This window comes from Mesoplodon bidens (genome assembly GCF_964165515.1).
Source record: "Mesoplodon bidens genome assembly, chromosome: 9".
NCBI lineage: Eukaryota > Metazoa > Chordata > Mammalia > Artiodactyla > Ziphiidae > Mesoplodon > Mesoplodon bidens.
This window is the reverse complement of record NC_138166.1, coordinates 49226395-49298483: the sequence shown is the minus strand read 5'-3', so window position 1 is coordinate 49298483 and position 72089 is coordinate 49226395. Positions and strand designations below refer to the sequence as shown.

General features: G+C 37.9%; 1 protein-coding gene and 1 long non-coding RNA gene across 2 annotated transcripts; one reads left to right on the top strand and one right to left on the bottom strand.

Moving 5' to 3' along the window:
• Positions 1 to 29350: 29350 nt before the first annotated feature.
• LOC308623088 lies at positions 29351 to 39352 on the top strand. The gene is made up of 3 exons (XR_014016737.1): positions 29351 to 29497; positions 36395 to 36612; positions 38151 to 39352. It is a non-coding gene; the product is annotated as an uncharacterized lncRNA (long non-coding RNA).
• BET1 (Bet1 golgi vesicular membrane trafficking protein) lies at positions 35073 to 53356 on the bottom strand. Its single transcript, XM_081244973.1, has 4 exons — positions 53192 to 53356; positions 48457 to 48581; positions 45625 to 45681; positions 35073 to 36264 (listed from the first exon to the last, which is right to left on the bottom strand). The coding sequence occupies exons 1-4, from the start codon at positions 53208 to 53210 to the stop codon at positions 36109 to 36111; spliced, it is 357 nt and encodes a 118-aa protein (XP_081101099.1). The 5' UTR covers positions 53211 to 53356; the 3' UTR covers positions 35073 to 36108.
• Between the last annotated feature and the right edge of the window lie 18733 nt (positions 53357 to 72089).

Here is a 72089-nt window from a genome sequence, read left to right as displayed (position 1 = left end):
TTTTCTCCTTTGCCACCATTGTTTCTTTGCGGGCTTCAGATGTCCTAGATTGGACGCTTCCACTTTATACTAATATCATTTATCTTTATGGTTCTGCATTTCCTTTGCTTATTTTTGTTGTTTGGTAGAATGGTTAATTTTGGAAATTACATCCTGGCTTGTCTGCACTGAGGAGAGAAAGGAGAGGGAGCTGGTTTGTCCACGCTGTGCCCGCGGGCGCTCACCTAGTGCTAGGCTGGACCATTGAGAGATGCTGCAAGCCCTGTGGGGTGAGGCATTTATTAAGTAATTCTTCCTGGAGAATGCATGGGACAAAAAAGACTGCTCTTTCTTCCCCTACCCAGGGCTAGTCTCTTGCAAAAGCACATGTGAAAATGGTTGAAAAGGATCCAGTGCTATTAAAGTGTGCCAGATATTACATTTTTAGTGTAGCTCCCAGTTCAGTCTAAAAAAGAGCATGGTGTGGTTTATACATAACACAGAGTCCCTTAAAAACAAAAGAAAATTTGACTATAGCAGAGGAAACCTAAACGCTGTGCACTGAATGAAGTTTAGACCCTGGGTGAGGTACTTTTAGGCTCTCAGCAAATGGAAATAATTTGATTTTTATAGTGATGATATGAAAATACATAGTTCTCTGAAAGAAAACAAAGTAGAAAATTTTATTCTCTTTCAAGTATGTATACATCCCCAACAAGCCATTCTTACTCCCTAAGTTGTGGTACATTTTTAACCCTTTGATAGTTACAGACTTGAATCCCCCCCAAAAATTAACATTACCTCTTGAAGGGCTGTTAGCATTTATCTCAGTTTTACTGATTGTTTGACACCTTATAATTTCCTTGAGACTAACATTTTTTGGTTCTTAATTCAAATGAGTTTTGCCACTGTTCTCAGCTTACTGATAAGATGATTATGTATTCTGCATCTTAGTGTGCTTTCTGGTGATAAATTATATTATAATTGTCCCTGCCAGAGTTGCTGGATTTATGTGCCTGGTGGCATTTTCATTATCCAAGTCACTTTCCTCCCCAAGGGTTGGTAACTTTACACTTTTAAAATATGTTTTTGGGTACTTCCCTGGTGGCACAGTGGTTAAGAATCCGCCTGCCAATGCAGGGGACACGGGTTCGAGCCCTGGTCAGGGAAGATCCCACATGCCATGGAGCAACTAAGCCCATGCACCACAACTACTGAGCCTGAGCTCTAGAGCCCACGAGCCACAACTATTGAGCCCACATGCCACAACTGCTGAAGACTGCGTGCCTAGAGCCCGTGTTCCACAACAAGAGAAGCCACCACAGTGAGAAGCCCACATGCAACAATGAAGACCCAATGCAGCCAAAAATAAATAAATTAATTTAAAATATATAAAAGTTACCATTAAAAAAATTATAAACTTAAAAAAATAAAAAATAAAATGTTTTTGTTATTCATTTACTAATAGAATATGCATATTGGTGCAGGGCAAAAGCAGATATCCCTAATATTTATATTTAGGCCTACTCTCAGTAGAGTACTTCTTTGATTAGAACTTTTATCATGGAAAGGAAGAACTTCTCCCCACTCATTGTTTGAGAAACAACAATGGAAGTTAAGTGGGCCAGCCCTGTTGTTGGTCTGAAAAACATGGAAGAGGGCCGAATTTATTCTATGCCTGAATCTTCTTTCTCTCCTACACACATACAAAAAATATGTCACCAGGAACCTGCTACTGGTTGTGTTCACAGTGGTTCAACAGCATTCCATAAAGGCTCAAGAGGACTGATGAGATGTGAAAGATGGGCTACTCATCAAAACAAGTTATTTTCTGGACTGTCAACCTTGCATGATGAGTCCATGACACAACTCTTGCTGGAAACAAAATTGAGTGCACCCAGTGGAACGCAGAGGGATAGATGGAGTTCCTGGCATGACGTAATAGTGTGAAATCACAGATAGATGCTCACAGGAATTTCTATGTATTTTATGTAGCACATTGTAGCAAATTCTTAGAAAGAGTTGCAGGTAGAGAATTTATAGAGACACACATGTGCTAATATATGAATATAATATAAAACCATCTGGCCTAGAAAAGTGGCAACATAATTTGAAATGTACATATTTAAGTATGAATGTGTATATGTACATATGTTTGTATATAGATTATATATCCAATATAAATGGCCTGCAAATTAATTTCTTTCTTTTCTTTTTCTTTCTTTCTCTCTTTCTTTCTCTCCCTTTCTTTCTTCTTTCTTTCCCCTTCTTTCTTTCTTTTCTTTCTCTGTTTCTCCTTCTCTTTTTCTTTCTTTTCCCTCCCTCCCTTCCTTCCTTCCTTCTCTCCCTCTCCCTGTCTGTCTGTCTCTATCTATCTGTCTATCTATCAAGTCTATCTCTTTTTTTAGACAAGGATTACACAGTCATAACATTTATGGATTAAAATACTCCTATTGTCAGAATAAACCAATCATTTCTCTTTAAAGCTTTAGCCTTTAAAGGCCTATCTAAAAAAACAGCATGAGATCCTTTAAATGACCCTTTAAAACAATATAATAAATCAAATAAATAAATAAATACAAGCAGGTTGTGCAAAAATCGATTCCCTTCAAATTCTTATTGTTATTTACCCTTGTTATGTAATTATTCTTTGGTGACATAAGTACCACAGTGCATCAGAATGATTGCAGAATCTGGAATTAGACAAACTTGTATTTGAATCCCTATTTTATATGTAACGCTGAGTGATTACTTCTCTCCTTGGCATTTTAGTTTTCTCATCTGTAAAATGAGTGTAATAATATCTACCATGCAGTGTTGCTATAACAATGAAATGTCACGTAAAGTACCTAACCCATTTCTACCATGTAGTAGGTGTAGAATAAATACTGGGTTCCTTCCCTATATCACCTGAGAATTTTAAATGGGGGCAGAGGGCATGTTTCAGATTAAACCAATTATTTACTGTTTCAAGATATATAGAAATACTATTCAGAAAAGAGAAAGGCAGCTGTGTATTAGGTAGAGAATGTGGGCATTGAGTGCCTAAGCTTCCCTGGGATCAATATTGCAAAATGCTTGATTTTATCTTGAGGCTATTGCAAGTTGTCAGATTATCAGACTTTTTTTTTTTTTTTAAAGAAGATGTTGGGGGTAGGAGTTTATTAATTTATTTATTTTTGTGTGTTGGGTCTTTGTTTCTGTGCGAGGGCTTTCTCTAGTTGTGGCAAGCAGGGGCCACTCTTCATCGCGGCACGCGGGCCTCTCACTATCGCGGCCTCTCTTGTTGCGGAGCACAGGCTCCAGACGCTCAGGCTCAGTAGTTATGGCTCACGGGCCTAGTTGCTCCGCGGCATGTGGGATCCTCCCAGACCAGGGCTCGAACCCGTGTCCCCTGCATTAGCGGGCAGATTCTCAACCACTGCGCCACCAGGGAAACCCCATCAGACTTATTTTTTATTAAAAGATTAAATACTAAGATATATTTCAAAGTCATATATAATAATTGGGAGATCACTGTTGCTGTAATCAAGGAGTTCACAAGCTAGTTAGAAGACAAATGTGATAGCAAGTGATCCACTGTGAACACTGCAGCATTATGTGTTTTGTAGAAGCCTTGCCATGGGACCAGTGGTTGGGCACATCATCAAAAAAGTTGATTAAAGCTGTGAGTCATAAAAAGTGATACATATATACTGTAAATATTTTGTTTAAATTTAAAACTTACAAAGACATGTTCATTTGATGTAGTGCCAACACATTTCCTTTGAGTGTGTATCTGCTGATTGCAGTGCCTACTTTTTTTTTCTCATAAACCGCAATCATAATGCAATATCTAGTGCCCAATTCTAGCTGTTAAAAAAGTAAAATAAGTCATGAGGATGTAATGTACAGCATGGTGATTATAGTTAATAATACTCTATTGCATATTTGTAAGTTGCTAAGAGAATAGATCTCAGAAGTTCCTATCACAAGAAAAAAATTGTAACTATGGGGATGGATGTTAACTAGACTTAGTATGGTGATCATTTCTCAATACATGCAAACACCAAATCACTATATTGCACACCTGAAAATAACATGATGTATATATCATTAAATCCCAATTTCAAAAAAGAAAACATGTGAAACAAGAGTTTAGAGACTTGAAAAGCAATTTGAAGGCTGCATAAAGTTTTAGAAATTTTATTGTCTTGCCCATACCTAATTCAACAGCAGTGTTCAGCAATCCATCTTTACAATGTTGTTTGTAAATTCATTCAACTTTGTTTTCATCAAACAACAGCATCCTTTCTTTAACCCTTCTATATCACTTATTCACATAATGAAGTCACATAATTAGAATAAAATGCACAAATGGCGTAAACAAGGTTGAGAAACACAAACATAAACTAACCATAACCTGAACATAACCATTACCGTAGTTGTGATGGTCAGGGGCTCTTGGATTGTACTTACATATGATAACTATTGTAGGTGTTTAATAATTATGTGACCTCAGGTGACTTGTTCTAAACTTCAGTTTCTGCTTTTTAAAATGATCATAACTGAGTTGTTATAAGGAGTGAAGCACTTAGCACAATGTCTGACACATAGATGTTCCTAAAATGTTAAGGATGATGATGATGATGATATACCAGAGGAGCCTTCAAAGCCGAGAAGATGTAATCATACTTAAGGAAATAGTTTATTTCATTCCCAAGAGAATCCCTTCTTACATTTATTTTTTGTAACAGTTGTTGTTGCTGTTAACTTGTGAAAATTCTCTAGCAGACATGTAGCCACACTTTCAACAGGCATTTAAGGCTTCAGGCACTTACCATTACTAGGATTTTCTAGGGACAGGGACTGTCCTAAAGTGTAGGACCAAATACTTTGGAGTTACTAGCTTCTCTTGGAAGAAATAGAAAACTTCATCACAGGCAGAGTTACAAGCGAAGGTTCTGGGTGGGGGTGAGGCAGGAAACAAACAACTAGAGCGACTTTGTGATGAACACAGCTCCTGCTAGACTGACTTAATTTCCTTTCATCATTCAATAGCGCTCTGTTTTGTGTATAAAATAAGCATAATGAAAGTTGCAATCTATCTACATGGTACCAAGCGTTTAAAAGTATTTGATTTTGTCCGTTATATAAGTTTTAGCTAAATAGGAAGCTGGAATCTCTTCCTGTGTCTTATTCTCAAGTATTGGTGTCTGCAAGCTTCTGTCCTTAACCACTTCTCACTTTGAATGCTTTCAACAGAGAAACAGACTTACTTCCATGGCCTCAACACCAGCAAAACTTTATGTGTTTATCTCACTTATGAGTCTGTATGGCCCTCAGGCATTCTGCCTACGACACGCTCTAAAATGTACTAATTTCCATTTCTCACTCCTTTAACATGTTCCTTTTCAAAGGTTGTTTGCTCAAGCCAGACACCTGGGAACCAACCTTGATCCTTATGCCTTTCTTACTCCTCACATCCAAATAGACCTCTCAGAATTGTTAGTATTTCTTTTTTTTTTTTTTTTTTTTTTTTTTTTTTTTTTTTTTTTTTGCGGTAGGCGGGCCTCTCACTGTTGTGGCCTCTCCCCTTGCAGAGCACAGGCTCCGGACGCGCAGGCTCAGCAGCCATGGCTCACGGGCCTAGCCGCTCTGCGGCATGTGGGATCCTCCCAGACCGGGGCACGAACCCGTGTCCCCTGCATCGGCAGGCGGACTCTCAACCACTGCGCCACCAGGGAAGCCCGTTAGTATTTCTTTATGAAAAAAAAATTTAAGTTTTATTACAAAAAATTAAGTAACAGTTTTTCTAAGGTAGCATTTAAAACACCTTAAATGATTAATTATGAAGGGAAGAATTACTGTTAATAGCTGTAGAGGTTGATTCTATGATATGAGGATTCTATGACATAAAAGCTTTATGGATGAGGGAAAAATTGAAATGAGATTTAAAAGAGGGGTGAGACTTTGGGGGACGGATAGGAGGAGGCAGATACAGCATTTTAGCCAAAGGCAAGAGAGATAGGGCAGAGCATCAGGAGGACCAGAGGGACCTAGTGTAGGAAGATTGCGTTGAACGAGGACCAAGGCAAGTCGAGGGATCTGAGCACCAGAGTCATCGTTCGTCTTTGAGTGAGCAGTGCCACTGGAGCTGATGGTGAAAACTATGTTGAAACGTGAAACAGGAAGGCAATGCATAATAATGTGGAAGAAGGGGCTTCCCTGGTGGCGCAGTGGTTGAGAGTCCGCCTGCCGATGCAGGGGACACGGGTTTGTGCCCCGGTCTGGGAAGATCCCATGTGCCGCGGAGCGGCTGGGCCCGTGAGCCATGGCCACTGAGCCTGCGCGTCCGGAGCCTGTGCTCCGCAACGGGAGAGGCCACGGCAGTGAGAGGCCAGCGTACCACACACACACACACAAAAAGAATGTGGAAGAAGAAATTTGATAGTGAAGATAATAAAGAAGAATTGCTACCAGGAGAGGAAGTTGGGTGAAGAGAAGTTTTCCTTAATGAGAAGCTGTCTGGGGCAGTTTTTAGGTTAAAAAAAGGGAGAAATTGAAATGAGAAAGAGAAGTGACAATAAACCAAGTTAATATAGCAAAGAGAAGGTAGTGGACGCACACGAGAGCATTATCTTGGAAAGGACAGCAGACAATTTTCCTCTGAGTGACAACAGCTGAAGACATTTGAGGCAGAAGAACTATCATAATAAGCGAGTTTTTATTGTATGGTTCTGGACGAAGGAAGTAGGAAGTGGGCTGCTGGGCAGCATTTTAAAATACCAGTGCTGTCAGACACAGAAAACAAACTTATGGTTACCAAAGGGGAAACGGGTGGAGGAGAGATAAATTGGCTAAGTTAGGAATGTGGGATTAACAGATACAAACGTTCAATACTTTATATATAACATAGATAAACAACAAGGTCCTAGTGTATAGCACAGGAAACTATATTCAATATCTTGTGATAACCTACAATGGAAAAGAATCTGAAAAAGAATAGGTATGTATAACTGAATCACTTTGCTATACACCTGAAACTAACACAGCATTGTAAATCAACTATACTTCAGTAAAAAATAAAATAAAATATCAGTGCTGGGTCACGCTTCCAAAGGTTCTGATATATGTGGCCTGATGTGGAGCCCAGGTGTCAGCATTTTAAAACATCGCCCAAGTGATTCTAATGTCCAACCAGGGTTGAGGGAAAGGCTGGGGTGCCCCTATTTAGAGTAGGTAGAGAAGGTTTGAACACCTGTTGAGATTAAAGAGCCATTAAGGAATAACATCTTTTGACAGAAAAATCAGGAAGAAGTGAGGCCAGAGAGTAAGGAAGAGTGAACATGCAGTTTTCCTATGCATCCAGTGGACTCTGCATTCTCCCTTATTTAGTTTACGCTCATTTCTTATTACTTCCACGTGTTGGCCTTTATTTCTGACCAGCCCCACACTCTTTGCTTTCGCATGACCTCCCTTTCCATAATCTGCTTCCCTTGCTTCTTCCATCCTTCACACTTTTCAACTTTTCCTAATTTTCTGCCCATTAGTTCCTTTCCACTTTCCTGTAGCCAAAGGAGCAAAAATCACTTTGGCCAGGCAGGGAACAGAAACCAGACAGTTTTGATAAATGAGCCAAGCCCGAGCTGCCTGCAGAACTGAGCAGGCCTGGAGGATACGGCACTGCCAGAGAGACTGCTGAGCAAGTTGAAGCAGGAGGAGGTAAAGGGCGAGCCACCGCCTCCCCATTTTGTGCATTTACCTGCAGAGCTATCCTGCCAGGTTCTTTGGGAGAGTTGCAGTTCTATAGACCAGTCTCAGAGTATGAGCAAAATACTGGCAACCAGTCCATGCTTTCTTGTGCCAGTGGTGTGACTGGGAGATTATACTACTTGGAACTGTTTTAATTACAAGTGGGAGAAAGGAATTTGGAAGAGTTTGCGCTAAAAAGGAAACCATTACACAGAAATGTTCTAAGGATGCCAAAGACAGATAGGACTAAAACCAAGAACTAAAATTTTCCAGACTGTCTGTCCCTTACTTCCCCCATATTCTGCTGGTTTTGTTTTCTTTTTCCCTCCATCTTGCATGCTCGTGTTCCCTGCTGCTTTTCCATCCAAGTGGTGGAAACTGTTCCAGGGATAACAGTTCTGACCAGAGAAAGAGTGTGTGTGTGTGTGTGTGTGTGTGTGTGAGAGAGAGAGAGAGAGAGAGAGAGAGAGAGAGAAACTGCCCTAATTTTAGCACTCTTGAGCAATAATCTAGTTGGTTTATTGGGGTTACTTCCTGGTCGTCTACAGCTAAGACATTCAGCTCTTCAATACCAACTCGGCCGCCCGGTGTGCAGCCCTCTAAATGAAGGGGCGGGGTGGGGGGGAAACGTGAAGAATCTGAGCTACCAAAAGGCAGTCACTCTAGAGACAATCTTGTTTGGTAACTGATGTTAATTCCCCCCAAAGTTCTAAGGTTGATAATTAAGACTAAATATATCTTAGCATCCCGTTGGTAGTTCGATACATAAAATCTCTATTTTGAAACAAAATAAATAATGTATTTCTTAAATCAAGTCAGGATTCACCCTAGAGAAATGCTGTAAATGTACTTAAAGGTAAAAAAAAAAAAAAAAGGCTTATCTGAAAAATTACAAATGCAGTAAATTTAGGCAGGTATTAAATTTAACATATGGTCGGTCTCTAAGAGTGAAACAGAAGATGGGATAGGGCCTCTAGTAGTGTGTTGTACACTTCACCTCACACAAAAGTGAAAAGGACAGCTATTAGGGGACCGTCATGTGCTTGAAGACTAGAGTGCGAATTTACCCTTACTATCATTCCTTTCCATTCCCTCTACAACTTTAAACCATGTGGCTTCATTTACATTTAAAGCATGTGTATGTGCAAAAGTATTAGTCATAGTGGTAGTAGCAGTAGTGTCAGCGAGAGAAGTTTTTCCTGTGTTTCAAGATTTGGGTTTTGTGTCACTGTATGAGAAGTCTGAGAATCGTGGTGCACAAGAATGTCACTGATTATTTCACTGCACTTTTTAGCCCAGCAAATAAAACTGATGGTGGGAACTTATTGGCAATGAGAAAATAGCAATTTGTGTAAAGTCGAGTTGAGGGCCAATTTCAGGAATTGTTACTTTAAGCCACATGTCAGTGGTCATGTGAGGTCCTAACTGGGGTACAGCCTGAGGCAAGTTCTCTTACTCAGTATGTTGCCTCAGGCCCGCGTTTTGATTTTGTGGACACTATCCTGAACGAAGCCACTGTCATCTCCCACCTGGACTACTCAAGTATCTGCCTAATTGGTTTAGCCGCATGTACTGTGGTCCCCTTTATTTTTTCTCCACCGTGTTGCCAGAGCGTCAATCTCATTATGCAGTTCTGGACCCCCAGTACCAATATGGCTATTTACCATCACTTTCTACCTCTCCTGGGAGTCATCCAAAAGCATTGTAGTGTCAGGGTTCTCCAGAGAAACAGAACCAATAGGATATATATATATATACATATACACACACACACACACACAAACATATATATGATCTATTGTAAGGAATAGGCTTATGCACTTATGGGGGCTGAAGTGTCCCATGATCAGATCATCCCTGGTATAATGATAATAAGGAAGGACTGGTTTCCTGGGCTTGCAACTTGTGTAGCTGTAGAGAGCCCCATGCCCAGAAGGGCACATTCGGTTTGACACTCTGCTGATGCCATTGTGAAAAGCATAATAATTTTATATTTTGAGTGTATGTTTTGTAAGTGAAGTCTGAAGGGACAATCTGTAAATATTTTATACACACACATAAATAATATGGTTGACAATAAATAGCAAATAAAAAATACCATGAGAAATTGAGAAAGAGAGTATCCATAGAAAAAAAATACACTATATTTTAGTACCTTTAATGGCAATTTTTTTCTGATTTTGAACATGGGACACTGTGTTCTCATATGGCACTGATCCCTGGAGATTAAGTAGTCAGTCCTGGAGAGGGAATTTTGCAAAGGCGTGAATGTCAAGAGGTGGGAATTGTTCTGGGCTTTCTTGGAGGCCGGCTACCACACTAATTAATACAAGAGGATAATTCTCCCTGCTAAAAAACTATTCAAATTTTATTTATTTATTTATTTATTTTTGGCAGCATTGGGTCTTTGTTGCTGTGCTCAGGCTTTCTCTAGTTGCAGCGAGCAGGGGCTACTCTTCGTTGCAGTGCATGGGCTTCTCATTGTGGTGGCTTCTCTTGTTGCAGAGCACGGGCTCTAGGTGCGCAGGCTTCAGTAGTTGTGGCACATGGGCTCAGTGGTTGTGGCTCGCGGGCTCTAGAGCACAGGCTCAGCAGTTGTGGTGCACGGGCTTAGTTGCTCTGTGGCATGTGAGATCTAACTGGACCAGGGCTCGAACCCGCATCCCCTGCATTGTCAGGTGGATTCTTAACCACTGCACCACCAGGGAAGTCCTAAAAACTATTTTTAACCTTATACCGAATTTATATATGCATACATATGTGTTGTGTGTGTGTGCGTATGTGTGTGTATTTACAAAATTTTGACTCATCAAAACGTTGTCACCAATAGGTACCAAAATATGGATGAGTGTTATGGAAGTAGATTAGAGATTAGATTAGTAGAGTTCTAAAAGGTTGTGTGTTTTTCATCAGCATATATGTGTTTTTTAAAATCAGTTTCCTCTAAAAAATTAGTTTTTTAACAATATCATATTTCATTGGGTATTGTCAACATTTTTTTGTTATTAAACATCACACTGCAAAGTTAATACGGTGCTCTATGGGAATAATTCTAGTTCTAGTGCAGATGCTAAGAACTCCCTAGATATTTCTAATTTCATGCAGAGATCATTTCGTACAGATATAATTCTTCTACAGTATGCGGGCCTCTCACTGTTGTGGCCTCTCCCGTTGCGGAGCACAGGCTCCGGATGCGCAGGCTCAGCGGGCCACAGGCTCACGGGCCCAGCCACTCCGCGGCATGTGGGATCCTCCCGGACCGGGGAACGAACCCGCGTCCCCTGCATTGGCAGGCGGACTCTCAACCACTGCGCCACCAGGGAAGCCCCGTACAGATATAATTCTTAATGATCTATCTCCTAGTATTTTTATAGACCAGTTATATGCTGCTAGGGTTATACACAGGTTTTATAGATGAGCTTTACCTCATATATAAAAATACAATTCATGCTCTGTATTCTGGATGTATAGTTTCCATAGCAGTGGCCTTCTAGTCTTGTCAAAGAGTTGTCACTGAAAATAGATCATAATAAAAAAAAAAGTCAAAGGGAAATTATGCAAATTGGGCCATCTTAAAAAAAAATCTTAGTCTTTGTTTTGGTGTTCTTCTATACTCACTCATAGTCTGAAACTACAGCTGACCATAGAACAACTCTGATAAGCATGGAAGCGAGGTTTAACAAAACAAAGATGAAAATACGTTGTTAGCTTTCAAAAGCTAACGGACCTGTAAAGTATATTTACGAATGTAAATTGAGAATTTCCAGGTGCTAAGATAAAGTTCTAAGAATTATTTCTTTACACACAGGTTTCAAAAATTTCATAATTTAATGGTAAAATAAAATAGGATACATTATTTGAAATTCAAAATATTGAGCTAATGGACTCCCCTCAGTTCACATCACAGAATAGCTAATAAGATTCTAAACACCCTGACTGAGATTAAAACTGGATATATTTGACTCTTTAACTATATCCCTGAAACTTATTTCCATTTCTACAGAAAGAAAACCAGACATTTTTGTACATTCACTTCGACGTTCAGAAAAAAAATCCTCTGCAACTGATCTGATGTCAGAAAAACCGTAGCATCAAATGTATTTTAAGGCAGTATTGGCTGTGACTTTATCAAGCCTATGTCAAAGATGTTTATTCTCTAATAGGTCAAAAGAGGCAGTTACTGTTCATAGAAGGGCCAAGAGGCAGCTAGATATTTAACATTTTTTCTTTTCCTTTTAAGACTAAAACATTAATATATCAATAGAACAAAAATGAGCAGACATTTCCTAAATCTCTTAAAGTTTAAAGAGCAAGCCAGGATATTGCATGCTGAATCTATTAGTCAGATTTTTTCTTCCATAGCACTTATCATCCTCTGACATATATATTTACTAGATATTTTATTTATTTATCTATTTCTTTGTTCCTTCCACTAAAAGTTCATCATTCTTCAATGAGGGCAGATGCTTTATTAACTACTATATCTTCAGAATTTAGAATAGTAGTGGACACATGGTAGCCACTGAATTATTTGTTAAATAAATAAACCGATCTTTAGGTTGTCTTCAATTTACTAAAAGATGATTTTTAAACTGTGTCATGGGCAAGAAAAGGCAGCGTGAGCCTGGTTGTTTTACATGATGACAAATTTACTTTTGGGTTTCTACCTTATTTCTGTTGCTGTGTTCAAAATTAGCTTTTTAAAGACTTTCCTATATCTAAACCTAGTTGGAAATTATATTAACAGCCAGTCAATACAATAAGACATGCCAGGAGCTGCATGTATTGGAATTACTTCTGGTCTCTAGGAGCCTAAATGTTGAGCAATATACTTTGAGGAATTTCAGATTTGGAAAGGACAATTCTGGAAACTGCCATAATTTGTGAAGAATAGAAAAAGTATGATGCTGATAATGATACTGCTTTTTCTAGACTAGACTCAATAAATTAGAATGAGTTAGTATTCACTATTTTATGGATGCTAGCTTCCAAAGATGAATATGTAAGTGATTTTAATGGTGATAAGTAATATGAGAAGGACGACCACTGTGGTATAGAACTGTGACTACTGTGACTGTCAACCCACTTTGGATGAATTAGAAGAAAAGCGTTCCCAATCTATGAATACCCATTGTAATGTGGAATAAATAAGCACAGAAGACTCCTTAAGAGATTTTGAAGATGGGGTGGCAATAGATAGCATTCCAGAAGTTGCTGTATGGTTTTAGAATGCAGGTACTTTCACAACCGTATGAATGAATCTTTTTACTAAGTATCAAAAATCGTTACTATAGGGCTTCCCTGGTGGCGCAGTGGTTGAGAGTCCGCCTGCCGATGCAGGGGACACGGGTTCGTGCCCCTATCCCGGAAGATCCCACATGCCGCGCAGCGGCTGGGCCCGCGAGCCATGGCCGCGGAGCCTGTGTGTCCGGAGCCTGTGCTCCGCAACGGGAGAGGCCACAGCAGTGAGAGGCCCGCGTACAGCAAAAAAAAAAAAAAAAAAAAAAAAAAAAAAAATCGTTACTATAGAAGGAACAGCTGCTATAGTGGAAGGACAGCAAATGAGTAATACTTTCCATCCTTGAAGCTTCCTAATTCGTAGGTACATTTTTGGAACATGTTTGGAAATCATATATTTAGGATGATGAGAGACATGTCGGTTCATAGATGCTTTTGAATAAAATAGAAAAACCAATACTAGATGGCACACATATAACTCAAAGTCCAGAGTTAGAGAAGTTCCAGGGCTGTTTGATTCAGTGGTTCTAGGATGCCACCAAAGACCCAAATTCTTTCCACGTTGTCAAACTGACAACCCCATCGGGTTGATACACCCCCTACCCATGCCAGACCACTATCCTTTAAGATGGCTGCACAAGCTAATCATGACATTCCCACAGGATGTTAAAGAACTAGAAGATAGTCTATTCTCCCACCCCACCTTCGCTCCCAAAAAGGAACTTTCCCACATGCCTTTATCAGATTTTCATGTCACCTTGGCCAGAATTGCATCATATGCTTATTTCTAAATTAAGCACTGGAAAAAAGACATGGTGCAACCTTAATCTGACCTTAGGAATCAAGATTTGCAGGTGGAGAAGGATTCAAGTTACTCTGAAGCACAGGGCTATCTGAGACTTGTACGCAAGGTTCTGAGAGTAAGGCAGAGGGAGGAGGAATGGCTATAGGGTTGACACCCCACCGTCTGTCACTAGGCTGTATATGGGATGGGCCCTTGATAGTAATGGTAAGAATTTATTGAGAGTTGACTTTGGGCCAGGCATTGTGCTAAACACTTTGCAGCTATCTGTTTGAATGGCCAAAAGGTGTTTTACCGCTTAGAAGAGAGGAGATATCAAAAGGAGAGTTGAGAAGTCCCATTCTCTCAACTCCTTTCACTTGGGACAAATCAATCCATTCTTCATAACAGAGGAGGAGGCTCTTCAGAAATATGAGAATCAGATCAGTAATTTTAGCCATTCTAGGTAGTTTAACCAACTTCTCAAGTTCAATGACGAACATTAATACTCTTCCTTTGGCTATTTTGACAATGTTCACTTTTTAAAAAATATTTTAGTAGTAGCTTAGCAAGCCAGGGTGGTGAGCGTAGTCCACCCCAGATGCAGACAATAAGATTAGGCACCATCTCATCTGGAAGTTGAATGGGTTCTGGAAATCTAATGCACAGTGCAGTGATTATAATGAACAGTACTGTATTACATACTTCAAAGTTGCTGGTAGACTGCATCTTAACTGTCCTCAGCACAAAAGAGAAATGATAATTATGTGATGTGATGGAGGTGTTAGCTAACTGTATGATGGTAATCATATTGCAGTGTATAAATGTATCAAGTCAACATGTACACCTTGAACTTATAAAATGTTACATGTCAATTATATCTCAATTTAAAAAAAATTAGGCACTGCTGTAAAACAATTTAAAACAATAATAAAATCAAGTAAAGATCCTTTTTTTTTTTTAATTTTTATTTTTTGCAGTAGGTGGGCCTCTCACTGCTGTGGCCTCTCCCGTTGCGGAGCACGGGCTCTGGACGTGCAGGCTCAGTGGCCATGGCTCATGGGCCCAGCTGCTCCGCGGCATGTGGGATCTTCCCGGACCGGGGCACGAACCCGTGTCCCCTGCATCGGCAGGTGGACTCTCAACCACTGCACCACCAGGGAAGCCCGATCCATCTTATTTTTAATAACACCATCCACCTGCAGTGTTTTAAACGTCAGTGATAAAGTACTCGTCCTAGGAAACAATCTTTTGTTGATCTAATTTCTAAATTGCTTTTTGTTACTGTTGGGTTTCAATAATATATTAAGGGCTTCCCTGGTGGCTCAGTGGTTAAGAATCCGCCTGCCAATGCAGGGGACATGGGTTTGAGCCCTGATCCGGGAAGATGTCGCATGCTGCGGAGCAACTAAGCCCATGCACCACAACTACTGAAGACTGCGCAGCTAGAGCCCATGCTCTGCAACAGAAGAAGCCACCACAGTGAGAAGCTCATGCACTGCAGCGAAGAGTAGCCCTTGCTGGCCATAACTAGAGAAAGCCCGCGCACAGCAACGAAGACCCAACACAGCCAAAAATAAATAAATTAAATAATAATAGTATATTAAAAGCATATATTAAAAATATGCATTAATATATTCAAGCATATATTAAAAATATGCTCAAATTAGCATATTTTTATTATCTTTTGATAAGTATTGTATTTTACACAAAAGTAAGTTCAGAGAACTCCCAGATAGTCAATCCCAACACCCACAGACTCAGGGACACACACTCTATTCGAGAATCTGTTTGCAATAGCTCAAAATTATTTAATTATTCAAACTTGCTTTGGGTACCAGTTATATCTCCAACCTCCCCTTTGGGAAATGCACTCATTTAGACTGACAGCCCCCAGAACATTCAGTAAATACCTTCCCTTGTCTGCATAGAATGCCAGTGTATGGAGAAGCTAATGAATGCATGTCCAAATTCAACCTCTTTGGTTGGCAGATTTTCCTCCATCTCTATCAGCTCTTGAGAAGAAAACACTTCTCTTGACCTTTTAAATAGCTAGACTTCAAAATAATTTTAGAATTTGCATATTTTTTTCTGAACCCTGGGCACATACAATACAAATATAATCTTTACCCTATTACCTTCTTCTAAATAACAAAAAAGAGATAGTGATCCCCTTGAGACAGGACACGTCTTATTCACTTTGTCATCCTCACAATGATACTCATGCTCAGCACATAGAAAATAGTTCAAAAATACTACTTGGGTTATAAAATAAATGTCATACAAAAAAGAAGAGAAAAACAAATTTACAAATGCAGCTGGGGATAAACGTGTTAAATATTAGATAAAAGTGTTAAATATTATATAGTATCTGACTTTTGACAAAAGAAAATACTAATCAGGGTTTTCAAAATTCAATCATTCACTTTTTTCTTTAAACCTTTTAGTGTCTCCAGTAATGTACTAGCTGGAAGGTATACCTAAATGTTGTGAATTTTCAAAGTGAACGTAGAAAGCTTGAAAAAGGCAGGGCATACATAGAATAAACAGGCCTTGTCTGAGCCCTGAAAAGGGCGAGATGCCATTATCACAGCATTTTAAATATCTGTGAGTTAGTTATAATAAAAATTACTGTGGATATTTATGTTATTAAGAAAATTACTTGACAGAAAGAACACTGCACGATATTAGCTCAGCTCCCAGTGCACCTAACTGATAAACCTAATAGACTCAAATATATATGGCATACACTGTAATATTTAAACAGAAATATCTATAAAATCTAATATATACAGAGGTAGTTCTGTTTCTCTGCAAGCTTTATCTGAAAGCCCAGATTTGTCTTTTAACCATTTATCCTCAGACCTGTAGAAAATGTGTCCCTTTGCGGGTGGGGGGAGTGGGGGGTGCCATACAATAAGGTTCAAATCTAATAATCACAAAATTAACATGCTGTCTCTAAGGCAGCAGCAAACACTAAATCAAAGTCCAGAACATCAATACAGGAAATCTATTCCTCCTTTGAAATTTGGGGACAGTTTAGGTATACAGAGTTTTTCTTAATGCTACGGTTAATGCTAAAATTTAAATTACATGCAAATCTTCCAATTCAGGGGGAAAAAGAATCATAAAACGCTTCTGCTGAATCTAAACAGCCTACTCCCTTCTGCAGGACCCTTGTGCACCAGTTCTCTCAGACACCAGTGATCAGGCTAGTCAATCTTTCTGGAGAGTTAGAGTGAACTTCTGTCCAGGTTTTCCCAAGACCATCCCTAAACATGCTTTATGGTCCCAGCATAATTATTAATGAAGCCCACTGTCACTCCCCAAAGTGTCTCAGTCTGGATAATAAATTATAGAGTTACCCTATTTTAGGTTAAGGCAACAAATAGGAAATTTTATTAATGATATGCGTTGGTTGTTAATGAGATTTAACTAAGAAAGCTTTATTTATATAGTAACTTTCCATGAAGTAAGCTTTCTTTTAAAGAGGCAGGAAAATGCTTTATTAAATAAATTTTTAAAAGAGATTTTGCAGCCCTTTTTAGCAGCTGAAAAAAAATTTTTTTAGAGTCCAATTGGAATTAAAAAAAAAAAGACAGTCTTGAGAAAATTCCTGAAAGAGGCTTTGCTTTTCTTAAAATAAGGCTTTATTTGAGGCACCAGGCTATGGTTGTATTTTTTCCTACCCAGAGAACGACAGACACTCAACATCAAGTCTTTGGCCATAATTCTGCTGTATACATTAGTGTATCATCCTGTCCATATGTGATTGAGTGTGAACTGTTAGCTCTAGAATGTGAGCTCCCATCTGTCAGAGACGAAGTTTGTTCCTCCTGTGTTATAATGTCCACGACAATGCCTAAGTAGACAGGCAACAAAACCAATATACACAAAGTGCTATCACTGGTGTTGGCTTAAAGGCAGAACATGTTGACCCAAGGTTGTTTTCTAATTCAATTAGTATTTATAGAAAGCCTATTATGTGCCAGGCCTTTCAACAGAAATTTTTTATTTGATCCTAATAACAACCTGCGAGGTATGTGTTACTTTACAGGTGGGGAAATAGAGAGCCAGAAAGATTAAGTGACTTCCTTGAAGTCACTTAGCTGGTAATTGATGGATGGTTGATTCAAATCCAGGCTGATTGATTCACATGTGTGCTCTTTCTGCCCCACCTCTGCTTACATCTCTGGCTCCAATCTTTGATGGTCTGGCTGAGAAGAGTTTTCAGATGGGTAGAAAACCACTTCCTGCTACACTGAAATAATCTCTGCATGGAGGTAAAATTGAATATTTCTATTTTACTTGAAAAATCTTCAACACTTGCCTTAGAAAAAAAGTGGGCAGACGGCATCATCCTTATCTTTATTCCTTCTCCCATCTGCCCTTGACCATTTTATGAAGACAATTGTGTATATTTCAGTGGGAAGACTATTATTGTACTGCCTCAAGACAGCCTTATCTTCTCCATTTCATTTATTTTTTGATGATGTAAATGGGCTAAGTTCTTCAGCCTTTTCAACTTCAAAAATGAAAAGTTGGCTCTAAAATTAAATAGTATCAAGAGTCCACAAAAGAGTGGGAAAATTTGAGATTCTTTTCATTTAGCTTTCAAGGATCATTGAATCATTTGGTTACAGAGATATCTGAAGTATAGTTAACAGATATCAAAAAAAAAAAAAGGCCTGGGCTACTTGCAGTTATGGATGCTACAGATGTCAAAACTTCACATGTAGGGTGAAAGATGGTTCATACTATGGAAGAAGAGAATCCAATACCTCTTCCAAAATATTTATAAATTACAAATGAGAAGATGGTAACTGTAGAATGGAGAAACTTGGCAGACACCAGTTTTACAAAGTGATCAAGGTTAACATAACCCATGATAAGATATGTTGACATCATATATTCCCTGATATGATACATGGAGAGGGACACATCACATCTCCAGTATTCTCACCAAAAATACATAACCTCAATCTAATCATGAGAAAACATCAAACAAAACCAAACTGATGGACACGCTACAAAATAACTGACAAGGCCACTTCAGAAGTGTCAATTTCATCACATGTCAGAGACATGACAACTAAATGCAACACGAGATCCTAAAGAGGATCCTAGAAACAGTAAAAGGACATTAATAAACAAAAACTGGAGAAGTTTTAATAAAGTCTGTGACTTAGTTAATAGTATTATACCAATGCTGATTTCTTAGTTTTGGTAATTGTACTACAGTTATGCAAGGAACTAACATTAAGGGAAGCTGTGTGAAGAAAATAAGTTAACTCTCTGTGCTGTATTTACAACTTTTCTATCCTTCTAAAATTTTTTCTAAACAAAAAGTTTTTAAAACTGAAACAAAATGTATCAGAATATTAAGAGCAGTGATCTTTGGAGAGTGAAAATATAGATGATTTTTATTTTCTCCTTCATACGTTTCCATTTTCTAAAATTTCTACAATGAGTATGTATATTCAGAAAAAGAACTGTTTTTATCTTTATTTTTATTCTGGAAATTCCTTATGTGTGGCTTTGGTTGTGAAAAATTAACACATTTTTATTTTTAAAAGATAATGCAAAAAATTTTATACTATGTGTTAGGAAATATCTGAAAACGTTAACAGCAAAGATTTGGCTTTTGATAGGAGAGATCCCCTGCCAGTTAATGTTGTCTTTGTATAGAAATTAAATTGCCATTGAGTCATCCTTTATGTTCTAATTACAAGCAGACTCACCATTTTTGAAAGCTAGAACGATCCCTGATATAATTGAGTATATGTGGAAAATGCTGCTTTCTCTCGAATAGTTGAAGAATGTCATGATACCATCTTTCAATATCATGCTCAACTGTAACTCCAGATATTGTTTTCAATTTTCAAAGTATTAGGAGTCCACAAAATATATTTGTTTTAAAAAAAACTTACCTCTTTCCCAGATGTTTTGGAAGGCACTGTAGGAGTTCACAGTGTCTCCAAGCCATTATTTTGACATATTATTTCCTAATATGTAGCTGTGGTAGATGGGACTGAAAGGAAGCCTGTTTCCTTTTAGGCTTCTGGACAAAGGACAAGGAATAGATGAACCAGGCTTCCACTGTTATCATTAGTTGGAACCTGAGGGGTCCACTGTGAAAACACCTGCATCTTAGTTTCCAAGTAATTCGAACATTTTGTTTAAAGTTAAAGTAAATATAATTTCAGGAGAGCTGCAGAAAAACTGAGCAGTGAATGAATGGCAGGCTGATGCGATAGGAAACCTAAATCATTCTTTTATCCTTCCTCTTCCCCATCCCCTCGCACATCTGGAACCATTTTTCACATTGTGAAGGAAGGATGTTACTTTTTTTTTTTTTTTTTTGCGGTACGTGGGCCTCTCACCGTTGTGGCCTCTCCCGTTGCGGAGCACAGGCTCCGGACGCACAGGCTCAGCGGCCATGGCTCATGGGCCCGGCCGTTCCGCAGCATGTGGGATCTTCCTGGACCGGGGCACGAACCTGTGTCCCCTGCATCGGCAGGCAGACTCTCAACCACTGCGCCACCAGGGAAGCTCAGGATGTTACATTTTTACTTTCAAAAGTATAGCAAAGAAGATATGACAAGATTATTTTGAGAGCTTTACTAAACAGGATATATTTGAAAGGTGTCTATTTATAGTATATATACAAACATATATGTATACATGATATATAATATTCACAGTAAGTGGTGTAATGACAACTTAAACATAAATTCTTATGCTCTGACACTATCAACTCTATTTATCTACTAGGGGAGATGAATGCAGGCAGGATCTCTGAACAATAGCTTTTGGGGGAACTATAAAAGAAAAATTTATTATACTTTAGAAAATAGGAATTAGCTTAGTATTATAGCACTTTGTATGTTTCACATTTTATCCCATCATGATAATTCGTGGTTAATAAAAGTGTCATCATTGGGCTTCCCTGGTGGCGCAGTGGTTGAGAGTCCGCCTGCCGATGCAGGGGACACGGGTTCGTGCCCCTATCCCAGAAGATCCCACATGCCGCGGAGCGGCTGGGCCCGCGAGCCATGACCGCGGAGCCTGTGTGTCCGGAGCCTGTGCTCCGCAACGGGAGAGGCCACAGCAGTGAGAGGCCCGCGTACAGCAAAAAAAAAAAAAAAAAAAAAAAAAAAAAGTGTCATCATTTAATGATGGGCACTTGGATACTTGAGTTTGGTCTCTTCTAGATCTTTCAAGGATTAATAACATGGAATTAAGATTTGTCCATTGTTCACAGGGCTTTCAGCTCAAAGGTGAAGGGACAATTCTGCTTGACAGTGACTTAGAATTTGCTTTAATCTAAACACTAGGATAGTAGTTGGAATATGTCTTGTCTTTAATACATATTTTTTCTCATAAGTTTGATTTTTACGTGGGTCGAGTCAGGAGACAATTGCCTGGTAATTGACAGGAATACATGATCAAAGTGTTAGATGGAGCTTAGTGGTGGAGCTTTGTTATTGCATCTTTCAAAGACAGTTTTATTTGGATGGTCTGTTTTATTTGGCTGGCCTGTTTTATTTGGCTGGCCTGTTTTCCTCAGAGCAGTTTTTTCAGTAAAGGTAACCAGACATGAAAAATACACAAACACCTCAAGGGGCATCCAGATGAAAACTGTTATAAGCAAGATATTTGTTCAGCTCATCCTAGATAATTTAGCAACTTTGGCTACCACCCTCTGAGTCAAGTAACTGAATTTGAATGTTATTTAGACTAAAAGGAATATATTGTTAGAATATTTATTTTGCTATAAATTTAATACAGTACAATTAACCTATTAATTAAATTGTAGAAAGGAAAACATCCAACTTGTTTTTATTTGAGTATTTTAGAATTGATGACCTATTGTAAGATTACACATGCCTAAGAAACTCTATTCAAAATTACTTTTTTTCTCCTCTGAAAATATCTTAGGCAACTATACTTAAATTATTATATTAATACTAATAATGAATTTTTCCAAAGGCTTTTATTGGTTGCTATTTTACTCACTAGATTTTATGCCATTGAAACTCACTGCAACTGTTACCACACATCCAATCAAGTGTTTGTCTGCAAATCAGAGTGACTACAAGAGTGTAAGTAGGTGGCAGTGGGTAGGGGAATGGTGATGCAGAAGTGTGAGATGTTCTGTGGGTGCTTTTTATGCACCATCTCATTGAGTCAGCCTCCAACCACTGCAATTCTATGTCCACTGTCCCACCAGCCTTAACCCCAAGCTCTTTGCTCGGTTGTCTCATCTCATCCTCCCAACCTCAGCTTCCCAGAGAGACCTTCTCTGATCATCCCCTCTAAAGTGGCCTCCCCAGTAAGTCTCACTCTGATTACCCTACTTACTTACTTCTTTATCAAAATATGCTTATTTTTATTATCCCTGGATTTAGCTTCTCTCCTGCCTGCTTTGTGCTTAATTTATCCCTAATGCCCAGCAAAGTGGGTGGCCTGTGGAGCAGCTTATTAAATATTTTGCTTAACAAATGAATGAAGGATCCTTTCAACAGTCCTGTGACGGAGATAAAGGTATCCCCAGTTCACAGAAAAGGAAACAGTGCTGGAGAGATTACATGACTTACTGCACAGCTAAAAATGGAAAGGCTAAAATTTAAACCTAAGTGTTTCTTTTTTTTTTTGAATTTTATTTTATTTATTTTTTATACAGCAGGTTCTTATTAGTTATCTATTTTATACATATTAGTGTATTATATGTCCATCCAATCTAAAACCAAGTGTTTCTGACTCAAAATTTTTCCTGCCCCATCAAAGCTTCAATTAGTTGGCTTTTAAGACTTTGGGTAAATTACATTCTTAAAATTGTCATAACATTATTATTCTTTGTACAGGCAATTGTTCTCCTATATTAACCTTGTATAAGCTGCACAGCACCTGAAAAAAAAAGTAAATGCTTAAATAAGCTAACATAGCACATACAGTTTAAGCAATGCAGGAGCATTTTATTTGCTTTCTAACTTTCTTTCCCCTAAAAACATTTAGTGTTTTTAGTGATATTCCCATTCAGATATTGAGATCTTCTCTACACCAAGGCTATTTCATTCTTTCTCTAGGTACTTCCCTCAAACCATGGTGATTTTTCAGTAAAACAGAAAAAATACCTATGGCATAAATTTTCTGCCCTATTTCATTATTAAATTGGGTAAAACTGAATTGAGGGGAAAGGTAGCATTTGTCTGCAAAGTGTTTGTCTAATAAATAAATAAGTGTATTTCTGAAGAAATTGAATCTTCAAATCATAATGTTTTTTTTAATTCAACAAACATTTTTATTTTATTAAAAAAATTTTTTATTGGATTATAGTTGATTTACAATATTATATTAGTTTCTGCTGTACAGCAAAGTTAATCTGATATACATATACATATATCTACTCTTTTTTAGATTCTTTTCCCATATAGGTCATTACAGAGTATTGAGTAGAGTTCCCAGTGCTATACAGTAAGTCCTTATTAGTTATCTATTTTACATATAGTAGTGTGTATATGTCAATCCCAATCTCCCAATTTATCCCTCCACTCCATTTCCCCCCTGGTAACCATGTTTGTTTTTTACATCTATGACTCTGTTTCTGTTTTGCAAATAAGTTAAGTTGTACCATTTTTTAAGATCCCACATATAAGCAATATCATATGATATTTGTCTTTCTCTGTCTGACTTACTTCATTCAATATGACAGTCTCTAGGTACATCCATTGTTGCAGTAAATGACATTATTTCATTCTTTTTTATGGCTGAGTAATATTCCATTGTATATATGTGCCACATCTTCTTTATCCATGCCTCTGTCGATGGACATTTAGGTTGCTTCCATGTGCTGGCTATTGTAAATAGAGCTGCAATGAACATTTTGGTACATGACTCTTTTTGAATTATGGTTTTCCCAGGATATACGTCCAGTAGTGGGATTGCTGGGTCATACAGTAATTCTAGTTTTAGTTTTTTGAGGAAACTCCATACTGTTCTCCATAGTGGCTGTACCAATTTACATTCCCACCAGCAGTGCAAGAGGGTTCCCTTTTCTCCACGCCCTTTCCAGCATTTAGTGCCTGTAGACTTTTTGATGATGGCCATTCTGACTGGTGTGAGGAGATACCTCATTGTAGTTTTGATTTGCATTTCTCTAATAATTAGTGATTTTGAGCATCTTTTCTTGTGCTTCTTGGCCATCTGCATGTCTTCTTTGGAGAAATGTCTATTTAGATCTTTCACCCATTTTTTTGATTGGGTTGTTTGTTTTTTTGATATTGAGCTGCATGAGTTGTTTGTGTTTTTTGGAGATTAATCCCTTGTCAGTCAATTCATTTGCAAATATTTTCTCCCATTCTGTGTTGTCTTTTTTTGTTTATGGCTTCCTTTGCTCTGCAAAACTTTTAAGTTTAATAGGTCCCATTTGTTTATTTTTGTTTTTATTTTCATTACTCTAGGAGGTGGATCAAAAAGATCTTGCTGCAATTTATGTCAGAGAGGTTCTGCCTATGTTTTCCTCTAAGAGTTTTATAGTATCCAGCCTTACATTTAGATCTTTAATCCATTTTGAGTTTATTTTTGTGTATGGTGTAAGGGAGTGTTCTAATTTCATTCTTTTACATAATGGGTTTTTTTAAACTGGTTTTAAATTTTAGGTTTTTTGTCTTATATATTATCCATTTTAAAATCTGTTTAGTAATATAATATATTTCACAAAGCAGGTAGGTATAATCAGATATCAAATTTCATTAGCCTTCTGTCTTCTGGTAGCATTTTTGCAGATATATGAATATTCATTATTCAATGAATGTATAATGAAGTGGATATTTTGCATGCAAAGCTCAAAAGAATAGATAGCTGTTTTACATATATATATATATATATATATATATATTAGTCATTAATGCTGCTTACCAAATATTTTTCTTTCTGTCTAGGCACATAGGAAGATTTCCCTTTCTGCCTTCTGATATTTGGGTGGCTGTGAGATGGGATTTGTCAGTGAAGTGTGATCATAATGTCACATGTCACTGCTGGACAAAAGCATAAAGCATAAAGCACTGTTTGCCGCATTCCAGTTTTCTTCCCTCAGTGATTATGAAGCTCAGAGATGAGACCTCCCTAAATGTAAGCACAGAGGATAACACAGAGCAGAGCTCCCTAGACAAGCGGCCATGGGCATGTGGCAAAGAGCAAGAAATAGACTTTAGCCTTTTAAGCCACTGAGAAGTTTCTGTGGTTTGTTACGGTAGCATAAGCAAGTCTTTCTTGCCTGATGTATATATTTAGATGTTTTAAAACCAACAAAGAAACTTGCTGTGAACTCTATTTCTTTTGAGTGACATTCACATGACAAAAGTGGTTGAAAAGCAAACACGTTTGAGGGGGAGTCTAGGTGGTGATATGGACAAAACACTTGATTAAAAGGTAACCAGATCTAGCTTCAACTTTGCTACCACCGACCTCTGGGACGTTAGGCAATTCAACTCATGTGATGATCTCGTAGTTTTATCACTTTTTAAATGGTGGTTTGGATCACATTGCCCCTAAAATCTCTTTCACAACCATTAGCTTTAAAAAAAAAAAAAAGTAGTTTTACTGTTTCTTGTAATAAAAGAAGCAGGCAGGGGTCAGAAATAATAACTTAAAATTAACTAATTCTTGTGGAATAAAAATGTATGTGGCTTTTATTTTTCTTAATGACATCTTTTCTGCAGTTTATGTAGTTATAGACTTAAAATTTTTAAAGGTTGATATTCTACATATTAAACGTATTTATCCTATGAATTAAAAAGTTATATCAATTTTCCACATACTTTATAGTTCTTAACTTTTAAGAAACAATTTATTCTAGATAATAAGCTTCACTGGATACTATTAAACTCAAAAAATTCATCTAGCCATTTAAAACATTTTGATAAAAGCTATATTCCCCCTCTATCCTAAACAGATCTTAACCAGTTATTTCTGTGTGCCAATTATTTTTTTTTAGTTGTATTGTAAAATCCTTATGTGTAAGTAGCATAAAATAGCTGCAAGTAAGCAGAAAGGGCAGTTGCATGGATAGGAATTGTACAGAAGTTTAATAGCTGCTGAATGGCAATTAGGGAGAAGTTGAAGGAGAGAGAGCCCCTATGTTCTTTAGATAGAGTACCAGAGCCTGTAAACAATGAATTCTTCCTTAGTTAAGGAAAAAACATCCTCTTCCCTTATGAATCCAAAATTCATAAAGATGGACTGAGAATCTACTTATAATAAGGCATTTTTTTCTTTTTTTAAAAAACAGCAGAAGTGAAGTCATCATCTTACATTATCCAGGCTTATAGAAGACTTGACAGGTAGCACCTTCCTGGGTTCCCTCCTCTCAAAAAAACTATTAGACCTCATAGTTTGTGGAACAAGAAAAAGTCTTCTATATGACAAAAATCCCACTGTGTTGCCTATAGGAATCGTGATCAATATTTTTACATTTGGGCCCTTTGGAAAATAAACATTTACTTGATTGCATCTTCCTTCCATTTAAGATTGAGAAAGTTTTTATTTACTTTTTCATTACTGAAGTTTAAATCTCTCTTGACATGATGATGTCCCTGAATGAATGAGTGAAAGGAAATTTAAGTGCAGTTGCGAATGTATGTAGAATCAGAAAATTTTATGTATGTAATTCTTTTTTCTTTCTTTTCTCTCCTTCAGCAAAGTGAGACCTTTTCGAATAGCATCTAGGTTTCTTCCTCTAGACCTCTATGATGATGTGAGCCTTTTAAATTACTTTAGCAAATATAAGTTGTCTATTTTATGTTTATGTATGACCAAGAAGGATGTTCAAATGATGAATCAGATCAGCATGTCCCTAATCAGCTGCTACTTAGAGCTCAAAGGAAAGTGATATCAGTGTATAGACTAAAAATATCATCAATATCATACTCCCAAGAGGTAAGTTACCTAGTTAAAAATGAAACATGCCTTTTTAATAAGAATGCATTATCTGAAAGACAAAGTATATGATGCAGCATAGTCAGATTTTGAGTTGAATTTAAAGAGTTATCTGCAGCTGTTGTGATATGCGTTGCTGTCTGCATAGATAATGGTTTATGTAGTACCAAGACAAATTAGAAATACTTCTTAACAAATTAACTCACCCCACAATTCACAGAACATTTTCTTCTGTAAGTTAAGGTGGCAAATACGTAAGGTAAAAGACCATATGCCCATTTTGGGTGTTTTCTCTTAGTGATATTAAAATTACTGTAATACATGAACTTGTATCACAAATGGTAAGGTATATCAGTAAGAGTTTAATGCTAAGAAAATAGCTTTGGCTAACTTGAAGAGAAAATGAGTCTGGTTGAAGGTTGCCCACATAATCATTCTGGAAGCTGGGGGATCAAGAAGAGAACGTGGATATGGACAAATGAAGCTTGGCTAGAGAGCAGGAAGCATAGCCAGTCATGACTCATGAGCACTGTGGTTGGTTGCCACTGGCACTGCCCCTAGTGGACGGCAAAGCTACGTATTGTTTTCTTTTTTCTGCCACTCCATTCAACATGGCACATTCAGGCTGCTGCCACTGGACTGCACATCGATCTCTGTGCAACAGTTGATGCTGAGGCTTCTGCCATTAGTAGATTCTCAGCTGCTTACATCTTTTGAAGTCCTGGTTGGTCAAGACTGGATTCTGAGCCTACAGCTAGGCTACCAGGAGGGCAGGAAGAGAGTGTCTTCAGCCACTTTGGCTTCTGGGGTGGGAAGCAACACTTATACAAGCTGAGAATGCCCCATAATAGGCAGTCCCTGGTTGCTGGCTACATAAAAACAACCAATGTCCACCAAGAAAGCCCAGCTTTGCCAATTTTCAATACAATGGCAAGAACATACAACCAACTGAAAGATGCATTATCAGTATCTCTACTTAAAAATATGCTTTTATTGCCTGAAAATAGTGGGCTTTTCCCTTAAGTGTCATGTGGTAAATTAGTGAACTTCAGCTTAACATGATCTCTTAATTTTCATAAACTTGTCCTCTTTTAAATATGATTGCACAAAAAATCAGTAGCTAGATTCTGTTTGCTTTTAAAATTTATCTTGAGAAAGTATGATGTAATTCAGAGTGATCTAAATTATATTTTTAAATTACAGCTTCCTTTGTGTATCAGATTGCATTAATTCTTTCACTCAGTAAATATTTATCGAGCACCTGGGCCCTGGGAATAGACCAGGACACACAACAACCAGCCCCAATTCTCATGGAACTAGTCATTTACTTTGCCTATAATCATGTCCCTTTTAATCCTTTGTTCCTTTGACCCCTGAACTTCAGGCATGGGAGTGAAGAACAGCAGAGTCTTTTCCATCCATTGCTGGAGAGTTTACCTCTTGTCTGTGCAGCTGTGAAACTGGTACAGGATCTGATGTTAAAAGTGAGTGAAACATGGGCTTCCCTGGTGGCACAGTGGTTGAGAGTCTGCCTGCCGATGCAGGGGACACGGGTTCGTGCCCCGGTCCAGGAAGATCCCACATGCCACGGAGAGGCTGGGCCCATGAGCCATGGCCACTGAGCCTGTGCGTCCGGAGCCTGTGCTCCTCAACGGGAGAGGCCACAACAGTGAGAGGTCCGCGTACCACAAAAAAAAAAATAAAAAAAGTGAGTGAAACAAACAAACAAAAAAAGTGAGTGAAACAAGTCTTCTTAAACTACCATAATCCTATGTGTTTTTCCTAGATTTGACTTTCCAACGGTGTTTATTACTGTTTTTAAGGATCTTATTCCTTGCATTAGTGGGTACAAGGCTTTGAAAAGGAGCAGCACACTTGAGGCCATACTATCTCCTTGTACAAGAACAGGTGTGACATAATTACCTGAATTTGGGGCATAAATTTAAGCCTGGTTCCTCTCTGATCTCTGTTCCCATTAATCCTCACCTATGTGTCTGAAGTGCTGCTACTTTAGTCTCCATTATGGAATTCCATAGATTGGAGTGGTTTTATTTCACAAGCCATTTTCTCCCATTTTTCTTAGTCTATAAGATCTGAGAATAGGGCAAAGAGCAGTTCACATTTGCAAGAATATGGCCTGAAAAATTAGGTACTTTTTTCTTTAAAATGTTCTCCTCATGTTCATCTTCTTCATTCTATGTACAATTGTCCTCTTTCTAAAGAAATACATTTAAGACTTCTTCATCTTTAATGTTTGCACTGTTAATATGTTGTGCCTAGCTGTGGGGCTTTGCTTCTTTTCTTTTCTTTCCTTTATAACCTGTTTGCATCGTAGTGTGGCATATCGATCTGAGAACTCAGTACTTTTATTCGATTTCTGGAGAATTTTCATTCATTATCTCTTTCAAGACTTGCCTCATTTCCATTTTCTCAATTTTCACTTTGGGAATATTAGATATATGTTGGAATTCTCATTTTACAAATCACTATAAATTCTATAATCCTGTGAACAGACCAGAAATTTTTAGCTCTGAAAATTCAAGGTAGACTTAAAGAGCAGAGTTACTAAGTTGCTAATATTTATCACTTGCCTTTCGTGATGAAAATTGACTGTTCTGAAAGATAAAAAATGAAGCTTCCATTTCCTCTGATTTACTTTTTTAGCAGATATCAAGGTAACAGATGTGAAGAAAGTGATGACTATATTGTCAGTGGTAGCAAAGTGTGGGCCACCCAAGAATGCTATGCTCACTGGATATGCATGTCTCCACTAGTATGGAACGTCCCATTCTCTGACCTTGATCTGGATGCCGGTGAAGTTCTCTGGTAAATGAGAAGCCACCACTTACATTAATGACAAAGTGGGTTGCACATCTTCTTGTAGCGCTTTGAGTTATATGCAAACATCTTGGCTAAGGACAGTAGTCAAGTCTAGTTAGTCAGAAACAGAAAAAAAAATTCTTAAAAAAACCTAGGTTTTCTGGAATAGAATGCTCTATCCATCTGATCACCTTGGGTCAGAGATGTTGATAAACCTCTTCTGTTTTGAAATGTGATTGGTGATGGAAGAAGAGGAATATTAAATGGCTTTCCTCAACTCCTCTGCCACTTGTGCCTGATTAAGTGGTGTCCATTTTTGACCTCTTAGGCAGAGCATTCAATTTTAGCCCATCTTCCTTCAGCTTTAAAAAGTGAAAAACATAAGAATTTTAAATTAGCAATAATTTTTCGCCCCTAATTAGCCTAACGGCTACCATACTGTGCCTCGGATATTCAGAGAAACTCAGCTCATAACTGAACTTGGAATGTCATTTATCATGCCACACATTTTTATTAAGGGCTTTCTATGGTCTCAGCACTGGAATTTTAGTGAGAGATAATAAAAAAGACACATTCTCTAGTAGGAAACATCAACGTATTCACCAGACACTTCTGGAGATCTACTACTGTCTAATATTGGTAGACACCCTGTCCTTGGCATTCAGTTTTTCACCAAGCCTTCGGACGAGGTCATTTCGTGGGAATTTTGAGGATGAAACGGTATGTAATCAGTAAAAAGAATGTACACTCATTGCTCTCTTTTAAAAAGCTCTCTGTGTGGATAGAACTATTTTAGTACTAACTAATTGTTCAGTCAGGAGAAGTAAATGTAAAGTCAAGAGAGTTTAAGGGAGCAGAATAGCATACCCCATTCAGAAATTTGCTTGTCTTTCAAGCAATAACATAGAAGAGAATCCATTAATATTGAAGGAATTTTAATCTAATAGTATGGAATTGGTGTGTGTGTGTGTGTGTACACATGCACGCAAACAAATTCAACTTACCTTTAAAAATGTTTAAATAATGTTCAAATAATTTAAACATAAATATACATTAATGTGAAATTAAAATATTTTTAAAGACTTTTTGAAGACACTAAGCATTAAATCTGTATGTAAGCAGACTAAAGCATTTCAGTCCAATAAATTTTCTGAAATACAGGTTATCTCACACAACTCCAGTTTTCTTGAAAGTAAGAGAGCTTAGCTTATATGCTTTAAAGCCAATGGATTATTCAATAACACAGAAAGCTTCATAAATTATCAACTTACAGGATGATTTATTCATTAATGAGATAAAGTTGAGGAGGAATAATTATAAATACTTATAAAATATAAATTAATGACAAAGTTTTTCATTATACATTAATATCTGTTTTATCTGGACTTTTACTTCAGCTGTGCTATGATTTTTCTGCTCATTTCCAAATTCATTGTAGGCATGAAAGAATTCATAAATACTGATATAAGCAGATTCAGCTGTCTGCTTTCATGTGACTCACACCACGATTATGGATCTTTGAAAAAGCACAGTAGGAACAATTTTTATACGGTTAGGTATATAAAATTGATCCTTGTTGAAGTTGCAAAGTTGACCTGATCAGTAAAAAGAAACCATTAAACATTAGTTTTTCTTTTTAAGCGTTGTAAACACTTTGTAGAATACTAACATTTACAATGGATAATGTGGTTATATTTTGCATTATCCTTTACTATTAAAGTTATAGATGATAAATTAAGCTTTTGTGAATTTTCAAGTCTCACACCTAATAATATATGGATGATTTTTCTGGTCAAAAACATTTTATGTGTGTTTCAGTCTTTCTGTTCATTCTGAAGATTAGGAAAGATTATGTTAAGACCTGGACTTGGCCCTTTGCAGAGCTCTTCAGTTCATATAGTAGTCCTTTAAAGGCTCATGAAAAACTCTTCTCAAAGGGCGAGCAGGCAAGACTTGAACACCTCAGCTAAGATAACATTTGTCTATAAAGAGAAAAGCTTTATAAAATATCCAGAACAATTCCTGCACTCTGTTTGAACATTTAACTGGAGGGAAAAGCATAGAGAACAACAATAATCAGCTACCTTTTAAAATATATAATTTGTATACAGTATTTGAACTACCAGAAAATGGGAGATCAATAAATGTAGCATGAGTTTACCCATAAATATTGAGAAAAGAAGTTGACATATGACATTGAAAAAAATATTATTCTGGTTAATTTATCAATTTAAGTTCATGTTGCCTGAGTTTTTTCCTATTAAAATTTAAGTGTGAGATTCTCATTTAGGAAACAAATAACTTCTACATTTTTAAAAAGAATATTTATCATTAATGTAACCAGTGGTGTACTAGAGCCAGCTTGTACCACATTATTAGATCCAGTTGTCCATCTGTTTTCATAACTCTGTGTTCAGTGCTGTTACATTTGGTAGCTTGAAATCAAGTGTGGTGGAAATATTTATACCACAGAAATTAAAAATTACTATGAATCAATCCCCCCACCCCCCAAGAGAGCTGGTTTACCACTATATATCATTAAATATAAATATATAATGAAAAAAATGTGAAATTTGCTTGGAGTCAAAATCTAACATTCCAGTAGGGGAATATTTTTGTTTTCAGTGAAGGTTATAAAAGATTAATGTGATTCTTATCAAAATTCACTATGCTTTATTAAAATATTATCAAAGTATGTTGAAGTTCATCAGAAAGAATAAATTGAATAGATATGTGCTGGCTATTAATATGCTATGAAACTACAATAATTAAAATAGTGTGGTATTGGTGCAAGGATAAAGAAAGTGAATGGAACAAAATACAAATACAAGAAAATGACCCTATCATATACCATAACAACATATAAGGAGAGAAAAAAGGTGTTAATATTTACTGTGGGAATAACTGATTGGCACTTTGTAAATTAAAAATAAAATCATTTGTGCCCCTCACCTCATACCATTAATCAATATTTCAAAATAGAAGAAAGTTAAAAATTTAACTATAGAAAAAGTAAAAAGGAAATGGAGTGTTTATAACTTTTTACCAAGTAGAAAACTAAGCTCCCTACAAAATTCTGCTTCCAGAAAGTTAAAAAATCTGTTGTTCTCACTCCAATAACTCAGGCCAGATACACTCAAAAGTCATAGGTTTAAAAAAAAAAAAAAATCAGATTGCCAAGGATACAAAGAAACATAAATGAACTAAATTCCAGAAAATGATGACTCTTCCCAGAAAAGACAAACAGCTGCTTTTATCCTTGGCAGGACTGTGAGAGCGGGAGAAATCAGCCAAAATTCTGTCTGGCTGGTGTGATTAAAATTCCCAAGTGCCCATCCACAGACCCACAAAAGCAACAGCCACCACTGAGTGCCAGGAACCCATTTGAAGTTCTTTATAAGGAATATCATTTTTTAATCATAATAACCCTATGAGTGTATTACAATTTTTATTTGTTTTACAAATAAAGTAACTGAGGTGAAGAGGTCATCAGCCCAAAGTTATGATGTGAATGGTGGAGCCAGGATTTATGCTCAGGCAGTGTGACTGCACAGCTTTCAGTCTTAGCTATGATGCTATTCCACTTCCCAGTAAATAGAGTCAAAGTTTGCTCATCAATATGGCCTATAAACATATTTGCTAACTGAATAAACCCAAATTATCAAGCACTTTTCCCACTTTTTCTACAAGGAAGCAAATTCAATACATATAATTAGAAATTTAAGAGCACTGAAAAATTAGGAAAACTAGTTTGGTAGAAACAGAAACTTTTTATGGGTGCAGGTGCTAGGGTTTTCTGCTCCAGAATTCTGATGCTTCAAATGTTGCCCATTTGTTTAGATTTAACAATGATTCTCTGGTCAAGAATTAATTTACATGTTAATTTAAATTCTATCAGCATTATGTATAATTCTCCCTTTCCTCATTGTGGAATCCTATGCCTGGCATCTGTACGGGATGGAGCAGGTAAGTTAAACTTTCTATTATTTGCAAATGTGTCAGCACACTTTCATAGACCAACTCCTAGTGAAATGAAGTGACCAGGTATTTTGCAGAAAAAACTTTGGACACTTTAGATTTTTCTAAAGCTGCTTTCCCATTTAAAATATAGGATTTATAGTGTGTTACCCACCACCCAAACACCTGCAAATCTTATGCTGTTTGAGTAAAAATGATAATGTAAATATTTTGTTTGTTCAATTATTACAATCAACCTCCCCAACACCAATAGCAATAAAGTCCTTTTCAGATTTAGCAATGAGTTTGTAAAGGATTATGAAGAATTAGAACTTGTCCATATTTGATGTTTTCCCAAAATTTTATTTCTCGAAGTACTTTTTCCTAGGGGTCCCTAAGCAGAAGGAAGAAACAGGTGCTGGCAGAAGGATCCCTGATAGGGCAGAGACAGACCTTTCCAGAGTTCCCTGCCTGCCAGGAATCTCAGCAAAGGTAGTAATGGGGAGGGGTGATATAAAATGCTTGTTAGGGACCTATTTTAGGCAGCTCTTAAAAAAGAATTGTAAAATATGAAATGCTGGATAATGCAGTGATGAGAATCACTTTTATATCACCTCAAACCCCTTTTCCTGAAATCCTCCCCTCCTTGATAACAGCCAACATTGAAATAGTGTTTTAATACTTTACAAAGTACTTTCTTATAATAGCCAAACCTTAATCTTGAAATCCATCCTTCTCTTGCCATCATTGCTTTTCCTGAGGCTTTGCTCTCACCTATTTCCATTGTTGATTCTCTTCTGTTTCCATCTTCCGGTCATTTTTTTTAGCCTTCTGTTCTTCCCTTTTTTGCAATTTTAATTATTGACAATGATTTTTGAGTTTTCTCTGATGTTACATAGTTGGCAGAGGACACAGTTAAATAATTCTTGAAAAACAAATAATCTCTAATTGTCTGATAGAAATTTCCACTTGGAGGTCACATCCTCACCTCAAGCTTACTGTCTTGCCCTTAAACTTACTCCCTTTTCTGACATGTCTGTTCATGATATGGAGAACTAACATTTACTGAGTCATTATCATGTGTCAAGCACTTTCCAATATATTATCTTCCTCTCACAATAATCTTATGAAATAGATGATTAAATGAAGAAACAGGCCCCCAAACACTGAGCAAGTGAAGGAATAGAGATTTGAACCCAGGTCATCTAACCCAAACCAGTGTCCCTCACCTCACACCTCAGGCCTGTCTCTTACATGCTGTCACTTAACCCCTCTCAGCTCTAGTGTTTTAACCTGTCAGGTGGAGGCCCAAATGACAACAAGCAGATGACAACAAGCGGAGCCAGAAAAGGTAGGCCTAAATTGATAGGTAAGTAGGGATGAGCAAAAAAGGATTGCAAACTCAGCAAAACCAAAGATAATAGATTTTTAAATAAAAATTTAAAGAAAGAGAATTTTGAAACCAGTCATGATTTATCTCATTTGTTTGCAGCAAGTTCTGAAATAATACAAATATGTTAAGCTTTCCTGAGTTTGTTCTGAGTTTACAGAACCACTTCTCAGTCTATGGAGAAAAAAAAAAAAGAGAGAGAGACTTTAACAAAGAAGCAACAAAGTCAATTAATATATTTCATTAAAAATTTTATTTTTGGAGCCCATAAATGGGCAAATTCCAAAATAGTAGAATACGGAGTATTTCACATTTTAATATCTCTTTCTATTCAGCAGTCCACTTTTGCATTTTGTTTTCTATAGACAAATACACTGGATTAAAGTAACAGTGCCCTTAACCGCAAGGTCAATGCCTGAGTATTTCCAATATTTATCTTGAGCACATAATAAAGCAGAGGCAATTACTTTTCTTGAACATTTTATTTCCATTCAGAGCTTAGCAATTACTTTAGCTTCACATTATTGTCATAAATGATAACCAAATGGCCTAAGTAGCTAAAATCATAAAACTATTATAAGCCAAGTCAATGGTATATATATAAAGTTAATAGAAAATGACAACTATACGGGTACACATTTGTTTTGAACCTTACTAGAAATATGCTAAAATAACAAGTTTTATTCAAGAATGAGGTCCTTGGGCAGAAGCGGAAGAAGATTCATATCATCAAAAATTATTAGGAAAACTGTAGGTAAAAAGAAATCAGCCTACAATTTTAACCAAATAAAGGAGGAAAGGAGAGTACATCCTCAGGGGCGATGACAGTTCAGGAAAGTACATTCACCGTCCATCACAAACTTTCTCACCACCTCAAGAGCTCAGCACAAGGCTCTCCAGGCATGGTTATTTTCCCACTGAGTTTCTTTATGTGGAACATAAACCTACATTTATGGTAACAACAGGATATTATACTGCTATTTAACCTGACAGCAAAAAACAGGAAAAAAACTTATTAGGGCCAGACTGACCTCAGACCATCTCAGTACCCCTGAAAATAGGGGCAAAATAAGGAATCATTAAGAAACAGTATTCAAAGAGCACTGTATTATCTAATGTGATTTATAAAACAAGTAAAATTCAGTAATCTTTGATGGAAAAAGCCATAGTAGTATTTGAAATTTAGGAATGTTTTGATGCTGATTTTTTTACTGAAGTGGTACTCCAAGCTGTTAAGTTGGTACAAGTTCCAAACTCACAGTTACTTGCATCACCTCAGTTTAATAATCCAATAAATGACAAAAAAGACAAACAATGAAAACAGCATCATATAGCACAGCAGCTTTGTTTGGCTCCCTCTGGATAAAATCTTCAGTTTTCCCATGGTTTTACCTAGAAATCCAGTTGTAGAATCAAACTGTGAATCCTATGAGGAGAAAAGGAAAACAAAATATAATAGTTGAATTCTAATATTCTACACATGCATACTTAAGTAATTTAATATATTGTTATTAGAATACATTTTTAATGACATTTTCTGTGTTTAATCAATTCAGGACCCTGTTTATAACTTAGATAGTCAGCCTGATTACTCCATGCAAAATAATTTTCTCAATAAATAAAAAGCTCGGGAGAGAGAGGGGAAGGTGGCGGAAGAGTAAGACGTGGAGATCACCTTCCTCCCCACAGATACACCAGAAATTCATCTACACGTGGAACAACTCCTACAGAACACCTACTGAACGCTGGCAGAAGACCTCAGACCCCCCAAAAGGTAAGAAACTCCCCACATACCTGGATAGGGCAAAAGAAAAAAGAATCAACAGAGACAAAAGGATAGGGACGGGACCTGCACCAGTGGGAGGGAGCTGTGAAGGAGGAAAGGTTTCCACACACTAGGAAGCCCCTTCGCGGGCGGAGACTGCGGGTGGCAGAGGGGGAAAGCGTCAGAGCCACGGAGGAGAGCACAGCAACAGGGGTGCAGAGGGCAAAGCGGAGAGATTCCTGCACAGAGGATTGGTGCTGACTGGCAATCACCAGCCCGAGAGGCTCGTCTGCTCGGCCGGGGTGGGCGGGGCTGGGAGCTGAGGCTCGGGTTTTGGGTTTCGGTCGGAGCGCAGGGAGAGGGCTGGGGTTGGCGGCGTGAACACAGCCTGAAGGGGTTAGTGCACCACGGCTGGCCGGGAGGGAGTCCGGGAAAAAGTCTGGACCTGCTGAAGAGGCAAGAGACTTTTCCTTCCCTCTTTGTTTCCTGGTGCGCGAGGAGAGGGGATTAAGAGCGTTGCTTAAAGGAGCTCCAGAGACGGGCACAAGCTGCGGCTAAAAGCGCGGACCCCAGAGACGGGCGTGTGACGCTGAGGCTGCTGCTGCCGCCGTAAAGAGGCCTGTGTGCAGGCGCAGGTCACTGTCCACGCCCCCCTTCCGGGGAGTCTGTGCAGCCCGCCACTGCCAGGGTCGCGGGATCCAGGGATGGCTTCCCTGGGAGAGCTCACAGCACGCCTCGGGCTGGTGCAATGTCACGCCGGCCTCTGCCGCCGCAGGCTCGCCCCGCACTCCGTGCCCCTCCCTCCCGCCCGGCCTGAGTGAGGCAGAGTCCCCGAAGCGGCTGCTCCTTTAACCCTGTCCTGTCTGAGCAAAGAACAGACGCCCTCTGGTGACCCACATGCAGAGGCGGGGCCAAATCCAAAGGTGAGACCCGAGAACTGTGAGAATAAAGAAGAGAAAGGGAAATCTCTCCCAGCAGCCTCAGAAGCAGTGGATTAAAGCTCCACAATCAACTTGATGTACCCTGAATCTGTGGAATACATGAAGCTCCACAATCAACTTGATGTACCCTGAATCTGTGGAATACATGAATAGACAACGAATCACCCCAAATTGAGGAGGTGGACTTTGAGAACAAGATTTATGATTTTTTCCCCTTTTCCTCTTTTTACAACGGATCATCCCAAATTGAGGAGGTGGACTTTGAGAGCAAGATTTATGATTTTTTCCCCTTTTCCTTTTTGTGAATGTGAATGTGTATGCTTCTGTGTGAGATTTTGTCTGTATAGCTTTGCTTCCACCATTTGTCCCAGGGTTCTATCCGTCTGTTTTTTTTATAATTATTTTTTTATTTTAATAATGCTACTATATTTTATCATATTTTATTCTATTTTATCTTCTCTCTTTTTTCCTACCTTCTCTCCTTCCTCCCTCCCTCCTGCCCTCCTTTTTCTTTCCTTCTTTTTTTCCTTCTCTCTCTCTTCTTTCTTTCTTTGCTTCCTTCCTTCCTTCTACTAATTCTTTCTTTCTACTTTTTCTCCCTTTTAGAAAGGCTCTTGGTGCTGCAGCCTGGAGTCAGTGCTGTGCCTCTCAGGTGGGAGAGCCAACTTCAGGACACTGGTCCACAAGAGACCTCCTAAACGGTGAAAATCTCCCAGAGATCTCCATCTCAACATCAGCACCCAGCTTCACTCATCGACCAGCAAGCTACAGTGCTGGACACCCTATGCCAAGCAACTAGCAAGACAGGAACACAAACCCACCCATTAGCAGAGAGGCTGCCTAAAAACAAAATAAGGCCACAGACACCCCAAAACACACCACCAGACGTGGACCTGCCCACCAGAAAGACAAGGTCCAGCCTCATCCACCAGAACACAGGCACCAGACCCCTCCACCAGGAAGCCTACACAACCCACTGAAACAACCTTAGCCACTGGGGACAGACACCAAAAACAACGGGAACTACGAAACTGCAGCCTGCAAAAAGGAGACCCCCAAACACACTAAGAAAAGAAAAATGAGAAGACAGAAAAACACACAACAGGTGAAGGAGCAAGATAAAAACCCACCAGACCTAACAAATGTAGGCAGTCTACATGAAAAAGAATTCAGAATAATGATGGTAAAGATGATCCAAAATCTTGGAAATAGAATAGACAAAATGCAAGAAAGTTAAGAAGGACCTAGAAGAACTAAAGATGAATCAAGCAATGATGAGCAACACAGTAAATGAAATTAAAAATAATCTAGATGGGATCAATAGCAGAATAACTGAGGCAGAAGAACGGATAAGTGATATACAAGGGAATCACCATCAGGTTAAGAGCTGATCTTTCAGCAGAAACTCTGCAAGCCAGAAGGGAGTGGCAGGACATATTTAAAGTGATGGAGAAAAACCTGCAACCAAGATTACTCTACCCAGAAAGGATCTCATTCAGATTTGATGGAGAAATTAAAACCTTTAAAGACAAGCAAAAGCTGAGAGAGTTCAGCATCACAAAACGAGCTTTACAACAAGTGCTAAAGGAACTTCTCTAGGCAAGAAACACAAAAGAAGGAAAACACCTACAACAATGAACCCAAAACAATTATGAAAATGGGAATAGGAACATACATATTGATAATTACCTTAAATGTAAATGGACTAAATGCTCCCACCAAAAGACACAGACTGGCTGAATGGATACAAAAACAAGACCCATATAAATGCTGTCTACAAGAGACCCACTTCAGACCTGGAGACACATACAGACTGAAAGTAAGGGGATGGAAAAAGATATTCCATGCAAATGGAAATCAAAAGAAAGCTGGAGTAGCAATTCTCATATCAGACAAAATAGACTTTAAAGACTATTAGAAGAGACAAAGAAGGACACTACATAATGATCAAGGGATCGATCCAAGAAGAAGATATAACAATTGTAAATATTTATGCACCCAACATAGGAGCACCTCAACACATAAGGCAAATACTAACAGCCATAAAAGGGGAAATCAACAGTAACACACAGTGGAGGACTTCAACACCCCACCTTCACCAATGGGCAGATCATCCAAAATGAAAATAAGGAAACACAAGCTTTAAATGATACATTAAACAAGATGGACTTAATGGATATTTATAGGACATTCCATCCAAAAACAACAGAATACCCATTTTTCTCAAATGCTCATGGAACATCCTCCAGGATAGATCATATCTTGGGTCACAAATCAAGCCTTGGTAAATTTAAGAAAATTGAAATTGTATCAAGTATCTTTTCTGACCACAATGCTATGAGACTAGATATCAATTACAGGAAAACATCTGTAAAAAATACAAACACATGGAGGCTAAACAGTACACTACTTAATAACGAAGTGATCACTGAAGAAATCAAAGAGGAAATTAAAAAATACCTAGAAACAAATGACAATGGAGACATGACGATCCAAAACCTATGGAATGCAGCAAAAGCAGTTCTAAGGGGGAAGTTTATAGCAATACAATCCCACCTTAAGAAACAGGAAACATCTCGAGTAAACAACCTGACCCTGCACCTAAAGCAATTAGGGAAAGAAGAACAAAAAAACCCCCAAAGTTAGCAGAAGGAAAGAAATCATAAAGATCAGATCAGAAATAAAAAGAAATGAAGGAAACGATAGCAAAGATCAATAAAACTAAAAGCTGGTTCTTTGAGAAGATAAACAAAATTGATAAACCATTAGCCAGACTCATCAAGAAAAAAAGGGAGAAGACTCAAATCAATAGAATTAGAAATGAAAAAGAAATAACAACTGACACTGCAGAAATACAAAAGATCATGAGAGATTACTATAAGCAACTCTATGCCAATAAAATGGACAACCTGGAAGAAGTGGACAAATTCTTAGAAACGCACAACCTGCCAAGACCAAATCAGGAAGAAATAGAAAATATGAACAGACCAATCACAAGCACTGAAATTGAAACTGTGATTAAAAATCTTCCCACAAACAAAAGCCCAGGACCAGATGGCTTCACAGGAGAATTCTATCAAACATTTAGAGAAGAGCTAACACCTATCCTTCTCAAACTCTTCCAAAATATAGCAGAGGGAGGAACACTCCCAAACTCATTCTACGAGGCCACCATCACCTTGATACCAAAACCAGACAAGGATGTCACAAAGAAAGAAAACTACAGGCCAATATCACTGATGAACATAGGTGCAAAAATCCTCAACAAAATACTAGCAAACAGAATCCAACAGCACATTAAAAGGATCATACACCATGATCAAGTGGGGTTTATTCCAGGAATGCAAGGATTCTTCAATATACACAAATCAATCAACGTGATACACCATATTAACAAATTGAAGGAGAAAACCCATATGATCATCTCAATAGATGCAGAGAAAGCTTTCGACAAAATTCAACCCCCATTTATGATAAAAACCCTGCAGAAAGTAGGCATAGAGGGAACTTTCCTCAACATAATAAAGGCCATATATGACAAACCCACAGCCAACATTGTCCTCAATGGTGAAAAACTGAAACCATTTCCACTGAGATCAGGAACAAGACAAGGCTGCCCACTCTCACCACTCTTATTCAACACAGTTTTGGAAGTTTTAGCCACAGCAACCAGAGAAGAAAAGGAAATAAAAGGAATCCAAATTGGAAAAGAAGAAGTAAAGCTGTCACTGTTTGCAGATGACATGATACTATACACAGAGAATGCTAAAGGTGCTACCAGAAAACTACTAGAGCTAATCAATGAATCTGGTAAAGTAGCAGGATACAAAATTAATGCACAGGAATCTCTGGCATTCCTGTACACTAATGATGAAAAATCTGAAAGTGAAATCAAGAAAACACTCCCATTTACCATTGCAACAAAAAGAATAAAATATCTAGGAATAAACCTACATAAGGAGACAAAAGACCTGTATGCAGAAAATTACAAGACACTGATGAAAGAAATTAAAGATGATACAAATAGATGGAGAGATATACCATGTTCCTGGATTGGAAGAATCAATATTGTGAAAATGACTCTACTACCCAAAGCAATCTACAGATTCAATGCAATCCCTATCAAACTACCACTGGCATTTTTCACAGAACTGGAACAAAAAAATTTCAAAATTTGTTTGGAAAAACAAAAGACCCCGAATAGCCAAAGCAATCTTGAGAACGAAAAATGGGGCTGGAGGAATCAGGCTCCCTGACTTCAGACTGTACTACAAAGCTATAGTAATCAAGACAGTACAGTACTGGCACAAAAACAGAAAGATAGATCAGTGGAACAGGACAGAAAGCCCAGAGGTAAACCCATGCACATATGGTCACCTTATCTTTGATAAAGGAGGCAGGAATGTACAGTGGAGAAAGGACAAGGCGCCTCTTCAATAAGTGGTGCTGGGAAAACTGGACAGGGACATGTAAAAGTACGAGATTCGATCACTCCCTAACACCATACACAAAAATAAGCTCAAAATGGATTAAAGACCTAAATGTAAGGCCAGAAACTATCAAACTCTTACAGGAAAACATAAGCAGAACACTCTATGACATAAATCACAGCAAGATCCTTTTGGACCCACCTCCTAGAGAAATGGAAATAAAAACAAAAATAAACAAGTGGGACCTAATGAAACTTCAAAGATTTTGCACAGCAAAGGAAACCACAGACAAGACCAAAAGACATCCCTCAGAATAGGAGAAAATATTTGCAAATGAAGCAACTGACAAAGGATTAATCTCCAAAATTGACAAGCAGCTCAACAGCAAAAATACAAACAACCCAATCCAAAAATGGGCAGAAGACCTAAACAGACATTTCTCCAAAGAAGATATACAGACTGCCAACAAACACATGAAAGAATGCTCAACATCATTAATCATTAGAGAAATGCAAATCAAAACTACAATGAGGTATCATCTCACACCAGTCAGAATGGCCATCATCAAGAAATCTAGAAACAATAAATGCTGGAGAGGGTGTGGAGAAAAGGGAACACTCTTGCACTGCTGGTGGAAAATGTGAATTGGTACAGCCACTATGGAGAACAGTATGGAGGTTCCTTAAAAAACTACAAATAGAACTACCATATGACCCAGCAACCCCTCTACTGGGCATATACCCTGAGAAAACCATAATTCAAAAAGAGTCATGTACCAAAATGTTCATTGCAGCTCTATTTACAATAGCCCGGAGATGGAAACAACCTAAGTGTCCATCATCAGATGAATGGATAAAGAAGATGTGGCACATATATACAATGGAATATCACTCAGCCATAAAAAGAAACGAAATTGAGCTATTTGTAATGAGGTGGATAGACCTAGAGTCTGTCATACAGAGTGAAGTAAGTCAGAAAGAGAAAGAGAAACACCGTATGCCAACACAAATATATGGAATTTAAGGGAAAAAAAAAACTGTCATGAAGAACCTAGGGGTAAAACAGGAATAAAGACACAGACCTACTTGAGAATGGACTTGAGGATATGGGGAGGGGGAAGGGTAATAAGCTGTGACAAAGCGAGAGAGAGGCACAGACATATATACACTACCAAATGTAAGGTAGATAGCTAGTGGGAAGCAGCCGCATAGCACAGGGAGATCAGCTCAGTGCTTTGTGACCGCCTGGAGGGGTGGGATAGGGAGGGTGGGATGGAGGGAGACGCAAGAGGGAAGGGATATGGGAACAGATGTATATGTATAACTGATTCACTTTGTTATAAAGCAGAAACTAATAAAAATAAATAAATAAATAAAAAGCTCTTTCATTATCCAATAAACATTCTTTCAGCTCTGGAGTAATTCAAAACCCCGAAGTATTTAGGTCTTATTCCAATTATTTGGATTAAAAAATATTAACAATAAAGTAAGTAGTTTATCTACTATCACACAGGTTTTTTCCCACTTTTTGTTGGGGCATTGCTCTCCAAGGTCAAATGGTGGGTTGTTTCCCAGTACAGAATTCATCTAAAATTTAATATGGTTAGCAGTTAAATTTACCTTTACTTTTAAGATCCTTTTATTTAGGTAGCTGATTTAGAAGGTCAGCAGAGTCTATTAAAAGTTAAGAGAATATCATGTATCGGTGGTAAAATGTGGTAGAGACTACAAATATGGATGGGGAAAAACGACCACATTAAAACACAGGTGGAGAGGGTGTGGAGAAAAGGGAACCCTCTTGCACTGTTGATGGGAATGTAAATTGATACAGCCAATATGGAGAACAGTATGGAGGTTCCTTAAAAAACTAAAAGTTGGGGTTACCCTGGTGGTGCAGTGGTTGAGGGTCCGCCTGCCGATGCAGGGGACGTGGGTTCATGCCCCGGTCTGGGAGGATCCTGCATGCTGTGGAGCGGCTGGGCCCGTGGGCCATGGCCGCTGGGTCTGCGCATCCAGAGCCTGTGCTCTGCAATGGGAGAGGCCACAACAGTGAGAGGCCTGTGTACCGCAAAAACAAACAAACAAACAAAAAACAACCTAAAAGTTGAACTACCATATGAACCAGCAATCCCACTACTGGGCATATACCCTGAGAAAACCATAATTCAAAAAGAGTCATGTACCACAATGTTCATTGCAGCTCTATTTACAATAGCCAGGACATGGAAGCAACCTAAGTGTCCATCGACAGATGAATGGATAAAGAAGATGTGGCACATATATACAATGGAATATTACTCAGCCATAAAAAGAAATGAAATTGAGTTTTTGTAGTGAGGTGGATGGACCTAGAGTCTGTCATACAGAGTGAAGTAAGTCAGAAAGAGAAAAACAAATACCCTATGCTAACACACATATATGGAATCTAAAAAAAAAATGGTACCTAGGGGCAGGACAGGAGTAAAGATGTAGACATAGAGAATCGACTTGAGGACACAGGGAGGGGGAAGGGTGATCTGGGACGAAGTGAGAGAGTGGCATGGACATATATACACTACCAAATGTAAAATAGATGGCTAGTGGGAAGCAGCCGCATAGCACAGGGAGATCAGCTCGATGCTTTGTGACCACCTAGAGGGGTGGGATAGGGAGGGTGAAGGGAGATGCAAGAGGGAGAGGATATGGGGATATATGTATATGTATAGCTGATTCACTTTGTTATACAGCAAAAACTAACACACCACTGTAAGTAATTATACTCCAATAAAGATGTTTAAAAAAAAAAAGCTAGAAAAGAAGTCCTTAAGATGAGAGAACTAGGTATGTATTAGAAACACTGCACTTTCATAGAAATCTCAATATCCTGAGATGTAAGGCCCTGGCACAACGATAGCCTTTGCACAATTCAGGCTCTATGCAGCTCAAGCACTTTACATCTATAGTCTTCACTGGGGTTATGCATCAGAATCACCTGGGATCCTTTTTTTCAAAATAGATATACTAGGCCCCTCCCCCTAAAATTCTGAATCAGTATATTTAGAGTGAGGACCAGGCATAAATATTTTCAAAGTTCCGCAAGTGATTCTAATGTACAACTTTCACAAGGAGATTGCTTTCAGTGCAATATTCATTTTTGAATAGTACAGTTTTAAAAGCATTTGAAGAAACTAGGGAAGGTCCGGAGGAGTTTGACATACAAAATAAACATTGGATAATGAAAAGAGCCTCTAACAAGAACAGGTATATATTACTGAGTTTGTTTAGACTAGAGGTAAAAGGCTTGGGGTTTGTTACTATGTTCAAGTCTTATTGACTTGTTCACAGTGATCCTTAGAAGATCAAGCAAAAGAAATAGGTTTACTTTAAGTAAAAGACATTTGGTTGGTTGGATATAAAGTGTTTTTGATTACTTGGCAGTCTATATCCAGAGATCTTTAAGAAGACTCCAAATAGTCATTTGTCCTGAGTTTTTAACAGTGTTTCTAAGCACAGGATTAAAGATAAATTGGCTTCCACCTCCTCCTACTACTTGTATGTGTTAGGCAAGATGAAAAATGTAAAACTATGGCAAAAACGAATCTTAGAGGTATTCCAAACCAAATTTGAGAATATCAGATCAAGTTTCTTAAAGTTAAAATCATATTCACTTACCATTTCAGCTAATAATTTATTTTGATGTTTAACTTCATGGCCTATTTCAATGGAAAGCTATAAAGTAGAAAGCGTAAACATTATTACTTACATAAATGTTTTTAAGTGTTATAAAGTAAAAACAATAATGACATTCTAAGCATAAACATTTTCTCAAATAAAACTGTATTCTAAAAATATAAAATATACTCTCTTCTTTTGTTACTTTTCTCACTGAAATTAATGAAAAATAAATGTACAATTTCTATTCCTTCCCAACTATGGACATTGTCTCCCTGTTCTTCATTTTGATTTCATCTTAATATTCAATTCCATCTTTTAATTTTGGTACATATTTCTCTCTGGTTCTCTTATCCTTGCATTCTTTTTTCTCTCTTTATACTGTTCACACAATAGCATTTGTTTGTATATTTCTTCATTTACCTTTTAAAAATGTATCCAAGTTCCCATATTATCAATTCAAATCCAGATATAAGCAATATTTTCCTAATGAATGTAGCATTACTTTGAATAAACATCTAAATTAATTATTTCTTTAGATTCTAAAAGTGTTTTTCTTTAAAATATGATAAGTTGGAAAAAAAACTCACAAGTTAGTGTTACCCACATCCTGAAGCTATGCACAAAAGAGGCTGAGTCTAAATGAAATACCATAAGTGAGTACAGCTGCTATTCAAACCAAAACCTATCTAATACTTTATACAACAAATTCATCAAAGGCTTCATTTCTAAGATATTTGAATAAACACACTACTACTAAATCTTGGAAACTACTAAAAATCTTGGCAAACCACTGCAAATATTGTTCTCAACTTATTTTGTGTGGAAAGCATCTGGGGTACTAGTGATGCAAAACCATGCTAGGATTCTATAGATCAGAATGTGAGCTTTTTCCCCAAATTTAACAATTCAGAGATAATAAAGCACCTATGAAACTAGATAGCCCAAATCACCTGTCTCTACAACTGTCATTCATGCCAGGGGAAGAAACGTACAGGAGAAAAAAGCTTTCTTCTAACAAGAAGCCTAAATGATCAATATTGGAATTAAAAAAAATCATTTAATTCTTAATTTCCTCTGAATGTTATATTTTTTAAATTATTGACATTGTACAATATTGCTTAGTTCATAGATCAACTCCTTTTGATTGAATATGACTTTGAAAACAATACTCATTTCAGAATGTAACAGTCTCCAGGCTGAATATAATTCTATTTTCCAAAGACTAATGAAATAACAATTAGGTTTTGGCAGCATAAGCTTCCAGTGAATGCCCTATAAGTGTACTGCATGTTTATTTTAATGCAGAATCAATCACATACACTGTTAAAACTATCTTTTGATAATCCTTTATTTAATACATATTAACTCAATTCCACTATAAGGAATTATGGTAAGTGCTATGTAGAATATAAAACTAAGTACAATAGAAAACCCTATTCTGGTAAATTTCTTTTACATACAAATAATTCCAATGCAGATCATTATGCAATAAGTGCTACAGAAATGGTACAAATGGTCTTATGTTCATAAGGAAAAGGTTACTTTTATGTGGTGATCAGGTATGGCCTGGAGGAGAGAAGATGCAACGAGGTGGAGCCTTTCAGAAGGGCAAGACTTCAGCCAGTGTCAGGAGGGAGAGGCAGTCTAAGGCAAAGCGATAGCATTGCCCAAAGATACAGGAGTGGGAGAGTGACAGCGTGCGTAGGACACAAGGAGTACTTGAAGTTGTCTGGCAGAAAGGATGTATACATTCTGGAGGTACAGGAGGTAAGGTCTGAAAAGCTGTGGACAATATTTGCAGAACCTATCTGATGGAACTACAGAGTGTGAACTTCATTTCTTACATCATGGGAGGCCACTGAAGACTTCTGGGAGCGAGGATGCAAGTTAAAAAATACTCTAAAAAGATGACTGGTGACAGGGCGTAGCTCAGACCAAAACATGGGAAAAATTAGGAACAGATAGGTTAAAAGACTTTCCCAACAGTTCACCTAAGAAAACCGGGGGATAGTATTAGAAATAGAAAGGTGGAAATAGGAACAGTAGAAAAAAAGCACAGGACTTGGTGACTGACGTGAGGTACAAAGGCAGAAACATGAAAGACAGATTTGTAGCTTTTGAGACTAGAAGAAGAAAAGTCAGAAGATGAGCTACTTGGGGGTGGAAGGTGGATTGCTCTGAGACATTAGTACAGACAACATACAGTATTTTAGACTTAACTGCAAAAAAAAAATTCTGAAGTTAAAAACAAAACAAAACAAATATACCATATGTTTTGATTGGTCACATTTTCTAAACTTGTACTTAAATCATGTCTAAATTTTGAGTCATGTTGCTAAAACTTAATTGCTATTTCATTAGCCTTTGGAAAGTAGAATTGTAAAAGCCTGGAGTCTGTTATATTTTGAAATGAGTATTGTTTTCAAGGTCATATTAAATCAAAAGTAGTTGATCTATGAACTAAGCAATTTTGTATAATGTGAATAATTTAGAAAATACAACATTTAGAGAAAATTAAGAATTAAATGATTTTTAAAAATTCCAATATTGATAATTTAGGCTTCTTGTTAGAAGAAAGCTTTTTTCTCCTGGAAATTTCTTTCCCTGGCGTGAATGAGAGTTGCAGAAAGTAGTTAGGTGATTTGGGCTATCTAGTTTCATAGGTGCTTTATTATCTCTGAATTGTTAAATTTGGGGGGGAAAAGCTCATATCACCAAACTACACTATTTGGGTAACTGAATTCCTTAGTATGATGCCAATAAAAGTATAAAATATACATGTATATATAAATAAACAAATTAAAAAGTATATATGTGCTTTATACTTACAGATTTTATAGCAGTTACTTTGTTTCTCAGACTTTCCGTGAGTCTCTCATTTTCTTCTTCACAGGCACTATACCCACTATTAGGATAGCCATAGTTCCCATAGTTGCCAGGAGGTACTCCTTCACCTGCAAGGATTAGAGTCACAAGCAGAGTTGCAGCAAAAACAAGCCACTTTTGAAACCCTGACAAGAACCGAAAAAGACCCCTGGAGGGCGTTGCAGACCACGTATGTCTATTATTCACACTCCAAATGAACTTTAAAAATTAATAACCAAATAGAGATCAGAACAATTCTAATACCCTCTCCTAAGCAAAGAATACTGAATTCAGTTCAAAACACATTTGTTGATTGCATATTGATTGCCCACAAGACACTGAAATAGGCACTGATATATAAGGAGATTCTGGACACATTTCCTGCTCCCTAGAACTACACAGTTTAAAAAAAAAATCTAAAAGTATCATAACATCAACTACCTATGGAAGAAGCTTGGCTGTGGAGAGAAAGGCAGAAAGAGGATAATACAGTAGGATGGAGTTCATGGCAGAGGGAGGGTCCTTTACTAGCATCTTTTTCTTTTAAATAGAAAAGAGCTGGAATAACTTTTGGGGAATATCAGCTGGGATTTAAGAGGGACTCATTCATTCTTCAACAAATACTTGAGAAACTCCATGTATCAGATTCATTGTTCTTTCTCTAGGTGCCACTTTTTGGAGCTCATCTTCTAGGGAACAGCATTGGGATACAGGACTATAGTCCCAGCCACTGCCTAATACAGTACTTGATATTCATCAGGCAATCAAACAGGTAGAGTGAGCCGTGAACAGTGAATACATATACTAACATGTTGGAGGACTGAGAGAGGTAAGCATAGTTGACAGTGTTATCTAACCACATTTTTTTTAAACTATTGACAATTTTCTGCACTCCAAGGGCAGAAAGTAAATTTGTTCTGCTCGCGGCTATAGATCCCCCCACAAACATACACACACAGTAAGGCACACCCAGTAAATACTTGTAAATGAACGAATTAATGAACAGAATCTGAATTCACTGTTATTCAACTTTGAATGTGCCTGCCTTTGTCAGCAGTGGGGTCACAGGCTTCTTTGAGGACAGAGGCAGTGAGGCAGTGTCTCAACCTTCTTCTATATCCCCTTACCTAGTAAGTACTTTACATGCAGTAGACACAATCTCCACCACCACAAAAGAGTAAAGCCTGTCTTTGAAGAATGGTGATCATTTGGGGGAATAAACAGTAAAGAGAATAATGGAGGAACGTGACTAGGGTTATACAGGATTACTACAGGGATAAAGCAATCCTGGCTGAGGCAATATATTGTAGTGTGATTTTTCTCCAGAGGCACTCATCAGCCTAAGTTAGCCCATAAAAAGCTGAATGGTTGGACTGATCAAGAGTTGGAGGTTTACAGTGTTGGGGCTGCTGAAGAACAGAGCCCCAAGAGGATGAGATTCCTTGCAAAAAGACTGGGTGAATATATGGATTATGGGGATTCGACTGGACAAGGACTGAAGTATTGTTAACAGAAGCCTGAGAATATGGAGGAAAGGGATGATACAGAAACTAAAGGTCTCCATAAACTCAAAGAGTGGATGGAGTGGCAGTGGCAGTGACAGTAACATATGGAAGGGGCCGAAGTAGCAGGCAGCACTGGTTGTTGAAGGAAGGTCAAAGTGTGAATAGAAAGCTCTTTCAAGGCACAGCACAAATCTCACTTTCTCTAAAGAGCAAAACTCTCTCCTTTGAATTCTTACAGCTCTGACTATATGTAACACTAATATCACACTCTAGACTGCACTCCAAGGGCAGAAAGTAAATTGTTCTGCTCGCGGCTATAGATCCCCCCACAAACATACACACCCAGTAAGGCACACCCAGTAAATACTTGTAAATGAACGAATTAATGAACAGAATCTGAATTCACTGTTATTCAACTTTGAATGTGCCTGCCTTTGTCAGCAGTGGGGTCACAGGCTTCTTTGAGGACAGAGGCAGTGAGGCAGTGTCTCAACCTTCTTCTATATCCCCTGTACCTAGTAAGTACTTTACATGCAGCAGACACACAATCTTCACCACCACAAAAACCACAACAAAATGCTAAACGAGTATGTTCCTGAGGAGAAGTCACTTTCCCCAAATTTTCCCTCAACTGCTGACACACTATCCACAAAGCTAAGTGTGCCATTATAAAAGTTAAGGACTCAGGTGACTAGACATAATATTTTCCTCCACTCAGTGATTAAAATAATCATCTAAACAATGCACTCATCCTATTAATCAATGATACTCTGTACAAACTCTAATAAGGACCAAAATCCCTACAGAAAAGAAAAATGTCTTCATATTTTATGTGACTAAGGTTCTAGATATATAACGTTTGCCCAATAAGTCATTACTGACTGGATGAATTTAACTACTTGACAACCAAGGAATTCATTTCTAAATTAATGGCTATTTGTCTCACTTCCTTTATTGTTATTTTTGCCTATCTTAATTTTATTTTTAGAGTTCTTCAGTACTGTTCCATTTATTAAAAGTGAAATTCTCAGAAGTATTTCAAGGCACATTTCTTCTATGAAAGAGTTAATCTTCCCTCACGCCATCATTCACTACCAATATTAATAAATAAATAAATAAAATAAAATGTTAGGAGTTGTTATTCTTTTGTGTGACTTAACTGATATAAAAAGTTGTAGGAAAGCTAATGGGTGCCAAAGATGATCCTCAGACTTTGTCCATTAGACAAATGCTACTTCTGGATAGTTTCTATCAATAACTGAACCAAATCACCGAGAGAGACATGTGAAGTGTGGAAGCTTCTCCACATGAATATCTACTGATTCACGATCCCAGGTTTAAAGTTCCAGGTCAATACACACTGACCCTTTAAAAAAAAAAAAAAAAAGCTCTTGTCACATCATGTCACATCACACCAATGTAAATTACAGCAATTGATACATCACCTTTCCTCCTCTCAACTACAGGGGAGCTTAAAAACAAAAAGCAAACAAAAAACCACTCTATTCTAGAGATTCTAATTTCATTAGTCTGGGCTGGGGTCTGGGTATCAAAGCCCTAAAAGCTCTCCAGGTGATTCTAATGTACAGTCAGGGCTCAGAACCATCATTTCTCTAGTCTCTTTCCTGCAATTTATCATGGCACACTGCTGCACAAAAACATTCAAAGGGGCCAAAAGACCTACCAATGAGATCCAAATTCCTTGGCCTAGCACTCAAAGGTCTACACAATGTGGTTGGTTCTGGTTCTATGTCTCCTACTTCAACCAAATTGGCTTAATCATAATCCTTTAAAACACATCATTCATAATTCTAGATTCCAGCCCTACAACTATTTCTGGGGGGAAAGGGTCATCCTTCCACCTGGAAATTACCTCTCCTACACCTCATTATTTAAGCTTTAGTCCAAGTTCCTATGTCTCCACAAAGTACTAAGTGCTCTATCTGTGAAATCCTGAGACATTCACTACCTGTAGAACTTATTTGGTATTTGGTTGTATAGCTACCGCCTTGTACTATAATCTTTGTACATATTTCTACTCCTCAACTAGATTGGAAGCTTTGGGGAACACAAGCAGAGCTACAAACGACTGTACACCTAGAGCTTACTCAAGTACACAATAAATGTTTGCTGTCATTAGTAATGATAAAAAGGAAAAACATTTAGGCATATAAAACTAACCTTGTTCAAAATGAATTATATTTTTTCTCTACAATTTATTTGGCCAACTTTCCTTCTATGATCCAAGTAGTCACAAAAACTACATTCTTCAAAAGCTGTTTCTCATACTACAATTTACTAATGAATGTACATGCCTAGAGTTACTGGCAACTTTCACTAACTTTAAATACCTGACACTTTTGAAAACTTTTTTTTTCTTTTTCCATCTTATAAGAACTGAAAGAGGTGGTAACATTATCTTTTTTCAATATTTCATATATTTTCTCAGGTATATTGTACACTGATTTGGCAGGTTTTTTCTTTTCCCAATTATCTCTTAACAGTTTCAGAACAAGAAAATCCTGTTTTAATGACTCTGTGTTATAACAGCCCATTATAAGTCCTTGTGCCTAATTTGTTCCAGCTGCTTGGTGAACCTGCTTCCGAAGCTAAAAGGTCAAGAACAAATGCTAAGTCACCAAGCATTACCACATTCTACCGTCTTACCAGTGGAACAAGGCTCAGATAAGAACTGTTGTGGGTAAAATGGCCTTTAACAGTAATGATACGTACGTTTACCTTTGTAAAAACTCACTGTAACCAGGCTAATATGATTATTATTAGTGTGCTCTGCATGCAACACTCACTCTTCAAACTTCGCTTCTGAAGAAACTAACATCAGGTCCAATAAAAAGAAACCGAAGACAGCAATTTCCATAATCACGCTCAGACAGTCAATAACACTAAAAGACTCATCACTGAGTTGGCACCTGTACATACCTCACCTCCAATCCTCCACTACTCTCTGTAAACCTACCATCCACACCTGGGACTGAACTAAACTTAAGGAACGCCCCAGGATCTCGGACAAATGGTGTTTCCACTTGGTACCGCCTCCAAAGACCCCTCCATACACCCTGCTCTCTGGTTCAGATTCCAGTGACATGAAACAGATCCGACTTCCTTCCGCGTCCCCGCACCCAGCACGGCCAGTTCTAGGGCCCCCGAACTTAGAATCTCAGCCCTCTTCTTACCCAGGCCTGCACGCCTCATCCTGCGAGAGGAGCGGGGGAAAAGGCGGGTGGAGGGGTGGGTAGGAAGAGGCCAGGGGTCACCCGGACCGCGTCCTCAGTACCGGGGCCCGGCGAAACACCAACTTCTTCCCCTAAAGCGCCACATCAGCGTAGTCTAAACGTGGCGCTGGCTGATGGCGTCACCCAAGGCGCTTCTCGGCGTCCTGCGAGGCGGCTTGAATGACATTCTGGGAAATGTAGTTCGCCGCCGAGGCCGGGCGTGTGGTAGGGGCGTGGGGAGAACCAGGCTGGAGGAGCGGGCGGGGCTTCCGGAAAGGGGGCGCGCGCTGCCCCGGTTCTGACTGCGGGCCTGGGACTATGGATCTCAGCTGTGGCCTGGCTCTTTCTCTCAGCTGTCGGCCCCCGAGTTTAACGCTATACATCTGTCCCTCCCAGACCATGAGAGGATGGTTGACTTCTCTTTCCAGATTCCGCCTTTCACTTCCTCTCACCTCGGGTTAATTCAGGTAAAGTCAAAGAAAACCATCCAAGTTTCTGATCTCACACATAAGTAACCTGAGACCCATAGACAGGAAGGAAGAGTGTAACCCATCGGTGCCGGGTCACCAGTGGTGTAGAGAAAACCAGGCCCCTTGCACTAGGGCTGCTGCTTGGATTAAAACAGTCGATAAAAGTAACAGGGTCTCCTCGGAGGCACTGAAGACTTCGTTCCCTGTTTCCGAGTTTGTTGCATTTCTAGAAAGAACCGCGGCCATTAGTTGTTAAGGGCTCGAGGGACCCCTAAATTTCCTCCCACTTAGACCTTTTTAACTTACACAAAGGATACTGAAATACAGTTTACACAGGGTAATGTGCCAATTTAACAGGGGTGCTGGCGGGGGTGGAGTGGTACTGGAATCGGGATTAGTCCTAGAATTTCATTTTATCTCACAGGATTATCGTGAGGATTAAATGAGATAACTTTAAAAAAAAGTCTGATACACAGTAGATGCTCAAAAACCACTGGATGCTTGCTGTTTTGTTGTCGCTGCTGTATGACAGTGGGATAATCTCCATACTATAGATTTCTGAGAATGCAATGTCCGATCATTTAGTGTTCCCTCATAGTGTCTCAGTATGAACATTGACTATAGTAGTGGCAGAGTAAGTCTCTGCTCTAAGGTCGTTTTTGTAAAATACACACACCCAAAAAAACAATTTTTAATAAAAGTTATTAACCTGGGAAATAAGCTTAATCCAATAGCGTTTTGAGAGGAAAACAGTATTCATAAAAATAAACAACCATTCTCTAAAAACATGAGAATTAAATGAAGATTTTATCAGAAACAATTATTGCAAATAAACATTGACGTTTCAATAAGAGAGATGATGGCATTTTATCTTACAATCTGTGACATTTCTTTTGTAAGAAGTACACGTTCTATAAGCAAAACATGTCAGAAAAATCATCTTGCTTAAAGAAGACTTTCTCATATTAATGTAATTTTTTAAATCTAATGTTGAGTTTACCAAAACATCATTTAAATTACATATGTACGTATCCTCTTATAAACGACTTCCCCTATATGGTAGGGAGATATAATAATAAAATATAAAAGGGATAAAAAAATAAAGTAATAAAGGGTACCAAGAATATAACTCAAAACAGGCAAAGCTGGTTTGTATTGAGCTTGTGACCCAAAAATCCAAATAGTTGCTTATCGCTCCTGTTGCCAGTCTCAAGTTAGAATAATCCCATCTGAGAAGACTGCATGCAAAAGGTGAAGTGGAAAAGATGGATTTAATACACAGAAAAAGTTATTCAGTGGGACCACAGTTGACATAGAGACTAGAGGGAGTTCTCTTCACTTTTATCATTTTCTATTTTTCTTTTCCTTTTTAATAAAATCCCTAACTCTTCTTACTGAATGAAGACCAATAAAATTCTTAGAGATGAAGAGTATTTAGAACTTTTTTTCAGTTCTCATAGGATAATTTCATAGAAAACATCTAATCTTTGGGGTCTCTAGGAAATGAATGACGAAAAATGACAATTAGTCTTTACTACTATTTCTTGTAGTAATTACAGAAACAAGAATATGAGCAGGAAATGTCTGAATCGTGGTGCAAAATTTGAAACTTTCTTTTTCAAAACTGGCTAAATCAACATTAACAAAATTTCCAATCATGAAACAAATTCAGTGTATCAAGCATAATATTTGAACTGTGAGAAAATGTAAACTAAAATCCAATAGCTCTTGACTTACAAACAGGATATGTAACAAAAGTTAGTTTGTCAGTTATTTGGCACTTAAAGCACATTTCTCCTGGAAACTGGATTGATGGTAAGGTTCCCAACCCAGGCCAATAGCGTAGCTGCTGTGCTTCCTATGTTGGCCAAAGTCTATGTAATCCATAGTATAGCTGAAATATACTATACATTCTCAGCGAAAACCAGTAGAAAAAAGTAACTTTACTTTTCATGATAAAGTGATGTCATTAAAAAAAAAATTTTAAATAAAAAAATTTAAAAATTATTTTGAGAAGGAATTCGTTTACTTAATAGTTGAGAATGCAAAAAAAAATTTCAAGGAGTTTTCAAAGAGCCACCAACTTGACCTTCCCTTTCCATAATTCAAGAATATTACTAGCACCTATGTAATGCTTCTCAGCTTTAGTTAGTAAAAATGAGGCACACAATTCCAACTGAAAAGTCTTCAGCAGAGCCAGCTGTGTGATCTGTGGGACCCAATGCAAAATGAGAATGTAATACCCCTCATTCAAAAAGCAGGGGAAAAAAGTGCAATTAAAGATAGTAAAAAATAAAGTTTTTTCTTTTGTTGCGATCTTTCCCCACCAACTTGTCATGGTGTTTTATTTGCCATTTTATGTCCTTTTAAGTAAAGAAAAATAAAATTTTAAATGATTGACATGAATTTTACCCTTTAGATTGTTCAGTTTTAAATGCAAGCATGAGAGCATTTAACTCATATGTGAAATCACCAAAATCACACAGTTGGAATTTCATAGCTCATACATGAACATGTGTAATATTTTGTAGGAACACTGCACAAAACTAACTCAACTGTTTTTATTCCAATCTTGATGTGCGCCAGGTCTTGATAGTCTACCAAAACTTGGTCTTCATCTTATTGGTGAGTTAGGAGGGCCTGAAAAGTAAAGTAATTACGGTTGCCCTATCTTTTCCTTTCCTTCGGTGTCATCATTTTAAATATAACTGCCTAATACAAGGAAGTAAGATGAGTAAGGAAGAATATAAGTTTCCTTGGATGTTTTCTTCTTTCTGCAGAAGAACTTCTGGTTCATGTGGTCTTTCAGGGCTGTCAGTGCCCACACTTATTCAGTCACAGACTTAAAACACTTACCTTGTACTCACTTTGAGTTTTGCAGAACTTCCATGCATCATGTGTCCACTGGAATTCTGTGCTTATGGAACATCACAAATGTTACATGTGAATGGGGTGGCAATGAACAATAAACATGCACATTGCCATCTCCTCTGCTCATATGCATGCTCCATGGTTCCATTAGACTTCATTTACAAAACACAAATTCAAAGATAAAATGAAGAATTTCAAAACAGTGAGTGCAGAGCATTAAACCAGGCAGGATGTTCTTCTAGCCAAGAGACCTATGCAACTGCAAAGATTGCAAACTGGTGAACTTGGCCCTGGGCCGCAGAGAGAAATCTTCCAAGGTAATGGGGACATAGTTGGTAGAGAAAAAGGAAGAAAATGAGTGAATACAGAGGATATATATATCCACAGGGAGAGACTGATCAAGGGGAAATAACTGAGAGGTGACATTCTCAGGGAAACAAGAAAGTAGAGCATACAGGTGCTGCCCCAAGCAAAAGGAAAGAAGAAGGAAGGGAAGAGGTTGTTAGTTGCATCGTTTCCCCAAACCACCCGCCAAGTTGGTCTCAGTAAGTGGTTAATGAACCATAGATGAGTGAAATTCTTGTGCTTTGGCATGTATCAGCAGTAGAAAAACTTTTCTCAAGGCAGGCATGATCCCAGAAAACCTGAATGATAGGGTGTGATTGCAGGGATAAGGCTTTTTCTTGTGTTTAACTCCAAGATGTTTCACTCTTCCAGCAATTCGGATGTATTACTTAGACCTCATTCTGGGAAATGACTCCTTCCTTAATGTCAGTGAATCAGTAGCTTTGATTTTTTTTTTCTTCTGAATATCTGGACCCATATCAGAGCTAAATTTCAAACAGCACTTTGCATAGGCTGCCCTTTTAATATTCCAATTTTAGATAGATTTTTGACATTTATAAAACATTGTTTTAGTTTAAAGATACGTTTCATTTCCATTGCTTAGAAAATATTGGTGTTGTATGTTTTAAAAGGCTGTGCATTATGACTCAATGTTAGAAACCAGAATATCTAACTTACAAATTGTTTTAAAAGGTATTTTTTAATGAACAGTAAAGTTAACAATGAGTAAAGTTGGCATGATGTTATATTTCTTGCAGGGCTTTTTGGTTTTTTTGCATTTTGGGACAAGTAGGAAGACAGAATTTCAAGGTGGACATCGTGGATTACAACTGCGCAAAGTAGAGCCTGGCTTCTTTGTGGAGAGCCCAGATGCAGCTGATTTTGTCCCTCTGGGGCTACGTGGTATCTCCTCACAGCACCTCTCACCTACTTTACTCTTCTCTTTGAACACTGGATTCCTATAACTGTTCCAGAATGAAAGCCTCGGCCCCATGTCTCTTTGACCTTCCAGTTTGATCCGTGTAGCAAACCGTTTCCCAGTATGAGTTTTCTGGAAGAGAATTCCAATTGGTCAAACATGGGTAAGGGGTCCATCCCTGGTTGGTCCAAGTAGCTGATGCTGAGTGATAGGGATTCCAGAACTTTGGGCAGAGCAGAGTCGCTAAGTGGATGCAGGGGTAGGGGAAAAGGTTATTTCTTAGTACATTAAAGCATGTATGTGGTTTGAGTCCTTGCATAAAGCTCTTGATCTCTGCTCTGAGCCACAAACAGATTTCATGCAATAGCTTAAGGCTCTGTGCTCACTCCCATCACTGAGGCCTTTATCACTATCATTAACCGGCCGTGAAAGTTATGGTTAGTTAGTTAGGGCAATGATAATGTGTTACATAAATATTCATGGTTATGCAGTCCTCTGAAATCTGGACCACTTAGAACTTTCTTCCATTAAATAATGACTTTCTTTATTTTTTTGCATACAGGTGCCATTCACTACAGGGATAGTGACCAATGACATCCATTACCCACGGCCATGAATATTTATCTAGTGCCTTATCCCTGTACCAGAGAGAATAGGAAAAGAGTTATGAAGAGGCTTTTCTTCCACACCAGATGACCAGTGTCCTTCCTCAGCTCAACTGAAAAGATTAAGTGGACTGGTCTTCAGGTGAGGCTTCATACCCCACTAATATTCCGCTGGGTGAGGGTTAACTTAACTGATGAAAGAAAGTACGTGACAGATTCTCATGCTAGTGGAATAATGGAGTAGTTTGCCAGGGTCTATTGATACAACTCTTTATCTAGAAGGCCTTAAGACAAGGTCAGTTCACAATTTTGCTTAGTATCTGTGTGACTTAAGAGTTACTCACAGGCAGCCCCCTGAAGAACTGTCAGTCTCTATACCAGCACTGTCCTTTCCCCTCTACTCCAAAACCAGCCAAGCTTATGCAGATGACACCACAGCTGTAACTCAGTGAATGGATGTGAGAGAATTGGGACAGACAGTGAGTAGCCAGCCATGTGTCATTTACCCGCAGACGTTACTGACATCCTACTCTGTCACTCTAGACCTGGCCCCTTTCTTTATTTCCAGTAACTTACTTCTACCGTTCTTTTGAGCATTTCTGTTTGGATATCCTGCCATTATCTCAAACTCAGTCATTATCTTGCCAAAAGCAGCTTGCCTGTCTGATTTTCTACCCTTGTTAATGATATGATTAAACCTCAAAACCTCTGAGTCACTATGACCTTTCCCCACTTTGCCAACACCATCAACCCAATGGCCAAGTCCTCTTGAAGTGTCTTTTTGATTTGCCCCTTTCTTTCCATTTCAAAACTAACGATATTATTAAAAGTTTCAAACACGTCAAATCTTGCTGGGGCTTCTTAATTTCCTCGCTTTGAGGTCCACTCCCCTCAAACACACCAGATTAAAATTTCCAGAACTCTAATCTTGTCTTATCACTATTTAATTAAATTAATTTATTTATTTTCTGGTCGCACTGCGCAGCTTGTGGGATCTTAGTTCACCGACCAGGGATTGAACCTGGGCCCCCTGCAGTGGAAGCACGGAGTCATAACCACTGGACCACCTGGGGATTCCCATCTTACCACTATCTAATGGCATTTGATGAATTCTGCAGGATTTATTGGGGGAGGGGTGAAGAGTTATATTTTCGTTTCCCTGAAGTCATCTGGAGACGCCCCGAAGATGGTGTCTGTGTATGGTCTTCAGTAGTCACAGTTTTGAGGAAAAATTTAGTGGACATCTGAATCTTTCTTGCACTCTAAATTATTAGTGTTTTGTCATTCACATTTCTATCTATACTTTAACTGTAATTAGTTTCGTGTATGGTATGAGATAGTAATCAAGTTGCATTTTTTTTGCTGTATGGATACCCAATTTTTCCATTATCATTGTTATTAAAAATACCATTCTTTTCCCATCTCCCCCAGTTCTTTCTCATGAACCAAGTACCTCTACATCTGTTGCCTTTTTATAGGCTCTCTGTTTATTCCATTGGTCTATTCTTTTATCCTTGCTTCAGCAACACACTCTCTTAAATAGTTTTATAATGACTTAGTAAAACAAGTCCTCCTACAATGCTCTTCTTCGTCCAGAATGTCTTAACTAAGACCCTTTTGTTTCCATATAAGTTTTAGAAAAAGCTTGTCAAGTTTCACTTTTTAAAAAGTCCTATTGCTATTTTGACTGGGCTTGCATTGCAGTAGGGGAACAATGATGTCTTTACAACATGGAGTTTTCCAATTCTTAAGCACAATGTATTTCTCTAATTCTATTGGGTTTCCTCAATTTCTCACAATAATGTTCTATAGTTTTCTGTGTAGAGGTCTTGCAAAATTTTTGCTAGATGTATCCCTATGTATTGATATTTTTGATGTTATTATGAATAGTATCTTTCTTAAGAATTTCTTCTAACTGTTGCTAGTATATAAAAATGAAATAAAAGTAAATTCTGATAGATTATCCACTGATTCAAGCAAGTTGTCTATAAAAAGTGGATAATTTTATTTCTTCATTTACCATCCCTAATCCTTTTTCTTTTTCTATTTTTTTCTTTATTGCACTGGTTAGGATCTCCAGCACAGTGTTGAACTTATGTCTAAAGTCAAGGTGATAACTTTCAGTACTATAACATTACATATAAATGTTTTCATAGATACTTCTTATAAATACTTTGTCAGATTCAAGAAGTTTATGTTCCTAGTTTGCCAAGACGGTTTTTTTAAGAATCATTAATGGTTATAGGATTTTATCATATTCTTTTTCTGAATATTTTGAGATGATCAGCTTTTAAATTCTTCTTTTAATGTGATGAATTAAATTAATTTTTAAATGTTAAACCAACTCTGCATTCCCAGATTGAACTCAATTTGATCATGATATAGTATTCTTTTTTCATATACTATTTACTTCGATTTGACAATATTTGTTAAAAATTTATGTATCTTTATTCATGAGAGAAACTTGCCTGTAATTTTCCTTTCTTGTAATGACTTGTCAGGTTTTAGACTCAAGGTTATGCCAGCCTAATTCCTTACATAATTGGAAGAATTCATTGGTGAAGTCATTGGGATCTGATGAATTTTCACCTATTTTCTTGAAAATATTCTTTAGGGGTTACTAATGTATGGGTTCAATACCTGAATCACCTGTGGGTCTGTTTATATTGTCTTTTTTCTCTTTGTTTTTAGTCACAGGTCTTGTTTCTTAGCATCTCTATTAACTCTTTTTTTTTAAACTCTGTGAAGTTTACTCTTTTTTGTTGTTGTTGTTGTTGTTTTAACTCATTGACTTTTTTTAAATTAATTAATTAATTTATTTATTTATTTTTGCTGTGTTGGGTCTTCGTTTCTGTGCGAGGGCTTTCTCTAGTTGTGGCAAGTGGGGGTCACTCTTCATTGCGGTGCGTGGGCCTCTCACTATCGCGGCCTCTCTTGTTGCGGAGCACAGGCTCCAGACGCGCAGGCTCAGTAGTTGTGGCTCACGGGCCCAGCTGCTCCGCAGCATGTGGGATCTTCCCACACGGCTTGAACCCGTGTCCCCTGCATTGGCAGGCAGATTCTCAACCACTGCGCCACCAGGGAAGCCCCTCCATTAACTCTTAATTGAATTGTAGAAAATATGTAATGTCACTTGATAAAATTGTAAATGTTTTTTACTGGGAAAAAAGCATAGAAATTCAGCATTTTCCATCTCAGTATATGGTATGATGCATTTTCTGGTTCGTTCAATGCTTTTAAAGAACAAAATGAATTCTGCTTTGAAAAATGCATGGGCCTGAAGCATCAAAGATTTAGGTAAACAGATGAGAGTCTCAGTAAAAATTATAATGGAATGAGTTAGTATAAAGATAGAGCATATCTATATATTATACATTTGAAAAGTAAAAGACCCATAAAATTGAAATCTGTACAGGTAAAATAAAACTGTTCTCAAACTGATGCACCACAAGTTTGTGAACTGGTTCTGTTACAAAAAGAATGGAGTGAAATTAGCAAGCTTTGCTTAAACTTTTAAAATCTAAATATAATAGAAATGCAGACCTTAAAAATGTATTTATTTTCTCTACCTTATTGTGAGTCTAACAGTTCTTTTAGGGACTAATTATGAAATGTTTCAAATAAATACAAAATAAAAAAAACCTCTTCCATGAATATCCTTAAGGCAAAAGCATAGAGCAAAAGTAGTTATTTTTTTCCCCACATGCCCCACAGGATTTAGTTCACTTTTATAGAACATAGTTTTTATGTTTATCTAAATGCCCAGCTATTTTAACCTGTATTTGACATGCATGGATACTCTTAATTTCTGTGTGTGTCAGAGAAGGGGGCAGGGTTCTATTTCAGACCAGAGAATTTGTATTGATGCCACAAATGAACTTAAATTTTAAATTGGACCCTTACTTTTTGCACACACACCCACACAATTTAATTATAATATGCTGTCCACAAGCTGAAATACAACAGGATGGCAATACAATGATAGAAAGGGTGCACGCTCTTTTTGCTGCACCCTCCATTTCCAGAATCTCACATTATATTTCTTAAAAACCCATTTTGCTCAAGAAATAAAGTTTGTTTACCAAGATATAATTAGAAATTAATTTTTTTTCAAAAACACCTTCTACAAGCAGACTTATTCCCTTCTTATTTGTTGGAAGTAGGAAAAGTTTTAGCTTCTATGGCTTTTTCCCTCTAGATTTTTTCTAAAAAATTTAAATGGCAGGTATTTGTAGAATATAACAAAAATAAGTTTTTTGAAACTAAAAATATGATTTAAAAACAAGGAAGTTAGCACATTTAGTGTTAAGGACAGAGAGCAAGTATGGAGCATGGAAAATTGAGAAGTAGAATGTATTTTTGCCCCCATATAGCAACATTAAAATAAAGGAATGGGACTATATTTTCATATCAAATACCTAAACCAATTGCTTGTTTTACAATTTGTTTTTAAATGGCAATAATAAATTCTTTGTTTGTAAAAATTCCAATTTATAACCAGAGCCAAGTCAAACGTGAACCAACAACTATCCCAGAATTGTAGGATCTCCATGGCCCACAGGAGATAAAAAGGAAGAAAGAAAACCTTTTTTCTAACAATCCACAGAGGCTGCTTAACTCATGGCAGGGCAAGCAAATCATGTCCTCTGAATGAATGAATGAATAAATAAATAGATAAATAAATAAATAAATAAAAGCAACCTTACATCTCCAAAGCAGATAGCCAGCATTCTTTCAGTGAAACCAAAAGATAAGGGAGGAGAAGGGGAAGTAGTGAATCATTCCGGGTTCCCTGTAACCAGTTTATCACTCTGGTCATAAACAGGTGCAGAGAGCTATCAAGTGGAATTACCAGATATTATTTTTTTAGGAGATTTAATTTTGTTCTGGTAGGCAGTTATATCTGGTTAAGCTATTTTATTTTTGATCTGCCCTTACTCTTGGAGCATAGCTCCTTCAGGCTCTCATTCCTCCTGGGCCTGAGCCATTCCTCCCTGGTAAACTCAAAATTCAGTCTTCCTGGAACCATCCAATCACTGCGTCCTTTGCTTAAAGGTTTAGCCTTTTAGAAGCTGCTTTCCGCATGGTTTCTAAAAGCCTCTCACAACACTTGCACTGGTTCGGGGTCAGCAAATGCATTGAGGGTAGGTTATCTATAGAAGGGTGGGCTTCCTTTTCTGCAGTCCCCTCTTTTTCTGGGATCTCGATCCTTCAAGTCCTGGTTGTCTTGGAGGCTCTGAACTTCATTTCTATCTCCCCAGCCCAACGAGAAGAGTGTTGCAAGCTCTGGGTTACCACTTTCTGCTCAGTCTCTATGCTCCTATGCAATGAATCAGAAAGTAATTTGCAAAGAAAAAGAATGTTTGATTTAATTTCATAAAACTTAAAAACCTGTGCTTGTCAAAATGGTCCAAGTTGTATCAGAAATTGTATCTGTTTCCTAAATTTTGTTCATCCTTCCTAGAGTATACAGTTGTAGATGGGAAGTAACAGCCCAGCCAGGGACTAAATTTCCCCATCCCATTTGCCACTAAGTGTAGCCAGTGAAATATAAGTGAAAGTAACGCATGCTAACTTATGGGCCAAGATTTACAAAAGGCCAGTGTACCTCCTCCATATTCTCTTCCCACCTCAGCTGGACGTAGATGATGATAAGGCAGGAGCTGGCAGTAAAGTCACAAGATCAAAGAGCCTGGATCCCAAAACCACTTCACTGAATGAGCCATTATAAATTTAGAGGCCTAGTTAAATAATTTAGTCTACACTAGGCTAATACATAAGGTTAAAATTATAAACTGAAAATACATGTTGTCAAAATGTATAAATTATTATAATCTGAAATGAGTTTTAAAATTCAATTAATAAAAGAGAAATATGTCAATAAATATTAGAATAAAGGCAATTCTCAAAAGAAGGTATTACCTTCTGATTATTACCAATCAGTCCAAGGCTGATTGATGACAGAAATATGCTGTTGATGTTGAAATATGATGTTAAGTTATTTTATACTTTGAAGCAGAAATAACACCCTGACACTTTTCCCAAAGAGAAAATGAGTGTAAAAGGATGTAGCCACCATAATGTTCATTTTATCATTATTAAAAAATGCCAACAGAAAATAACATCAGTGAGATTAACCATATATAAATTGTGCTAGTATAATAAAATCATGTTTGTAACATACTTTGAGTATTCTTTCTATGAAGAATTATTCATATGTAAATATATACATTTAACTTGTGTGTGTGTGTGTATGTGTACGTGTGAATGTGTGTGGAGATAGAAAGAGGGACAGAAGAATCTGGAGAGATGTTTACCAAAATGTGAACCATGGTTATCAGTTGTGATGGTGCTCCTGCTTTCATGCTTATACCTCTTTGAACCTACATCAACAAATCATTATCACCCAAAGTCTGTAACATACATTAGAGTTCACTCTTGGTGTTGTACATTCTGTGGGTTTGGACAAATGTTTAATGTTATGTATCCACCACTGTACCATCACAGTTTTACTGCCCTAAAAATCTTATGCTTTTTAAAGTTGGAGAATCCTTTGATTAAAGCCACGATCTCCTTCCCTCAAAAAAATGGACAGGGAAAGTGGACCTATGTGGATAACTTTGCAGGTAATGTCAGGAGTTTCAGGCTGCCTAAGAGTCCCTGCTCTAGCACAGAGAACTGCATTTAGACTCAGAACAGTAGTCCCTTCTAGGGTCTACCCAAGGGCAAAATAGACTAATTATCTTATGTACCAATGATCTTCCTGGGTGTCTCTCAGAACATTTTAGATGCCAGAAAGGAAATATTTCTACATTGCAATTTCTGTGTAATGTTTGCTCATAATGATAAATTATCCTTTAAAAATTATTATCATATCAAATAGATAAAAACTAGTTTGCCTGAGTAAGAAAGATAACATGGAAACTTTTCTTTCTCCTACTTTCTTCACCTATCACGTAGCTTTCAAGAACAGTGACCTTTCTTCTATTGATATTTCTGGCAGAAATCTTGGAAAACTGAGTCTAACTTTAAGCATTCCCAGCAATAGATAAATCATTATTACAAAGTGAAATAGACTGAAATTGAGAGTTGGATATGTCTGCTCATTACATGGATAAAAGTTTTGGGGTATGTTTGCTTTAATATGATTCCAGCATATTCTGGTGGCTTATTTTTTGTTTTCATTCATCTCCTCTGCCAAAATTATAATTTTAATTAATTTGTTTGCAAATTTATGTCTTCTGGAGACCCTGTCTCCTAAACACCATCCTCCTCTTTCACCATATTCTCCTTCACTTTCTTACTCAGGTCACAGTGTAGTTCGCTCACCTTTTTAAATGTCATGCTCCTGTCATTCCCTGGGTTTCCACCCACATATGTTGTTTTTAGAGCAGCACGTGTTTAGAATGTTCTTTCTCTTCTTTTAACTCTGCTAAATTCATGTCATCTGTAGTAAGCAGAATGTCAGTCATTAAAAAATGGCAGTATCCCGACCTCCAGAACCTGTGTGTGCATGCTAAGGTGTAATTAAGTTGCAGATAGAATTACAGTTGCTAATCAGCCGACCTTAATGAGCCTGGACTATCCAGGTGGGCCCAGTGTAATCAGAAGGGTCCTTAAAAGTGGACAAGAGAGGAGAAAGAGGAGAGTCAGAGGATAATGTGGCTCTTAAAGAAAGGTGCAGGAAGAGAGATACAGTGTTGCTGGTGTTAACTACAGAGGGAGGGAACCATGAGCCGAGGATGAGACCAGCCTCTAGGGGCTGGAAAGGGTGAGGAAACAGATTCTCTCTTAGAGTCTCTAGGAAAGAACAGAGTCCTGCTGATGCTTTGATTTTTATCTAGTGAGGTCTGTGTCGAAATCCTATCCTATCGAACTGTAGGATAAAACATTATGTAAGATAAAACACTATGTTTGTGTAATTTGTTACAGCAGCAATAGAAAACTAATACATCATCCTTCAGATTGCAAGCCGAAAAATCACTTCTTGATTTCCTCCAGATACTCAGGTTCCGCTCTTAGGCACTTTATTAGCACAGCACTTATTCTTTTTAGCACTTTAAAGCATGTAAAATAACCATAACAAAATGTTTTGTTTTCTTGTTTGTTTTCCCCTGCTTGGGTGTGAACTCCAGGGTGTGGTCCTTGTCTTTCTCTTGCCTGCCACAGAGTAGGTGTCATAAGTGTGTGTTCAAGGATGGACTCTCCCTTTTCTTCCCTACATGTGCATACATCCAAAGGAAATCAGGTAAGTTCCCTCGAACAAAATCATGGGACACAGAGAGTCACCTTCCATTTAGTAACATGGTAACATTCACATGGTGTTTCATTTGCCTAGGTCATCAGTTCGAAAAGTGTAGTCCCCTGACTAGCAGCATCAGCATCGCCTGGGAACTACTGAATTAGCGTCAATCCCAGCAATGGGTGTCTAGGTGATTCTGATACACTAACTTTTGAGAACTACTGCTTTAGGCCCAAGTGCTTTAGGAACTGCTCACAGAATTTCTGACTTAAGAAGTCTGAAGTGGGGCCCAAGAATTTTCCTACCAAATTCTGATGCTGCCAGTGCTGTGACCTCACTGTGAGTGTAACTGACCTAGCCAATGAGTAGGCCAGGGAACTTCTGTCGGTGGAATTTGACCAGCAGAGATCTCACAATTTAAAGAGGCTTTATCACTTACTGCCAAGTGTGGTCTGTGTGCCATCCTTAACCAGAGACTGTCACTGTCTTTAGAGCAAAATAATATGGCCCCTTATAAAGTCCAGCTTAGATCCAAATTACAGTGATTGGCAATTAGATTGAACAATCCAATTGAAATATGTAACAGTATCTAGTTTTCAATTGTACATAGTTAAAGTTGCATGATTTTTCTAAAATAGCAATAGTCCTTGCAAAAATAAATGCATAGTGACTGTAAACCAGTTTACTTTTCTCTAAAACTTACTGCATAATTACTTTCCTAAGAATGAATGTAAAATTCCCTGATGTTGTTATATTTGACATAGTGACAGCAATCACTTATAAAATATTTAATAATGTGCTTTAACAACTAGGAAAAACAACTTACTAATGTAAATTACACTTTAAGGAATGATTTGGTTTAATGAAAGATTAATAGAGTTTATAGATTGTTTTGAAGTCAGCCTGCACTTGAATGTTTCTATACCAAGAATGACTATGGCGCCAGTCTTGTGGAGGGTGGGTCCTTGTGGAAGGTTATTGTCTTAAGTCAACATGCCAGTGCTGTGAGGCTGATGGGGCAACACTGCAACACCCACAGTGACGCATCACGGCCTCTTAGACTGGTTTCAAGGTGCCAATAGGATCCCTCTGCCCTTTATTTACCTGCCTTCTACAGGGAACAAGTCCTTACATTTCACAGTTGAGGGATCCAGTGCTCAAAATGTCAATGACCTGGGACAGGTATCAGATTGCTTTCCACCCTCTGTTAATAGATTCCATTTGAAAGAGAATGGAGTGAGAGCCTAAGAGAAGAGCACACCTCCAGGGAAAGCTGGGAGACAGAAAGTAAACAGAGGAGAATAAAAACATAACTAGGCATGAAAATGCTGGGAACTGGAAGGGCTTAACTGACAAACTCGAGCATTTTGAAACAACTTGTGATTGGCTTATGGCGACACTAAGGATGTCACCTTAGGGTGGGAAGTTAAGAATAGGTTTATTAAAAAGCATGCAAGTTAAAATGAAGCAATTATTAACTCAAGAGAAAATATAAACATGATACATCTGTCTCTAATGAACAGTATTTACAAAGTTATGCCAATATATAACATGGTTTTCTATAACTGAAATCATGATATAATTGTATTGGCTAGGAAGAGAAGGGACAGTGGGCATGTGTAATTGGGCTATATCCACCGCATATCACTTAGAAATATGAAAACAAATTCACCAGCATAACCAAGAGCAACCACACAGCACAAAGTGTTCAGAGTGATTGCTCTCCAGAGTGGAAATAGGGAGAGCAAGGGGCAGGGTGCAGATGTTTTTATAAATATGTTTTTTTTTTTTTTTTTGCAGTAGGCGGGCCTCTCACTGTTGTGACCTCTCCCGTTGCGGAGCACAGGCTCCGGACGCGCAGGCTCAGCGGCCATGGCTCACGGGCCCAGCCGCTCCGCGGCATGTGGGACCTTCCCAGACCAGGGCACGAACCCGTGTCCCCTGCATCGGCAGGCGGACTCTCAACCACTGCACCACCAGGGAAGCCCTATAAATATGTTTTAAAAATATGTTCATGTATTCATAAAATGAGAAGGAACACCTTAAAATAAAGTCTATCATGTTTTATTTCTTTGTTTTGAATATTTCAAAGGTGACTTGCAAATTTATTCCACTTTCACTTTTAGAAGGAGTATTTCATCATTAATTAAAAAAAAAGATTATCAACAACAAAACTCAATCAGGTATCTTTAACCTTGGGCATTGAGCTCTAGCGCTGCTGCCTCACAGAGCTGTGTGAGCTTGGGCAGCTCATCTTGTCTCACTTCTCTGAATGTCAGTATCCTTATGTGTAAGAGTTACTGTGAGGATTAAATAGGATTATGCCTGTAAAACACTTGGAAGTTGACTGGCACGTGCTTACTTCAGCCATTCCACTCTTCATCCATCCCTTCCAGTTTTCTGAAACTTACATCACACACACAGAAACAGCTTTTAAGTCCATGTCCATAAGTACAAAAAGCTCTTATGTGACTTTGTAGTATCATTAGCCATATTTTCATTGCATTTATATTTACAGCATCTGTTTTATTATCTGTTTTATTGCAGTCTCCCTCAATGCCTTCTAGTTCTATGGCCCTAGCTGCTTTGTCTCTTTTGATAGTTTCTCCTTCTGGAAGCACTTTCCTAGGGACTCTTATCATTCTACAACTTCATGCCAGATGGCCATATCAATTTTCATGGTGTTAACAGCCACACACTGACAACTTCCAAGTTTGTATTTCCAGCACAGACCACTCATCTGACTTCCAGACGTGTATATCCAACTACCGATCTGATATCTCCTTTGGGATGAATTCAGGTGTATCTCAAACTCAACCTCTCTAAAACCAAACTCCTAATCTACTTCTCCTAAGTGTTCTCTCCCACTGCTTCCTAATTTCATGAACAGTACTTTAACCATCCAGTGAACACATCCAGAAACCTAGCAGTTCCTTGACACATCACACTTTGGAAATTATATCCTGCCCAAGCCCAAAATCCAGTCCGTCAACACAGACTATTGATTTTACACCCTAAATCTCTCTCAAATCCCTCTCCTCTCATCCTCCACCACCACTACCAATCCCACTCTAATCCATGCCACTCCACACCTATACCATACCAGCTTTCTAACTATCTTACACATATCCCCTCTTGCACCATAGAATCCATTTTCCACAGAACATCCCAAATTGTTGGCCTTTTGTCACTGTCCCTTCCTCTGGCATCAGGAGCTTTCAAAGCATATTTTGTTGAATAAATGAGTATTTATTTATCTGGGACCTACTTAAGTACTTATGAATCATATGCATGTATTAAATACAATATATACAAGTATATAAACTGTGAAGCAGGACTTACAATGTTTGGTAATGTTGATGTTAATACTTTAGAAGTAAATTCCACTAAGTATGAAAAGCTCTTCCACCTTTTGAGGGAAAACAAATTAGATTCAAATGTATGGGAAAACAGAGAGAAAGATAAGTTTCAATAGGAGAGGGTCAGCCTTTGACCCTTGCATTGCTATTTGTAACAGTGTTTCTGGGTTTTTTTCGTGGGGGGAGATGTGGTTTTGGTGGGTTTTTTGGCTTAGGTTTCTACCTTTATCCCTTTGGGTTTCTGAAGTAGCTATTTAAGGCATTTGATGTTAAGGCAAAAATAATTGATTTTCTGTGGTAAAAGAGAGAACACGTTCATTAGTTTAACTCTGGAGAGGATTAGAGTCCAACCACACATGATGAGCTGGCAAATGATCAAGACACATAGCATAACGAACAATGAGAAAGTCTAAGAAAAGAGAAAGAGGAGCCATAAATGGAAGGGGTCAGAGTCTAAGCATCCGGCCATGTGAGAGGAGGGGAGGAAGAATCTGAGTCTCGTTGGATCACAGGAGACTGCAACATACTACGTGGTTGGAGGACCCACTTGAAAGCAGAGTTTATGGGAACTGTGAAACAATTATTCCATTATGCTCCACTCTGAGCAAACCTAGAATATTCCACTTTTCAAGAGAAGCAGGATGTGGGGAATGTGTGTGGGAGTTGGAAGGAAGTCCACAAACATGAATAAATGCTGAGAACATTAAATCTGTATGGATTATTTCCACATGAAAATTGTGAAGCTTACAAAAAGGAAGGTGAGCTCTTTTGGAGCTAAACCCTCCTGTTTTTAGAAGGAACCTCTCCTAAAATCACTTGTAGTAAATCCTTAAAGAAGCATTCCTTCAAAGTCCTAGTCTGCTAGACTATATGGGTTTTGCTGAGGGACCTCACTGGAGGGAGTGAATGCCAGAGCTCTATGCTATGGAAGAGCTGCTGGGATAAGGCCATTGTTCAACATGGCATCTATCTGTGTACAGGGGGTTTGGCTGTAATGAATGGATAGCGTGTGGGATGATTATTGCTCATTTTGCTGGTACCGTTCAAAAGACATGGCTGAGAGATTAGTGTTTTGGTTATTCTGTGGATCCAGAGGGTCTGAGAAAATATGTGAGCCACGAAAAAAAAAATGTTCGCCCAAATCTGACTTTTAATGATGTCTCTTTTTTTATGTCAATATATTATATTGACTAGGATTTGGTAGAAGAGGGAAAAGCTTTGACTTCCTTAGTCTGGCTACACAGGGACCTTCTAGGCAGAGACATGGAATAAACTTGAAAAAGATGAGAGAGGGCAAAATCTCAAATGAGAGGTTGGTCATTCCATGAAATGAGGCTCCTCATTTTCCTTTACTTTTAATATCTATGTTGAGAATATTTTTCAGTTTTTATACTATGACAGTATAGAATGACTCCCTCCCCCACCGCCCCCTACTCCAGATTATACAATGATTTCTATCTTTTCTGGTTGTATTAAATTTCTGACAACACAATCCAACCAATCCACCATCTGCAGGACACTGTATTGTGTGACTGATGTTATATTAGGACATTGAGAAACGTGTGCTATAGTGGAAGGCCATGCTGTGATGCAGGGTATGTGGGGAAGGGGGCCAAAAGGCAAGAGACAATGACCCATCCCTGGGACCCAGATGCCATTCTATGCCTTTTGGAGCCCTTCTTTTTTTAGCAGAAGTATTTTAATTAGCAAAAGAACTATCATAACAGTTTTGCTTACTAAACATGAAGTTTCAGCCCTTGTGTAGTGTATAGTTATGAAATCAGACATAGGCCAATTTCTCAGAGGTTGATGGAGATCTAAATTCATAAGGACTCTCAACAGTGCCCTTGAGTTTGTTTGCCCCTAATCACATTTTGCATTTTATCTTTCATCACACTTTTCAGAGGAATCCATAGTTTGTATTAACCAGGGTTCTCTTGGTCACAATTCAAATGAACTTAAAACAAAAAATTATTAGCTCACTTAACCAGAAATTCCAGGAATTATGCCTTCAGGGCCAACTGTATCGAGAGTTTCAAATCTTTAAC

Excerpts from the sequence above, each read along its gene's own strand:
- BET1 (XM_081244973.1), bottom strand. Across the intron at positions 45,682-48,456 it reads AAGTAACTGCTATAAAATCT|CTTTCCATTGAAATAGGCCA; the intron begins GTAAGTATAAAG and ends TCTACTTTATAG. Across the intron at positions 36,265-45,624 it reads ATAAATTATTAGCTGAAATG|GATTCACAGTTTGATTCTAC; the intron begins GTAAGTGAATAT and ends TTCTCCTCATAG.